General features: G+C 44.3%; 1 protein-coding gene across 5 annotated transcripts; it reads right to left on the bottom strand.

The window, feature by feature from the left end:
- Positions 1 to 15,679: 15,679 nt before the first annotated feature.
- LOC147457538 (sorting nexin 2B-like) lies at positions 15,680 to 63,926 on the bottom strand. 5 transcript variants are annotated; one of them, XM_086512404.1, is made up of 7 exons: positions 63,749 to 63,926; positions 46,349 to 47,478; positions 46,051 to 46,260; positions 34,416 to 34,676; positions 34,171 to 34,257; positions 34,033 to 34,084; positions 15,680 to 16,164 (listed from the first exon to the last, which is right to left on the bottom strand). In XM_086512404.1, the coding sequence occupies exons 2-7, from the start codon at positions 47,417 to 47,419 to the stop codon at positions 16,118 to 16,120; spliced, it is 1,728 nt and encodes a 575-aa protein (XP_086368530.1). In that variant the 5' UTR covers positions 47,420 to 47,478; positions 63,749 to 63,926; the 3' UTR covers positions 15,680 to 16,117. The 5 variants fall into 5 exon arrangements, with proteins under 5 accessions (XP_086368530.1, XP_086368529.1, XP_086368528.1 ...); XM_086512403.1 differs by lacking the exon at positions 34,033 to 34,084 and having other exon boundaries at positions 15,680 to 15,802; positions 15,910 to 16,164; positions 63,749 to 63,922; XM_086512405.1 differs by having other exon boundaries at positions 16,086 to 16,164; positions 34,033 to 34,087; positions 63,749 to 63,924.
- Positions 63,927 to 72,089: the final 8,163 nt, after the last annotated feature.

The following is a 72,089-nucleotide window of genomic DNA, read 5'->3' as shown; positions in this document are numbered from 1 at the left end:
TATGTGAAGTTGCAGAGTTTCAGATCTACGGCTAGAAATAGCACGAAAAGACTCCAAACCAGTCAATTCAACTGGACAGTAAGCCTAAAAGTTGTATGAACCAGTGGGTAAGCTTAAGGACACTTTGAGGTAAAATTTTCAAGAGTTGACCAAAACTCAGAGTATTTATTTTTTCTTGATATTTTAGGCCAAATTAAGTTTTGACTTGATTTATAGGCTCAAAATAGATCATGAAAAGACTGTCCAGTGAAAAAGTTCAAAAAAAGTGTCAGTTTTGGACCTAAAGTTGATAATCGCGATTATTAACTTTCTGCTCCAAATTGACCAAGGTTCATACCATTGACTCATTGCATGTGTACCAACAACTTTTGTAAAGGCCCAAGAGATTTGGATCACCAAACTGACAAAAAACTGGGTAAAAACTAAAGTTTGTAGTGACTTTTTGAAACTTGAGTCTAAATTGGGAAAAAAATTGTCCAAACTTAATGAAACTTGATTCATAGGCTTATATTGATGTGATAAACATGTGTATATGCTCAATTGATCAAAAAGATGAAAAAAGCTACCAGTTGTAAATAATCGTGATTATTTACATCTGTCCCATTTTTCAACTTTTTTGACCAAGTCAGCATACCACTAGTTTTACCATGTTGTAATAAGCTCACAAAGAAAATTTGGTAAGATTTGGATCACTGGATTGAAAATTATGACCAAATTTGCAAAGTCAGTCTGCGAACAGAAAATTGATGATCAATTGACCAAAAATAGTCCAAACTTGTTGAAACTTGGCTAGAGACCTTAACTTGAGGTGCTTAACAGATCTGTGTCAAGATTGGAACAAAAACTTGCAAAAATTTAGCAGAAGTAAATAATCACGGTTATTTACATATGCTTCAAAAATTGACAATCTTGCATATTTGGGCATACCACAAGGTCAAGCACATCAAGTAGATCTCACAAATCAATTTTGGTGAAGTTTGGATCACAAAAGTGAGACTTAAGCCAGATTCTTGAAATCAGAGTTTGCGGACACGAAACAGTTGATAAACTTGATGAATCTTGTCCAAATTAAGTTTTAACTTGGTTCATAGGCTCAAAAGAGATCATAAAAAGGCTGTTATGGAAAAAGTTAAAAAAAGTTGTCATTTTAGGTCAAAAGTTAATAATCGCGATTATGAACTTTTGGCTCAAAACTGATCAAGGTTGATACCAGTGATTCATTACATGTGTACAAACAACTTTTGTAAAGGCACAAAAGATTTGGATCACAAAACAGTCTAAAAACTTGGTAAAAACTGAAATCTGTACTGATTGTCGAGAACTTAAGTCTGACTTGATGAATCTTGTTCAAATTAAGTTTTAACTTGATTCATAGGCTCAAAATAGATCATAAAAAGACTCTCCTCTCAAAAAGTTGTCATTTTAAGTCAAAAGTTAATAATCGCGATTATAAACTTTTGGCTCAAAACTGATCAAGGTTGATACCAATGATTCATTACATGTGTATAAACAACTTTTGTAAAGGCACAAAGGATTTGGATCACAAAACAAACCAAAAACTTGCTAAAAACTGAATTCTGACTGATTGTCGAGAAATGAGTCAGACTTGATGAATCTTGTATAAACTAAGTTTTAACTTGATTCATAGGCTCAAAAGAGATCATAAAAAGACTCTTCTCTGAAAAAGTTGAAAAAAGTTGTCATTTTAGGTCAAAAGTTAATAATCGTGATTATTAACTTTTTGGTTCAAAACTGACCAAGGTTGATACCATAGACTATAATCATGATTTCAAACATCTTTTGTGAAGGCTCATGAAGTTTGGATCACAAAACAGACCAAAAACTTGATAAAAACTGAAATATGTACTGGTTATCGAGAACTTGAGTGTGACTTGGTAAATCTTGTTCAAATTCAGTGAAACTTGACTCATAGGCTTATATTGATGTGTTAAACAAGTGTACATGCTCAGTTGACCAAAAATTGCCAAAAGTAAATAATCGCGATTATTTACTTTTGAAAAAAAAAGTTCTCAAAAAAAAATGGAGTAAATAATCGCGTTTATTTACTTTTGCTCCATAATTGAAAAATTTTGCACAACTAAGTATACCACAGGGTCAAGCACATCAAGTAGACTCCACACATCAAATTTGGTGAAATTTGGATCATAAAATTGAAACTTAAGCCAGATTCTTGGAATCAGAGTCTGCGGACACTAAACAGATCATAACTTGGACAAATCTTGATCAAACTCAACCAAACTTGTCCACATACCACAACAAGGTAATTACTTGGCAAAACAAGCCTAAAAAGTGTAGAAACTGAGGAAAGTAAATAATTGGGATTATTTACTTTTGAGCCCTACAAACAAGATTTGAGCTTGTACAATGCTAGAACAACATAATACAAGGTCACTGGTCAATTTTGGGTTCCATCGGATCAAATTGGTACCTCTTAACTCAGTTTCAAGTTGCAAATTAGTCCTTTAGCTCCTTGCAAGGGTAGAATTTGGAAATCTCAATTGCTGACTCACTTAGCTCATATTGAAGAACCAGGTTGCAGGCAAAGAATTGGGAGCTTGACAAGAGCTGAATTCAAGTCAAGTGGGAAAAATGGATAACAATCTAATCTGCAGGTTAGGTTATTCTAGGCCTAGATTTTCATCATTTCAAAGGCTACAATCAATTCTGACACTTTCGAGCTAGAGTTAATCAACTCTTGTGAGTTGAAGAGAAATCGACTGTCAAAAGTACTTTGGCAAAGGCAGTCTTATCAAACTTGAGCAAAAAAAAAATTGCTAATCAATACCAAAGTATGCTAGGAGACAGTTTTTACAGAACCAGTCGACATGGAATCATCTCGAGCTGAGAATTCAAGTACAGCAGAGCAAGCCAGAGCAGTGGTACAAGTGCAACAGAGCAGATTTTACAGCTTTATGGCTACAATGGAGATAAAGTCTTGTATACAGATTCAAAAGGCCATAGATACTTGATGAATAGCAAAAGCAGCACAGGAGCCAAGATCCTACTGATCAGAGTAAAACCAGATTCAGAGAACTCCCAGATGTTCACAAACTTCAGTGGATCCAGGTATTGCAAGCTCAAAGATGAATTGCAGATAGAAGTTCAAAAGTCAACCCAAATGGCTATCCAAAAATCTGCACGAGCCCGCAAAGCATCCAATTAGTACATATGCAATCAGGGTCATTGTACATGGATTACAGTGGTCATATCTACAATCGAGAGTCAGTAATGGAAGATCCAACAGATCAACCAATAGAAGCCAATCTAATTGGAGAACCAATCCAAAGACGGTACAAAGGTCAAGATGGAGCAATCTATAGCTTGATGCTTAGTGTTTTAAAAGAAGATGCCAACAACTTGGCAAGCATAGAAGCAGAAACTTCTCAGCAAGAGTTTGACATGACAGAGCCAATTGAAATACCACCAGTCATGGCGTATTTCTCAGATTGTGGACGAAAAGGTGGACATTTTTTTGAAGATTGTCCAAGAAATCCTGACAAAAGGGATACATCAACTGCCAAGCAAGATACAAAGCAAATTGGAAATGCGAATCTCGATGTAAGTGCATTTAACTCGTCACTTTTTATGCAATCGGATGATTCTGCACTACCATTAGAAGCACCAATAAAAACACTGCAAGTTCAAAATCAGCATAAAGATGCACAGGCACGTGGAAAGCTTAAAATTGATTCTTTGAACAACAAATTCTTGCATGAATTTGGTAAAGGTGTCGAGATATCACCAAAGGTTGAAAAGACTGTTAGGTTTGCAAATGATTTTGCATCCACTGACACAAGTGTGCAATCATTCACAAGTCTCAGGGACATATCAAACAGAATGATGTTAGCATTATATGGTACACATAATTCATATGCACACTATGTGGACCAAAAAGGGCAACTGTACAAAAAAGATCAACCAATGTTTGAACGGCCCATATACCAGCTCATAGACGTGCATCCAGTGATAGATTAGAAAGGATGGTTCATTTCAGAGGAAAGAACCTATTATAGCCCATCCTCTCTAGAGCCGAAGGTTATTACTCGAGTGAACCCAGAAATCTGTTTAGAGCCAAACTCTCCTCCATCGGAAATCAAGCTTCAATGTTGTGACCAAAAGAGCATATACTTTGACCAAAACGGTCGTAGATATAGACAGGAGTCTAGCATCTATGATGCCTTGGGTCCTGAAACCACAGAAGCTCATATCATAGGAGACCCATGGGATAGACAATATCAGGGCAAAGATAATGCTATCTACAACTTGACTTGGGGTATAATTTGTCACGTTTCACTGAGATACAACTATGCAGAAGGTTACAGATGCCAAACATCAACAGTGCTACCCAAAGTGTACCTTCACAATCCCAAAAGGTGAGACTCAACCAGAGCCAGACAGTTTTGAGCTCTCACAATGAAGCAGGCTATAGTGATAACCCTAGGAAGGGGGGAGTTGCAAATTCAGGCTCAACTCTAGTACCAAAAAATGCTACACCGGTTAGAAGCCCAAGAACTTCTAGCCAACAGACCCCTTCAAAGCATAAACCATTGAAAGATCATATGGTTGTTGGAAGTTTTCCATTGACCCAAAAACCATCAAAATCCGCAGAAAAATTCTTCTACGAAGATCATCAGGGACAAAAGTTTCAGTTGATCTCCACAAGTTAGAGTCAAAAGCCAACAAATCCCATAGTGTTCAAGCAATTGCATGAGACCAAGCTCCCATATGCATATCCAAATGCAAATGGCAATGATTCTCAGTAGGTTCATGACCTTGTACAAGCCCCTACGGATGCTAAACCTGAAGTCAAGGACTATCTAAAGATGATGCAAAGCCTCAAGCTGCCAGAACAGGTGACAAAAAAGTCAAAACCAATGAGAGCTAAAGTCCAAAAGGCTACACGAAGGTCACCACCAAAATCTCCTCTGAAGAAACAGATTCTGCCAGATAGTACAATGGACCTTTTAAGGTCAAAGGTTACTCAAATGCAAGAGGACAATGCTCAACAATTGCAAAAAAGTGTTCGCAGTCATACGAGTCGACATCAACAGAAGCAGGTGGTCAAAGCAAAGAAAATGCAGATAAAGTTCAACCAAGTTCAATCAAGTGCAACATTGTTGGTGAAAACAAAGAAAAACACTCAAAAGAAGTAAAGCTAGATTTTCAGCTAGATAAGAACCTCATGTCCTTTTGCACTTGGAAAAGATGTGGTCAACCACAACTAGAATATGCTCCAGAATATGTGAGCATATCAGAAAACAAACAAGCAAAATGTTGGGGAATCATCTCCACTACCATTGAAGTAGGTTCACAGATCATCATAGCTCAATTCCACGTGATCACAGCAAAGGATATGCTAGACGACATCATAATGGGAATACCAATGGCTCAGAAGATGTTAGAGATACAGAATTCAAACATGACGGAGTCATCACAGACAACAACGAATGAAGACCAAGAGTGGTCACCCGTAGACGATAGCACAAGGTCCTCAAGCACAAGTATAATGGAGGCTAATGCCAAAGCAAAGCTTATTGAAGACGATTCATCTCCATCGAACAAAATGTCAGAAGAGCTTACAGCAAATCAGAAGAACAAAACGTCAGAAGAGCTTAAAGCAAATCAGGCTTTAACAAGTGCAAATCAAACAAAGCAAAGAGAAACCAGGATAGCTATTGAGCAGAGAATGCGACCGAGACCAGAAATAAAGAAGACAAATCGTGCAGAAAAAGGTAAAGCTAAAGTAGACCTTCCACCGACTAGCAAAGAAGTTGTGACAGCATATGCCTCTACATCAAAAAACCCTCATGGATCAGCTTCTTCAAGCGATTCAAGCTTTCAAAACTTCAGTCAATTGCTGAACCAACGGAAACCTCTAAGGAGACACCAAGAAAAGAAAAGATATATCAATCAAAGTACTCAAGAAAGCAAAGAAAAATCAAGCAAGTGTTTGTTCTGAGAAATTTAGTCAAAGTCAATGATCCGATTTGGATTAAGGACGAGAAATAAACACAGAAAGACGAACACATGGGATGGATAGCATCACAATGGAGCTTAAAGGAACAGGAGTACTATGGAGGTAACAAACAGATATGGGTGCCAAAACCACAAGTTAGAGCATATGAAGTAACTTCAAGTCCCTCCCAAGAAAGAAGTCCCACAAGGTATCAACCTCGACAATATCCTAGGATACTTAAGAAGCAGGTATACAACAGAACAACATTGAATGATGTTGAAGTCTACCACGGCTCACAAAAGGATACAGAACAAAGATGGATCTCAAAGAATGTTCTTCTTGGACAAGGATTCTACACAGGGTATACAAAGATTTGGCTACCAGTCAACCACAAGCCAACTGCAACTACACCAGACTTGCATGAAGATCTCAACATCTCAGCAGGACCTAAAGCTCAACAAAGTCAACAAAAGAGTTACAAAGGTCATCAAGAGGTTTGGATTCCTAAGTCTTCCAATGCTCCTAGTCAAAAGCCAGATGCCAAAAGTGAACAAAGGCCTCCAACAACATCAAAGACTTCTATCACCAGGCCTAATTGGAGAATCAAACAACCAGTGGAGTCTTCACAGTCAAAGAAGGACAACCCACCCAACCAACGCGAATGCAGATTCGAAGATGATGAAACAAGTATGGCAAAAGAAACTTTCAATGCCAACTTGGTCCTTCACTAATCCTCTTTTTGAGGATTCAAGCTTACTTTTACCTGAAGAAATGTTTGTAGTAAGCACAAGAATGTAAAAAGCCTCCAACAACATCAAAGACTTCTATCAACAGGCCTAATTGGAGAATCAAACAACCAGTGAAGTCTTCACAGTCAAAGAAGGACAACCCACCCAACCAACACGAATGCAGATTCGAAGATGATGAAACAGGTATGGCAAAAGAAACTTACAATGCCAACTTGGTCCTTCACTAATCCTCTTTTTGAGGATTCAAGCTTGCTTTTACCTGAAGAAATATTTGTAGTAAGCACAAGAATGTAAAAAGTCAAGTCGCCAGGGTGTAAAAAACACTCTTTGGCATAGTCAGAGTTGGGCTGCTGAGCCATAAAATGAGCAAAGCATTAGACCCAAAGCTTTAAGTCATATTAAACTCTGTGCTAAGGTCGTAGTTATTAGGCTTACGCTCAAGCTGAAAGAGTTGAGCATATCTAAAGTTGTGTTGCTCATGTTGTATGAGATGAGCATAAGAGTCAAAGTCTATTAATTTATAGTTGGTGATGTCGTAGAGTCCAACACTCACGCACAGTGTACAGTAAGATAAGAGCACATATCCTCGTCAACGAAAACCATTCTGAAAGGGGTGCCAGCTTGCAAAGCCATGTCATATGCTTTTATAGCTACACCATCTTTCTGAAGAACCTCTCAAAATCTTACTTGCATAGCATATTGTTTTCCATGCATTTTTGTGTATGCATAAATAGGATGTCCCACCATTGGACATATGCATTAGACACTCTTTTTTGCTTCCACCTATACACCTTAAGTGGACTACAACATGCAAACCAAGGCTCCATCATGCTACCCTTTCATATTTGATGCCTCTTTAATTCCATATCTATTAGCAAATAATCTCTTGAGTACTTTATTAATATTTCCCATGCTAAAAAGTACTCCAAAAATGTGCGTATACCAAAGGTACTTTTTTTCCACTGGGTTGTTTCCTTTTGGTCATCCAGGTATTAGACCCTAATTTAGAACCTCATCATTCTACTTCCCTTGTACATATTGTTCATAAATAAACAGCAACCTCATCATGATGCTATTACAACTGAGAAATGCAACATCATCTCTCAAAATCGACTACTCGGACCAATGAAGATGTTGCAGCAAATTGAACCTCATCAAAAAATCCAACGACAAAATGAAGATCATCCCATCAACAACCAATCAAAACCTTCCACAACCTCCAAGGATACTTTTTCAACAGTGCCTGAGGACGGGCACTAAAATAGGAAGGGGGGAATGTTAAGTGAGTCAACGTCAGTTAACAGAAGCTGCTAAAGACTGAAGCGTACGGATGCACATCAAAGATCAAAGAGAAGAAGCAGTAAAGATTGGAGTTACACATTTTTCACATTTTTCCAAAATGGTCACCTATTGTAAATTCTCGATTTATTTCAAGACATTGTAATATTTTAATCTGTTACGGGCTCAACGGGAGTTCCAAATTGTAAAGAACAGGTCAGTTATTGTACCTAGGTTGCAGATACAGTAAGTGTGGAGTCTCAAAGGCCTTGGGCGCCGGACATTATATAAAAAGCCAACTTTGTAAAGATTTTATTAAGTTTTTGGATAAGAAATACACAGCATGAGCTAACGGCGCTCACTTCTCTCCTTTTCGCGCTTCCTACTCCCACCCCGGTTGTCACATTGCGAATGCGTTTGTTGCATTGCAACCCCGCAGGGAAGAGCTCTACGCATTGACGTAAGCCATTCACAGTATTTCGTAGCTTTTGGCGTCGTCGACCCGCGGCCTAATTTCATCATAAATAGGAATTTACATGTTTAAATCAAAAACTAAGTATAGGCGGGGTATTAGGGCATCATTGCTAAGCATTTAGATGTATTCTGGGTCGAAAACGACTAGGTCAAAAATCCACTGTTGTTAATAATCGCGATTTTGGAACTTGATCTAAAGTGGGGTTTGAAGCCATAGGCATGTGTGCTTAGGTCTTATAAACTTGTTCTAGAAGTTTTGTTAAGTTTGGATGTCATTTGATGTTGTAACGGATGTGAATTGTTTGCCGATGAGCGATTGGCTCTTGGTGATTTCAGTCACTTGAGTGTAGCCTGAGTTAGATGCGGGTTGTTAGTTGTTTTCCAAGAGATTGACAACCTCTTGTAGCCTCTATGCACTAGTCGAGTCAGCTTCGTCCCATGGTTTGACAAATTAATCGTGGTTCTCGCTAATACTGCAATAAGATAGAATGGTGAGGTTAGACATGCATCCCACACTGATATTCCAGAAATTCGACTTCAAAGTAGTTCTTAGTCCAGGCAAGCGGCACGTCATGGCCGACCATCTCTCTCGCATACACACAGGTGAGCCCGATCCTGGGGTTGATGATGACTTTCCTGATAGTCGTCTCTTTAAGGTCGACACGACTCCAGAATGGTATGGAGATGTGTTACATCTGCTCTCTACTGGCCTATATCTTGAGAATGCTTCTCCCTTGCAAAAAAGAAGACTATCACTGAAGTCTAGACCCTTCTCTTTGATTGGCGGACAACTCTACAAATGTAGGCCAGATGGTGTGCTGCGAAGGTGCGTCTCCCCTCATGAGGTAGACCACATTCTGGAGGATGCACAGAGTGGTCCTACAGGTGGCCACTACCCTGGTCACATCACGGCGCAAAAAATCTTACAGACGGCTTGTGGTGGCCCTATATATTTATAGATGCTATTGCTCATGTCAAGAATTGTGATGTCTGTCTCAGCGATGTGCGCCCAAGCCTAGCAAGCAATCCCATCGCCCTCTGCAGGTATCTATGGCGTGGTTGCCCTTTGAGCGATGGGGCTTGGACTTTGTTGGTCTAGTTACTCCATCTGCTCAACCCGAAAATCTAAGTATCTCCTGGTAGCAACGGATTATGCAACAAAGTGGGCCGAAGTGGTGGCTACCATCGACTGTACAGTCGCTGCTGTAGCAAAGTTTTTGTATGAAAATATTTTTGTAGGTTTGGGTGCCCTATGAAAGTCACCAGTGATCGAGGTAGTCATTTTTCAACAACCTAATACTCCACACTCCTCATTCATGGTACAAGAGATTTTGCCACAGGGGGCTGTCCAATTAGTCACTCTGGTAGGCGTTCCTTTGCCACTGGTAAATGGATCAAAAATTAAGTGCTATCACTCACCCTGATTATATAGAAATCTGATGATGATATCCATCCCACGACCATATGATTATTCCCTTGTCAGCTCTCTCTCTCTCTCTCTCTCTCTCTCTCTCTCTCTCTCTCTCTCTCTCTCTCTCTCTGGCTTACCATTTTCCCTTCTCCAATCTTCCTCATGACAGTTCTCATCTCAGTTGTAGTCATTATTATCTTAAAAAATTCCCCTTGTTTCAGTGCATGCATTATTTTGCTCTCATCTCATTGAGATAAGTGGGTTTTTGGAGTACTACTATAATCCAACTTTACTGTTGTTTTGTCTCTGCTACCTCTCTGTTCTTGTAATTTTCTTAGATATACGAGGTTCAAGTCTCGTCGGATAGATCTTTAATTTTTGGATATTGTTCGATGTTTAAACTTGCTATGTTGCATCTCCCTTTTCCGTCTCTAAGTTATAATGCGCTCTCACACACTCACATCTCTCTCTTTGCCTTTCTGGTGCTATCTCTTTTGTAATAGTCCTCAATATGCTTCAATCCTGATGCCTTCCTCCTTTGATTTGATTCTATGTTCCCTCTCTCTCTCTCACGTGCAAGGCAAGTTTGCTCGAGGGCGTGAATTTCCTCTAATCTTTTTGACAGCCCCCATCTGGTTCATAGCCCCATCTGGTTAATGACAATCCCAAATCCTAATAGAGGAAAACATCTAAAAATTTTATCTGTTGATCTTTTTTATATCTCTATCTCTTGCAGCCTTTGTCTCTCGCTCTCTTTTATCTATCTATCTCTGTCTTCTTCTTTCTTTTTCTCGCTCACTATCCCCTTGCTTAATGTGTCCCATCTCATCTCTTGCTGTGTCCCTGGGCCTCTTATGAAAACAATCTCTTTCCCGACCCTACCTACCTGTCTGCTTCCCTTTCTACACATCGCTCCTATCCACCATTGCTCCAAATTTAACCCTCTCCCGATCTAGCCCCATACCAATTTCCCATCCCTCACCCACTACCCACCCGCGTCCCTAATTATTAATTCCCCATTGTCCCCCTCACCCTCCCCCCTAATTCCTAATTTCCCCTCACCCCCCTACCCAACCCTCGCCTTTCCCCCTCTCTACACCTCGCCCTCCCCTCCCTCACCCTCGCCACTAATTCCCCCTCGCCCCCCTATCGACCCTCGCCCTCCCTCTCTCTACCCCCCCCCCCCCCCCCCCCCCCATCGACCCCGCTCTCGCCCCCTATCTAACCCTTGCGCCTCACTTCGATTAAGCCTATCGAACCCTCGCCTTACACTGCTCTCGCCCCACCTATCTAACTCTCGCACCAAGCCCCAGATTAAGTCTTCGTCTCCCTCTCTCGCCCTCGTTCGAAAATCTACACTCGCCGCTAACCAACATCATCCGCCGCCACCTATCTTCTCCCTCGACCTATTCAAGCAACAGCCGGTCTGCACCGTACTATCAAAGGCGTATGATCAGCGGCCTCTCTCAGATTGTCACCTTACCAGTTTCTCAAAAGACAGATATGAATAATGATGTTTGCAGAGTTGCAATTGTATTTGGGATTGAATTGCAGTTGAGTGAGACACACAGTGATGTGCTAAGAAATGTATGAGCTGGGGATAGTGTCTATGTATGCTCTTGGGGACCTTACAGAATCTACTCTACAGTGAGTTTGTTATAAGCTGTTGGGTTTTATAAAGGACACTACTACAGTGTGTACAGCAATCAGTGGCTATGGCAGGAGGCAAAACATTGTTGCCAAGGAAAAAGGTTCAACCACACAGGGAGGAAATTTATGAAACTGAAGAGGAATCAGAACCTAACAGCCATGGGGTCACGGACATGATGTCTAGTGCTCCATCCGACGAAAGTTACAGGGCATCGGCATGAGAGGCAGAGTCAAGCTCAGACTCGGACAGTGGTAGCGCCTCTGACAACGACAGCTCAAGTGATAAAGAGAAAGATCCAAAAGGAAAACGAAAAATCATGAGTCATATGATCAGTCATGAGGTTGCGAGGCCTGAAAAAACAAAACACAAAACAAAGTTTTCACTGCAGCGGCCCAAACCATCTCTTATAGATATTCTCTCATAGGACCAATTGGATAACTTGGGTATCAAATCGCTAGCTGTAGCTATCCTTCCTGATGACATACCTGTCGGCATGGTTCATCAGATATTGAAATTTAGAGGGCACACTTTGACAGTTGCGCGTCTAGGACATGCAATGGGGATGACCAAGTTTCCCTCCTTGCAGCCTAGTACTAGGTCTTACTCAAAGCTCTCCAAAAATGATACCATAAAGGCATGTAAGGCATTGTTTGAACCCGACCATCCTGATCTGTAGCATCACAAAGCTCCCTTAGCAGTTTTCAGATATTACTTTTTAGTGAGAGATGCGCAAGGACCAAAGGGGAAAGTAGAAGTACCTACCAAGTTCCCACTATGTGATGGTCTTTACTGTTTAATAAAGAACATTCCTTGTGGGTTTCATCAGATCCTCTTTACATCATTGCAGACAAGGGCAAAAAGGTTTAGAGCACAAGTGCAGTCACCTCAATCCAGCTTCCAATGTTTTGTTGCGCCACTGTTGGCTTGGGTGATCAACATCGGTATCAACCCTCTGGAAGTGTATGAGGATTCAGCAGTGCCATTGCAAGTAAAAAGGAAGTCTCTCGGCACAGATAATCAGAAGAAGAAACAGAAGAAAAGAGTCAAAGTGGTCAAAGATACGGCAGAGACACTACGACCTCTGCCATTTTCAGAGAGTCGGACTAGGGTGACAGTTCCTCCACAACGTTCTTCTTCTACCCCCGTTCCCGTCTCTACAATGATGGCGGCCGTTGTGAGCTCCGCTGTTCTTGGTATGTCCACTCCAGTTTACTGAGGCGGTCTCTCTTCCACAGGGACCTCTCCCCACTGCTCCCATCTATACTACTGCCACTGTTACCACACCATTCTCGGCAGCACCTATGGTACCCTCGTCATTCTCTCCCATCTCCAGCTCACCCACTGAACCTGATACCACTGTTACCCCTACCACTACGGTGCCTCTTGCTACTATTGTCACCCCGACATCAACTCAAGTGCCTCGTGGGCACTCGACAACTCCAGGAGGTACTACTGCTTCTTGTAGTGGAGGCGACTCTACTTTGTTGTTCAAAATCTCTGAAGAAAACCTGCAGGAGTCAAGAATAACCATTGCAATGATTAAGCTTGGTGCATAGAAATTAGCAGCCACCCACCAGAAGCACTCGGCCACATATGCGACCATGGAAGGCTGCTTGCGAGTTGTAGAGAGTGCCGTTGCTGATAGAGATGCTACAATTTTTGCCTTGCGTCAGGCTCTGTACGTAAAGTCATAGATAATTGATGACCTCAAAGCTCAAATGCAAGGATTTCGGGACATGCTAGTCCAAGGGGACATGCAATTTCAGCACCAACCTCAGGCTACCATGGGGTACGGGTGTGTTCGTCCAGCTAGATCTGTACAGCCTTCTATGGGATATGGTGAGTACAGTCATCGACAGTTTGGGGGAGATGCAGCTTCACAGCAACAGTTTGACTACTACCATCAGGGATTTCAGCAGCCTGGCACCTTTGGCTCCTTACCGCACATGTCATCCTCACAGACGGCTCCTTGTGATGGCTTCGCAGGCGCACATCGACATGGGTGTGCGAGTCGGCGGCCTCAGTACACTTCACTCCAGGTACTCCTATCCGCCGAGCAGCAGGTGGCTGCTCCTTTCGCTGAGAGTCGGTTTGTGGATAGCACTCATAGAGTACAGAGTTTTCCCATCGATCTGATGGCTCCACCTCCAAAGGCTGATACTTCGGGTGCAGCAGTGGCCACCACTCTATCTCTTGGATGACAGATTCAGGAGCTCACCATTGTACATATGCAGTATCTAGTAGTTTTCTTTCACAGTTTTTCAGTCTTTCTCTCACCGAGACGGTGAGCGATCTTGTGGCAGGCAATCTGTAGCAGGCTACAGTGCCACTTTCACAGGACATACAATTAGTACCGTTGGCCGAGGCTGGTTCACACCGGACTGGACGGACTCTCTTGGCTGGGCAGTGACACGTGGCAAGGGATACGGACGGTGGTCTAGTGGACATCGTGGCCAGGTCACCACCACCACTCATTGGAGATAGACTTAGATGCTGTCATTTATGAGTCGTTGGTGGCTCTTTATGGTTGTGTATATGAGTAGTAGCGGTTGGGTCATGGATATCTTTACGTAGTCGTCTAGAGTGAGTCTATACACACATCACGTCTTCACCATCCCTACACATATGAGCCTCGACACCCCATTGTACCTGAGAGTCGTGGGCTGGAGTTGAGTGTGCTGCCATGCTAGAGTCTATCAGTTCTTTGAGATAGTCGAGTCATTTGTTGTGGTCTACTACTGCTGTTGTGTCTCTGTGAGCTCGGTTGTTGTCTATTGTTTTCTGTTTTCAGACTGTTTTGAGTGAGATTGTCACGCACATTGCATTGAGGAGCACCCATTGTAGAGAGCACGACACACTATCTACGCTACATCTACCATGTTGGGAGCCACCATCATCACTACCAACAGTGTTAGGATTTGAAGGGTTCCCTATTCTTTCCAAAAATTATGTATGAAAGGGTATAATTTCAGTTTTGCCTTGTAGAGAAAAACCATTACAAAAGTTGCAAGTCCATTTTTATAACTTCCTTCCATTGCCCTGTTTCCTACTATATTCCTCTTCCTTAGAGAAGGGCAATTTTTAAACAAGCCCTTATAACGACAGAGACATGAAAATTTTGACCTTCCTACAATTGAAGAAAAAAAAAGGGGCAGATGGTAGGCGCCATGCTTTGCATTATGGAAATCCTGGACTGGCCAATGTCATGAAGGGAAGACAACGCTTAACGCTATGCAGCAGCCCAATATAACAAGCGCAAGCCCTTTAGGCTGATTTCCAAGATCTGCGAAGTTTTCTGAGAAAGAGCCTTTAGCCTACGCCTTTGTGGGTCTATCTCCTTCACAAAATGCGCCAAATCTATGTAGTCCAGCTGCTACGGCCTTGCATGCAATTGGCCCTACCTACATATGATCATTTGCGAGGGCAAGTGTCCATATTCCCTTTTTCGACCTTTAAAGAAGAGGAGAAAACGAGGTAATGGAAAAAGGGGGAAGAAAGGGGAGGAGAGGAAGAGAAAAGAGAGAAGAAGTTGATGGGGAACATGCAAAGAAAAAAAAATTTCATGTGCATGTACTTCTTATCTATAAAAGTCTAGTTTTTTGGAGGATGATAAGAAGTTAAAAGCTTTCATTGTTGAGCTCTAAGATATCTTTCCAATAAGGATAACGTTATGTGATTAAGTGTTTTGATCGGGTTTTTAGGAGTATTTTGACTATCTATATTTAATCATGAACCAGCAAGGGTAATTTCTATTAGTCTCATCATTTGTTCCATGCTGGAGTACATGAGGAATTCTATGATGGTTTTCTTTGGTTATTTAAGGGTTGAAAATTGAGAGTTAATCCTTCTTTTCAGCATTTAGAGCTTTAGAAGGGCAATTAAGAGGGAGCAAGATTGTTTTATTATCGAGCTTCATCAATGTATATACAGAGCGAGAACATGTATAGATACATACATACAGAGCGAGAACATGTATAGATACATACATATATGTTGTCTGCACAGTATACATGTACATACAAATATGCTGTGTGTGTGCACGCGCGCGTGCGCATGTATTGTCATACATAAAACATGCTTAACAATACAAGGGGGTAGCAGAATACTACCATGCACACTACTTATGGATAGACCGCCCCTCGGGAAACAAACATTTTTCATTTACGAGAATAGATCGAACTCAAAAAACATGGCACATGTCAACAATGGGCCAAACTCGTAGACTGGATGCCTTATATACAGCTCCAAAAGCTTTGTTGTACCTATGATGGTAAACCCAATATTTCTATAAGCAGTGGGCCAGTACATGACATATCCAAGAAAGAAGTTGGTTGATTACATAATCAAATTACACTCAGATCAACATCACCTCAATCCTGCTCAGATTAGTGTAGGCACAACGCTAACAAGTGAAGCTGCTCATACTCTGCATGATGTTTGCTAGCCGCATAGGGAAATGCATAAACGGAGTACCCTTCGATCCACTGCACTCCAAGTTGATAAGAAGCTGTGTCCCTTAAGGCCTAGGTGTGCCTGGGATCTGCGCTTCGGGAAGCTTCCCATGAGGATTGGATTCTTCAGTCACCTTCTCCCAAACACTTGCAATCTTCTCCGCATAGCCAACCTAAAGCACAAATCAACTCTCTCTCTCTCTCTCTCTCTCTCTCAAAAGAAAAGGGCTTGAATTCTTTCTAATACGTACAAATTACAATTACTACCTATTACAAACCAGCATGAAAACTATATTCAGAGATACAACCAACGGTGGACCCCCCTCAAGATCTCAAAGAAGCACAAAGCTGAGGGGAAAAACCAATGGATCAGCACACGTAAAAGGACATGTGCAGAAAGGGTACAAAAGGAAGCTGACAGTCTACCACACCTTTACACCATAAGCAAGTAACTTTCTACTAAGAATAGCAAGCACACAGGTGAGGGGTCGGTTTTCGCTGATCTGTGGTCACTTTTGCAAGTCAACAGGCTCCTCTCAAAGTTCTCTCCTCCTATTTCCTCTATACACGACTCCATTTTCAAAAAGCAAGATATTACTATCCCCTATGTAATTGGAGGGCACCACGTGCCAATTGAAAGAACAAATTTGAACAGACTTTTAGCACTTCAAAACAATCAAACAAACAGAGAGAGAGAGAGAGAGAGAGAGAGAGAGAGAGAGAGAGAGAGACACGGAACGGCAGAGTTCCACTCCCAGAGAGCACCGGCATCAAAACCCTGGCACCCCTTTCAGTATTTCTTTTATATTGCTTCAACGAGGTACAATAGTCGGGTGCTCCTCTGCTTCCTGCACTCTAGAATCCCAAAAGAAGACCCCGCTTTACATATTTAAAAGCCCTTGGCCTTGAAAAACATTCTCATGAAAAGCTAACTTCCACAAACGCACTAGAACCAAAAACTAGCGCCATCTACTTCTGTAATTTGCGGAGGTGCCCAGTTGGCAGGGCTGTCCGTGTTTTTTCAGGTTGTCTGTATAGCTGCCACGTCAGCAAGGCTGTCCGTAAATTGGGAAATTCCATACATGGGTCCACATCAGCAAGCTTCTAGGGTTTTGGTGGGTCCTCAGCCGATTGTCCATAAGTTGGAGCCTTTAATGGCCCTAACCCTGTCACAAAGTGATGACGTGGCATGACCAATTGGAAGAGAGATGGCCAAGTGGACAAGAGAACCAAATTGACCAACTTTAAGAACTTACGGAGCACCGGTCGAGGGGCCTAAAACCTAAAACACAAAAGCTTGAACTCTGGGGCCAATTTCCATAAATCGTGCTGGCCATGCTCACGTAGTAGTTGTACGGAATCCCACCATTTGCGCCGGTCATGCTGACGCGGCAGTTGTAAGGAATCCCGCAATTTGTGCAGCTGTGATGACGTGGCAGGCTGTACGGATTTCCACGATTCACGCTGTTGGCAGCTTTTGGCAATAGATGCTTTTGGGGATTAAATGCTTTTGAATTTGATGCTTTTTTGGGCTCTGCTTTTGGGCATCCCTTGTAAGTTTAAAAGAGCCCTAGCCCCTTGGACCTCACTCTGAAGAGCATCTGGAGGCAGAGTCTGAGACCAAAGGACCCTTGGCAGTTGTACTCTTGCGAGTATAATAATAAAGAGATACCGAAAGTGGCGCCAATCTTTGGGCCAATGCCTTTGGGCACGAACTCCACTGTGCCATGTCCTCTCTCTCTCTCTCTCTCTCTCTCTCTCTCTCTCAAAGTTCAATGATTTTGCAATTTCTGTTCGTGTGTTGCAATTGATTTCTTGTTTGGAGTGTCCAAGCCTGTAACAGTGGTATCAAAGCTCAGAAACCTCTCACTCTGCAGAGCATTTGGACGCAAAGTCTAAAACTACGAGGACCCTCGGGAGTTGTACCATTGCGAGTATAATAATAAAGAGACACCGAAAGGGGCGCCAGTCTTTGGGCCCAGTGCTTCTGGGCGCGGAACTCCGTCGTGCCGTGTCCACTCACTCACTCTCTCTCTCTCTTTTTTTTTTTTTTGGAAAAATCAGGGCTGTATATTACTGAGTACAATATAATCCCCAGCGGATGCCAAAATAGCCTATCACGTGGGGTGTACAAGCGGAATGTAAGGTTGAGAGCCACTATAGTGACAACTCGACTAGAACAATCTCATGGTGGTCTGTATGATGAGTGGAGGAGAAACCACTGAGGAGGTGCATAATGCCATGTAATCTGTCCACCTGTAAGTGTGAAGAAGAGTGAAGATCGGGCCCAACGCCGAAGGAAGTCTCTCTCTCTCTCTCTCTCTCTCTCTCTCTCTCTCTCTCTCTCTCTCTCTCTCTCTCTCTCTCTCTCTTAAAGTTCAGTGATTTTGCAGTTTCTGTTCGTGTGTTGCTATTGATTTCTTGTTTGGAGTGTCCAAGCCTGTAACAGTGGTATCAGAGCTCAAAAGCCTCACTCTGAAGAGCATCTGGACGTAGAGTCTAAGACTACGAGGACCCTGGAGAGTTGTACCATTGCGAGTATAATAATAAACAGACACCGAAAGGGGCACCAGTCTTTGGGCCCAGTGCTTCTGGGCGCGGAACTCAATCGTGCCATGTCCTCTCTCTCTCTCTCTCTCTCTCTCTCTCTCTCTCTCTCTCTCTCTCTCAAAGTTCAGTGATTTTGCAGTTTCTGTTTGTGTGTTGCTATTGATTTCTCGCTCGGAGTGTCCAAGCCTGTAACAGTGGTATCAAAGCTCAGAAGCCTCTCACTCTCTAGAGCATCTGGACGCAGAGTCTAAGACTACGAGGACCCTTGGGAGTTGTACCATTGCGAGTATAATAATAAAGAGACATCGAAAGGGGCACCAGTCTTTGGGCCTAGTGCTTCTGGGCGCGGAACTCTGTCGTGTCGTGTCCTCTCTCTCTCTCTCTCTCTCTCTCTCTCTCTCTCTCTCTCTCTCTCTCTCTCTCTCTCTCTCTCTCTCTCTCTCTCTCTCTCTCTCTCTCTCTCTCTCTCTCTAAGTTCAGTGATTTTGCAGTTTCTATTCGTGTGTTGCTATTGATTTCTCGCTTGGAGTGTCCAAGCCTGTAACAATGGTATTAGAGCTCATGAAGATTCTTCTTCTACAGAGGATCCGATCCCTTTTGAAGCACACATTGGTTCTGGAGGAGGATCTGACAGAGCAGTCAAGATTTTATTTGTGAAAGAATCTTCGTGTCCCTGCCTTGGACTTATTAGGCACTCCCACCCTTACTCCATCACGCATCGGGTGCGCTCTAATCTTCATCGCTCTGTCTTGAGGGGCATAAGCCACAAAGAACACAAGAGCACACATGGGTTTTCGTGAAGAATCTGACAGAGATAACACCTCTCAGTGGGGAGGCAAACCCAGCACGGGAACTGAAGAAAAGAAGGAAGAATTGGGCAAATTTCCAACGGGGAAGTTTGCCAGAGCAGAGTACGAACGTCATTTGCAGGTTGTAAAGAGATTGATGAAGTATTCCCAGAACCCGAAATATGTGAAGCATCTGAAGACTTACCTGATGGATGAGATTCGTGTAAGATGGCAAGAGGCCATTGATTCTCCCCTCCAATCAGGAAGAAAGCTGAAAAGACACACGATGCGGAAACTGTTACTCGCAGAAAGAGCTGGACAGAGTTCTTGACAATAAGATGAACCAGATAATGAAAGGCTTGAAGCACTCCCAGAAGAAGAGACAATCGGTGGATTTCCCCGGTTTTTTGGGCCGGAAGTCGACTTTAGAGGTGGCAAGCAGATTCAAGAAGCGTGCTCGTTTCGAGGATGACCCAGATTTTTCTTCGTTTCAGAGAGTTCAGACAGCTCGTCGTTCTCTAGTTCTAGTGACGATGAGAAAAGGCGCAAGAAGCGGAAAAAAAGAAAGAACAAGTTAGGGAAGAGATTTCTGAAAAAGTCTAGAAGGCATGGGAGGCCATCTAGTAGTTTAGAGGAGGAGAGCTCGTCCTCTTCTGACAGTGACCAGATGAGCAAGAAGACCAAGGAGTTCAAGGAAGGGGGTCAAGCTGTCATGTTTAAGACGTTTTCAAGCTACCAGGACACCCATCGAGCCCTTGAGTTTATACAACAGTTTGACGTCACCTTCTCGGGAGGTTGGTTCTCGGAACACTCCAAGGTGCAAAGGACGACATCTTACTTGAAAGGAAATGCACGGACATGGAGGTCTACTCTGTTGTTACGCAAAGAAGCACCTATGACGTGGGTAAAATTCAAGAAAAGTTTTCACATCAACTTGGATATCAGATGAACATGAAGAAGATGTCATCACAGCTTGGCATCACCTGAGGATGACTAAGAAAGAAACGTTGATGACTACTACCAGAGGTTTTGGAATACTTACTTGCCAGTGTCCTTGTTTCGGAAGACTACTTTGAGGGACCACATTGAGCAGTTTTGTGGAGGTTTGGCAAAAGAGATTTGACAGTATTGTTTCTCTGAAGGCTTACGAGGAGAGTTACCTCCACCACCGATTTGATTCCCGATAGTACGCCACCAAACCAGCCACCTTACAGAGTTAGCAGAGCGCAAATTGAGAAAATTATGAACCAAGTGAAAGAACTTTTGGAGAAGGGTCTCATTTAACCGAGTACATCACCTTACTATTTGCCATTGTTGTTGGTTTTAAAGAAAGATGAATCTTGAAGAATGTTCATTGACTACAGAACTCTCAACAAAACCACCATCAAGAACAAGTTTCCAATATCCAGGATCAATGATATACTGGACACGCTATAGGATTCTACATGTTTCTGTAGAATCAACCTGAAAAGTGGCTATCATCAGATCACGATCGCTCTTGGAGACGTATACAAGACTGCGTTCAAGACGTCCTTTGGATTGTACGAGTATTTGGTGATGCCTTACGGTCTCACAAATGCTCCTGCAACATTCAACAGGATGATGGGCGGGATTTTTCAAAAGTATAGGTCATTTCTGGCACCTTTTTTAATGACATCATTGTATTCTCTAAGAATGAGGCAGAGCATCGACACCATTAGTTACAAGTTTTTCGGGCACTACGGCGATAGAGGTTGGTGGTTAATGGGAAGAAGAGCGAGTTTTTCTTACTAGAGATCCACTTTTTGGGACACATCGTCTCTGCAGAGGGTGTCAAAATGGACCCGGCCAAGGTTGAGACCTTTTGAGATTGGCCAGATTTGAAGAATGTTTACGAGGTTTCAAGTTTTTTGGGTTTGTGTTCTTATTACCCGGCGGTTCATTCAAAAATTTGCGGAGATTGCTTCTCCTTTGCATGTTTTGACATAAAAAGGGGTTTCTTTCACATGGGGACCATTTGAGATTGCAGCCTTCAAGACTCTCAAAGAGAAGTTGACAATTGGTCCAGTGTTGGTTTTGCCAGACTTGCAAAAACCATTTGAGGCACACTGTGATGTCTGTGGTCGCAATCTGGGAGCCTTGATATTTTAGGTCGTTGACTTCCCAGAAACATCTCATCCAATAAGGAATATTCAATGGTTGGCACATCACAATGCAACACAAATGCTCACATATGCATGTTACAAGACATAGAAACATTAAGTCACCGATGAACATTCCTCCCACATAAACTTACAAGGTCCAAGCCACGAGATATTCAACGACTCCCTTATCACTCCTCCCGCATAACCTAACAAGTCCGGGCCAAGAGATATAAAGGCCTTTTACAACCAAACGCCCCCCAGACCGCAGCCTGCGTCGTTTGGAGGTGTTGAGAGTAACCACTGCTCAGACTTCTTAATACTCCTCCTGCAGAACCATCCAGGTCCGAGCCGGGAGTAACAACAACAGTATTTTTTTTCAAGCATTCAATACTCCCCCCGAAAATAACCACAAGGGTCCGGGCCATGAGTATGTGCAAGCATTCTCAAACACCATTTCTCACTATTCCACCCAGGAGTAAATCACCAAGCATTGAAACCAGTATTCAAACAAGAGTCAAACAGTTCAAATCGGCACCAAGACAAGTTCAAAACAGATACCATCCATTTCAAACAAATTCCAAACATGATCACCAAACAAGTTCTCAAATAAATTCTCAAACAAAATTCAAACTTAAAAAGAAGTCTCGCGAGCTTGAAAAGTCGACTGACTTTCCATCCTGAAACCTGCACCAAAAAATAGGGTTAGATTCCTTCCATAAGCCGACCACAACATGGTCCATCAGCTCTTGAACAGACAGTATTCCTTTGGCGGCGATGGTAGTCCAAAGACATAGCAATCACATTGGATCTCCAAGGTTATCAACAAGAGACACCTGCAGAGAGATGTCTAAAGACTGCAAGATGTAATCTGCTAGGGTTTCTGCGGCAAGCATTTCAGGATAACCCACTCTGCCAGAAGTTGCACTCTAAAGGAAACAGTCACAAGACAAAACTTCGGGCAAATAATTTCTTGAAAGTTTGCCAAGTCCTTGGAGTGTATGGCTTGGTAGCTATAGACTTCCACCATTGCGTGACACTGCATCTGAGAAAAAAAGCAGCTCGAAACAAATCTTGGATCCTTCTCTTGCAAGCGATCTTTTTGGCTTATGCCTTGTAAGACAGAGCGATGAAGACGGGAGCGCGCCTAATGCGAGTGGCTAATAAGTCCGGGGTCGAAGCACGAAGATAAAACTTTGGAAGCACCACGTTGCTCTGTCTGCTCTTTGGTAGGACCAGTACGCTTTTAGAAAAGCACATGCCTGAAGCTCTGATACCACTATCACGAGACGGGCACCACGTGCCAATAGAAAAGAACAGACTGAACACACTTTTAGCACTTCAATAACAACTAAAACTGAAAGAGGGAGAGCACACGCTCCACGGAGTGGTGGAATTCCACCCAAAAGAGTATTGGCCCCAAACCTTGGCGCCCCTTTCGATATTTCTTTATATTACTTGAACTCAGTACAATGCCGGTACTCGCGCTTTGCACCTTCTCATTGAAGCGTGCTAGAGACTGAGCCCTTTGCACTCACTTATTTTAAGGCCCTTTGCCTTGAAAAGCAGTTTACATGAAAAGCTTGAAACTCAAAAGCAACTCGCTTAAAAACAGATGCCCAAAAGCTACCAACATAAGAGTTGAAATCCGTAAAACTCTGCCATGTCAGTAGTCAGCATAAAACGTGGAAATCCATACAGTTTTTCCACGTCAACAGGCCAGTGTATCTGGAATTCCGTACAAGATGCCACATTGTCAGGAGTTTTTTGGAGCAAGGGATTGCGCATATGTACATACACATGCATGGTGCATCAAATAAAGGATTGCCCATTTTCCTTAGCCAGGTGGTTATGTGGGACCCACATGTGTACAGGTAGGACAGCATCTACGTAGTGCAGCGATTTTCACTATTATCAATACTAGTGTGTTTTTTCTACAATAAGGAGGAGTTGGTAGCACGTAAAACTTCTCGAGGAAGCTATCCGCGGGCCGACGACGTGAGGTCAGAAGGTGCGTCAGATGGCATCTAGTGGCGTCAGGAGGGCGAACGAAGTCAATATTTGCACGCGGATGAGGACGGACACAACGTGGGTGTTTTCTGGTGAGAGTTATGCAGAAAGGTCATCATTAGGACCACTTTTTGGGGCCACTTCACGTGGTGGCGAGATGCATTATTGGAAAAAAGCTGAGTGCCAGGTGTGCGAATGATGCAAAAAGGTGACAACTATGCACTGCGAGGTCAGTTTTTGGCCTGTTCGGGGTCCGTTTGAGGTCATCTAAAAGGCCAAGGGTGCCCAACTAATAAAGCTAAGTGTGGGAACTGAAAAAAGAGAGAGAAGACCAGAAAAAAATGTGGAGAAGAGAGGAGGAACAGCCGCAGGTGTGTTTTTGCTCATTTTGGAGCCTGTTTTGGCCGTAAACTGCTCATCCGAGGTCGGATTTGAGCACTTTGACATTGTAGACTGGGGTTTTGGGCCGTTCCGGACGCGATGGCGTTGTCCATTTTGCCAAATTCCTCACTCTTTTCCTGCTGTTTTTCTGTGTAAGTTTCTCCTATGAGCGAAGTTTCTGCTCTAGTTTGTGATTGTATCTGGTATCTTTTACCCATATTGTGTGAGCTGTTTGCCCCATTGGTGTTGGCCCAAGCTCATTTGTATCTAAACATCAGAAATTCTCCTCTTTTGAGCTGAGTTTTTTGGGTGTGTGTGTGTGTGTTTGTGTGGAGTGGGCAAGTGGATAGTCTCTCTCCTCTCACTCCAGAGGTGTGTTCCCTGTCTCGGCCAGGTGTGTTGTGTAAGCCGAGTGGTGCCCCATAGTGTGTATGTGTATCTTCCCAAGAGTGTGTGTCGGGTCATTATAGAGGCGTTGTGTGTGTTTTCATCCCGCTCACATTCTTTTGGCGCCCCCACTGAGGATCTTCTTCGAGTACCTTCTGCTTCGAGCTTCAAGCTTCGAGATTCGGGATTACAGGTTGCAGATTACAGATTACAGGTTACAGGTTACAGGGACAGGGACAGGTACAGGTACAAGTGATTCACACAGGTACAGGTAGCTGGAGTACAGTGATATACTAGCAGTGATGTCACTTGCAGTTGTTGTGGGTATGCATCATTTGGCGCCTGTTTGAGCGCATTGTCTACTGGATTGTACGTTACTTGTGGAAACTGCCATTGTACGCATTTGTGGAGCCATACTTGGTTGTATTTGGCAGTCCCAGCCATTTCTGAGACTTGGTCTGGAAGATAGTCATTTCTGAGACTTGACTATACGCGATTTGCATTAGCCTTCGTGTGAGGGTCGATAGCGTGAGGTTTTTATTGAGCTGGGGGATTCTCAAATGTAGAGATCCTTTCGGTGATACAAGTAGCTGGAGCACCCTTTTTGTGACCTCGCCATAGGCTATGTACTAGTGATTCCTAATTGATGCTCGGGTTCTATTGTTGACAGTTTATGCATACATAGACAGTCTATATTTTGGGTTCCTACTGCTCTACTTCTGGGGAAACTCTGTCGAAATTTTCCCAAGTTATGATGGCTGGTTTTTTGGTATTTTGAGCCATTTATGTTGTTATGCTGCTGAAATTTTGGCAAAATCACAGGTTGAGTCAGGTGTGCCTTCTTGGGAGCTTCATGGTTGGCTTTAATGGATGATCAAAATGACCCTCAGTTCACTCCTTTTCATTTAACTCAAAGATTTCAGATTAATGTTCATGTGTCCAGGAAGATTTTTTTCCAGCAGCGCATAGTCTTTATGTTTGGGCCAAGAAGATTGAGAGAGATCCTGGAATGTCCTTTGCCTGTTGTCATTCCGATGATTAACTATGAAAACTCATTTGATGTGCATGTGTTTGTCCTTATCTAAAGTTGAGCTCCATTGAAGTTTCTGGGGATTGGGTAGTGAAAAGTTTTGGGTTCTTGCACGTGTGTTCGAAGGGGTTCTCAAAGCATCATAATTTGGGTAGCCATGCCTTTCTCTTATCCCGAGTTTCATGGAAGAAGTGATGAAGATGTGGAAGAATTTTTGGAAAAGATGGAGGTTGCCTGCATTAGCAACCAGATTCATGACCCTACGCAAATGTTACGCCTTCTCCAAATTTGTTTGAAGAGATGCACGAGTTTGGTCTAAAGCATTTGAAGAGGAGTTGCGTGTGGCTGATCCACCTGTAAGGTTGAGTTGGGACAATCTACAACATGGGTTGGAAGTGGAGTTTGTGAAGATAGAAGATCCTGACAAGGTGTGGCAAGAAGTACAGGCTTTGGTGCAAAAGGAAGGTGAGCCAGTAGATGCGTACATACGTAAGTTTTCATTGGCATGGGAGCGAATGTGCAAGGCTTTAGCACCACAGGTACCCCCGCCTGACATGATGAAGAAGGACAGGTTCTTGGTTGGTCTTTGGGAGAATATACGTTGGAGAGTGGAGCTAAAGAAGCCTAGGACATATGAGGATGCACTAGAGGTAGCAAGGAACAAAGAGTGGAAGCTGAGGAAAATGAGCCAGTTAGGGGTGGAGTCTTTGCCAATGAGGTCTGAATTTCAGCCTATAGAGTCTTTACAAGGGTGCATGTCAGGGGTTCATCATGAACCAGTAGTTCCTGTTACTACTCAGGTTATGCCAGCAGTGGTCACTACAGCAGTGCAAGATGATGGGCTAAGGCAAGACATGAGGCAAATGGTAGATTTGATGAAGAATCTCAGCCTAAACATGCTAGGTCAAGTGGGAAATAATCGAGGTCGAGGGAGGTTTGCAAATCAACAAGGAGGTGAAGAAAGGCCTAGGAATGGTGTTGGACAAAGCAATGGTAGGTTTTGGAGGCAGACGCCCACATGTTATAATTGTGGAGAGTTGGGTCACATCAGCCCGCAATGTGATAAGCCACCAAGGATGGGGGGAGACATGTATCCATTGCCAAGACAGGTGCTAACTAGGTCAAATGATTATGGCATCGAAATTAAGGGAGACGAAGGAACCAGTGGACTGACCCAGGAGGAAAAAGGGAAGACAAAAGTGCTAAGTGTAGTCACCTTGGAGAAGGCATCAAAGCTAGAGGATACATTAGTGATGCCTATTGGGAAGAGGACCACAGAGGAAAAGGAAGGAAGAAGTGCCCCAGGTCCTAGTAAGAAGAAAGCAAAGAGCCATGAAGGCGAGGATGTCAAGGCCAAGAGGAAAAGGAGAGCTCGTCGAAAGTTTCATGTTTCAGATTTTCCACTAGGGGATGGGCAATTAAGCTATGACTTGAAGGAGGATCTGACGAGCAGGAAGGCAGATGTTACTTTTGGGCAGCTTATAGAGATGGTGCCTAAGCTAAAGCGACAGTGGAAGAGGATGGTTAACCCAATGGAGAAAGAGCCAGAGAGAGGTTCAGTGAAGGTGTTGGCAATGGATGAGCTACCAGACATTTGTCCAATAGTAGATGTGTGGCATAAAAGGAAAAATTTGGGACAAGGTTATGTGGATGGCGGAGCCCAAATATGCGTCATAACACACTCATGCGTTGAGAAGATGGGTCTCACAGTGGCTGGGGTGTCAGGTTTTCGGATCAGATTGGCAAACCATCAAAAAGTAAAATGCTTAGGTGTTGTAAAGAGCTTGGAAGTGGAGGCATATGATGCAAAGGCAGTGGTTGATTTTCATGTGATGCCAGCAGGGTTGGGAGCATATCCTATTATACTGGGAAGACCATGATTACGTGCAATGGGAGCTGTTCAAGATTGGCGACATGGTACAATTAGCCTCTATGGAAAGACAGGTACCAAGAAGCTTTATAATATGGACACAAGGAAACGATTAGAGGAGCTTTATGAAGATGAGGATGAGTCTAGTGATGAAGACTCTTCCACGGTGACAGATGAGGACAGTGATAGCACTACCAGCAGTGATGAGGATGCTGATGTTGCATTTCTTTTGATGGACAAAGAAATCCAGGAGATTGGTTTAGTCGCATTTGCGAATGAGGTTGAAAATGAAAGTGAAGGGCCTTATGAAGTGATTGAAGGGCTGATGCAAACCAAGGTTGAGTTGTCAAAGAAGCAGAAATTAATGACACAAATGATTAGTGGAGACCTCTCAACTATGGAGAAGGATATATTTTTGCATATGCTGGCTAGTTTTCCTGATTTGTTCATTACTTCATATGAAGAGATCAAAGGGTTCAAGGGTGAAGAGATGCATATAGAGCTGAAAGAAGGTGCTAAGCCAGTGCGGCAAAGGCTAAGAAGGATGGGTCAAGAGCAAATGGAAGCCTTGCGAGAAGAGGTGGACAAGTTATTGAAGGCAGGGTTCATAGTCCCTGTGGAGACCACAGAATGGGTGAGTCCAGTTGTAGTCAGTCCAAAGAAGGATGGGAAGTGGAGAATTTGTGTAGATTTTAAACCCTTAAACGCAGCCACTAAGAAGAACCCATATCCTCTTCCATTCATCGATCAGATCTTGGATTCAGTGGCAGGTTATGAGAGGTACAGTGTGTGTGATGGTTTTTCAGGCTATTTTCAATTGAAGATTGCTCTTAAAGACCGCACAAAGACAACTTTTATTACGCCATGGGGCTGCTATTGCTACATAGTATTGCCATTTGGGTTGTCAAATGGACCTTCCTTCTATCAAGAGAGAGCAAATTGAGTGTTGGAACCATTCATTGGTAGTTGTGTTAAAGCTTTTATGGATGACTTCTGTGTTTATAGCAGTAGGGCTGATCACCATGAGAAGCTGCAGATGGTATTCGCTCGATATGATGAATGTGGAGGACAACTAAATCCAAAGAAATGTCATCTAGCACAGCCAAGGGTGAAGTTATTGGGCCACATGGTGTCAGAAAATGGCATTGAGGCTGATCCAGACAAGGTTAAGTCTATTATTCTTCTTCCATCACCTACGAGTACGAAGCAATTGGCAACCTTTATACACAAAGTGAAGTACATGGCAAGGTTTATTCCATTGTCTTCTCAGATTCTTTATCCATTACAGCAAGTGGCAAAGCATGATCCATTGCAATGGGATGACAAGTGTGAAGAAGTGTTTCAAGAGGTGAAAGAGGTGTTAGGGGGGTTGTCAGCCATGCAGGCTCCTGATTGGGAGAAAGTGTTTTATGTAAATCCATCAGTAGGGGATGATGCCATTGGAGCCATGCTATTGCAAAAGGGGAAGGGCAGCCATTATATGAGGCCAGTGTATTGTGCAAGCCGAGTGAAGTTGGTAGCGGAGAGAAAGTTATCGGAAGTAGAGCTAGTGATGGCCAGTGTAATATTTGCTTGTCGACGATTTCGTCATTACTTGCTACCACGGCCTTTTGTTTTCTTGACGAGTCATGCCTTTTTGCCACAGTTAATTAATGGTACTAACATGTCAAATGTGGTGAAGAAATGGGTAATTGAGCTGCAAGAGTTTGAGTTCTCTTTTCTAGTGGAAGATAGTACAAGGGCTACCCTAGCTGATTTGTTGACCTACAAGGAGAATCCCCTTATTGTTAAGGAAGAGGTGGTGAGAAAGGTAGTTGAAGAAGTGCCACAGATCAGCCATGCACATGTGTTGTTCTTTGATGGTTTATACAGAAAGAGCCACGATGCAGCTTCAGGGGGTATAGCACTTTATGATCCAGAGGGGAAGCTAGTATGCAAGAGAGGGTTCAAATTGGATGCGCATAGTAACAATGAGGCTGAATATGCTACATTGGAAGCCGGATTACACATTTGTTTGAAGCATGGGGTTCGAAGGTTGAGCATAAAAGGTGATGCCTTGTTAGTGGTGAAGCAAGTGCTGGGTGTGTGGAAGAGCAAGAACACCTCATTGAAGGAAATGTGCTTTAGAATTAAAGGCCTGTTAAAAAAGTTTGAAGCATGGAGCATCAAACACATTGAACGTGCTCTAAATGGAGAGGCACATGAAGCAGCTCAAGGCATGATTGGGGAGCTATTCGTGTTGAGGACCAATTTACCTCTTTATCATGGCCGGGAAAGTTTGGCTCAAGAAGAGGAGTTTTTGCTAACAGGAATCATTCCAAAGGAGATTCAGAAGTCTAAGAAGTATGGCTTTGTGCGTAGAGCATACAGGTACAAATTGATTGGCGATGTCTTATACATGAAAGGGGCTGATCTTGTGTTGAGACGTGTACCTTGGCGGGAGGAGCTTTACAGAGTGTTGGAAGAGAATCACGAAGGCGCATGTGGTGGCCATTTTGCTCTAAAGATCACCTTGCATAAGATTTTGCAAGAGGGGTATGTATGGCCTAGTTTGCACAAGGATGTTCACCATTGGTGTAGGTCTTGCAATAGGTGTCAAGCATTTGGGAAGAGAGTGTTGAAGCCAGAGCTACGAAAAACCATTATGGCGTTTGATGTTTTTGAAAAGTGGGGGATTGATGCAATAGGCCTGTTACCTATCACAAGCAGGGGCAAAAGCTATATTTTGACGACAGTGGACTATCTTTCTAGATGGACAGAGGCTATAGCAGTAAAACAGATCACTGCAAAGGATGTGGCAAAATTTGTGTATGATGAAATATGTTGCAAGTTTGGGGTGCCATTAGAGCTACTTTCAGATAAGGGGCCAGGATTTAGAGCTAAACTGCTAGACTTCTTATGCACAAAGATGAAGATTAGGCACCAGCATACCACTCCTTATTACCCGCAGTGTAATGGCTTAAATGAAAGATTCAATGGTGAGTTGGTACAAATTCTTTCTAAAGTGACAGAGCACCAAGGAAAGAATTGGGATTTGGAATTGCCTAGTGCATTATGGGCTTACCGTACTTCGGTGAAGACAGGTACAGGGTTTACTCCATTTCATTTGGTGTATGGAAAGGAAGCACTATTGCCTGTGGAGATAGAGTTGCCTGCGGTCAAGATGTTAGAGAAGTTGCTTGGGTCGCCTAGTGATGCATTCAAAGAGAGGCTCTTGCAGTTACAAGAGGTCCAGTTGGATAGGATGAGCGCATTGGAGCATTATGGGCAGATGCAGGATAAGGCTTTGGCAAAGATAAATGAAAAGGTTAAAAGTAAGGGTATCAAAAAACATGACTTGGTTTTGCGCTACAATAGTAAGCTGGACAACACCTTCCAAAAGAAGTTTCAAATTAAGTGGGAAGGCCCTTTCAAGGTAGTGGAGTGTTTTCCAAATGGCACATATCAGCTGGCTAACCTGGATGGTGTTCTACATAAGTCAAGGGTAAATGGGTTGCGTCTTAAATTGTATCATGCTAGATTGATGATGGTGGAGCAAGATGAGCTGTCTGTGGATCAAGCAGTGTTGGTGAGGGATGAGGAGACCTGTGATGCGGCGAGTCTCATATCTCTCTTTGCTGCTGCTGATCATGAATGATCTAGGAGGCTAGGGGATGGGCAAATTATGTCAGGAGTTTTTTGGAGCAAGGGATTGCGCATATGTACATACACATGCATGGTGCATCAAATAAAGGATTGCCCATTTTCCTTAGCCACGTGGTTATGTGGGACCCACATGTGTACAGGTAGGACAGCATGTACATAGTGCAGCGATTTTCACTATTATTAATACTAGTGTGTTTTTTCTACAATAAAGAGGAGTTGTAGCACGTAAAACTTCTCAAGGAAGCTATCCGCGGGCCGACGACGTGAGGTCAGAAGGTGCGTCAGATGGCATCTAGTGGCGTCAGGAGGGCGAACGAAGTCAATATTTGCACGCGGATGAGGACGGACACAACGTGGGTGTTTTCTGGTGAGAGTTATGCAGAAAGGTCATCATTAGGACCACTTTTTGGGGCCACTTCACGTGGTGGCGAGATGCATTATTGAAAAAAAGCTGAGTGCCAGGTGTGCGAATGATGCAAAAAGGTGACAACTATGCACTGCGAGGTCAGTTTTTGGCCTGTTCGGGGTCCGTTTGAGGTCATCTAAAAGGCCAAGGGTGCCCAACTAATAAAGCTAAGTGTGGGAACTGAAAAAAGAGAGAGAAGACCGGGAAAAAAATGTGGAGAAGAGAGAAGGAACAGCCGCAGGTGTGTTTTTGCTCATTTTGGAGCCTGTTTTGGTCGTAAATTGCTCATCCGAGGTCAGATTTGAGCACTTTAACATTGTAGACTGGGGTTTTGGGCCGTTCCGGACGCGATGGCGCTGTCCATTTTGCCAAATTCCTCACTCTTTTCCTGCTGTTTTTCTGTGTAAGTTTCTCCTATGAGCGAAGTTTCTACTCTAGTTTGTGATTGTATCTGGTATCTTTTACCCATATTGTGTGAGCTGTTTGCCCCATTGGTGTTGGCCCAAGCTTATTTGTATCTAAACATCAAAAATTCTCCTCTTTTGAGCTGAGTTTTTTGGGTGTGTGTGTGTGTGTGTGTGTGTGTGTGTGTGTGTGTGGAGTGGGCAAGTGGATAGTCTCTCTCCTCTCACTCCAGAGGTGTGTTCCCTGTCTCGGCCAGGTGTGTTGTGTAAGCCGAGTGGTGCCCCATAGTGTGTGTGTATCTTCCCAAGAGTGTGTGTCGGGTCATTATAGAGGCGTTGTGTGTTTTCATCCCGCTCACAACGTCATCAGTCAACGCGTTTTGAGAGATGACCGTACAGTAGGTGCCACGTCATCAGTTTTCCACGCTATCTTTTGTGTGTGAGGGTCCAGCTTTATTTTAATGCCTTTATGTCACTTGAGCCCCATCGAACGGGGTCCCATAAGGTGGGAACTTCTTCCACTTTTTCTTATTCTACTGCTTCTGCTTCTTCACTTAGGGTTTAGGCCCCTCGGCTAGGATCTGCAAGTCGGCTCCGTTCTTCAATGGCTTGACATGTCAATAATTTGTGACACTCTCTTTGTGACTGCGCAGCTCTAGCCAAAACAACCCGAGGCATCTATAACCCTGATATCTCATGACTCTAGCCAACGGTCCAAAGCCCTCTCTGAATAGACAGTGAAAGCGGCCTCGTATCTTATAGTATCCGGACAATGACAAATGTGATGTAACTTTGTCTCTCGCTCTATATGACACAACTGGCAGGCATATCCTGGCTTCTGCTGGTACTCTCCTAAATCTGTCAATCTCAATCTCTAGTTGATGCGATGATGTGTGCATCTGACCAATAACACATCGTATCCCATAGGATAAACGAGTGTCCATATAGGCCAGCCTGATCACAAATCCATCCTCTGTTAGTTGGAGAAGATGCTCTCTATAGAAAACCATCTTCGTGCCCAACTCTTGTACCGGCTCTATCCATGTGCTTCTGGTATCTAGTTGAATCAAATCCTAACATAAAAGTCTAGTGATCTCTATCCGTGTGAGAGAAAGGGAGGGTCCATCCAAGGAGTACTGGAATGGGGGCAGTCTATCCATGCTGAAGCCATGTGACTGAAACCATGACGTCATCTTCCCATACCAACATGCTGTGTCCCCCTGTAGCGCTAGCTATCAGGATCACTCAAGGGCTAGCCGAGCATATCTGTCTCTAGGGATACCATAAATTATGCATGAAGGAAATTGATCTAGTAAGGGCCTCGACTACGAGAGGGGGGGCAAAGAGAGAGAGAGAGAGAGAGAGAGAGAGAGAGAGAGAGAGAGAGTCTTCAATTTGATTCCTACAATTTGGTTCTTCAAGTTGATTGTGTGTGTGTGTGTAAGAGCTTGCATATTTACCGACGATCGTGTGTGCTAGAGAAGAGAGAGAGAACGCGTATGTCTGCAGATTCGAAAGTTCACATAGACTTTTTTTAAAGTGAATCAAATCTCATAACTTATTGGATACTGGGCAAAAGGACACGTGTACAGATGTTTTAATGTGACTCATTTGAGCCCACAAATTAAATGACCAACGCATCTCGGAATCGAACGTGCAGCCTGCAACGGAAAAAAACAGCTCTCAATCTGGAATTGAAACGCACGCCATTTCATGGCGTTGCAACGTTTCAATTTGGCCCCCATGCCCGTTTCAGCACTTTGGAAACACCGTTTCCTGTTTCTATGATGTATAATCTTCATCGACAAGCTTCACTGATCTTTTGCCGGCACGCTGCTGACGCCAGTAGCACATGCTTGCTACTTCTGCGTGCTACACTGCTCAGTTCATATAATTCCAAATGGATTTAGAATAAACCTCTCTTAGATTTGGTACCCGAACCCAAGCCAGAATTAACCGTTCCAAAACAGTTCCTATTCCTAAACATTTTGGCTGTTCGGCATCCTTGCTCCTGTTCTCAAGCAGTACAGAGATTTTTTGCATTGGCTCCGGTATTGACCCATGTGGACAATTTGGTAGTTGAGAAATTGTTCTGTTTTTTGTGAGTCGCTCATTCAGACCTTTTCCTTTTTCAGACAATCTTTGCATCAGTCGTTTTATGATTATCCATCTCCATAGGAGACTAAACCATCATTGTATGCCCTTTTCTCATATGTGTTTTGACTATGCCTTTGTTCACTATCAACTTGGGCATTTCTTGTATATGATATAATCTGTGGGTTTTCCTTATTTTGAGGTTCCCCCTAGTAAGTCAAAAGTGATTTACCCAAAAAAAAAAGTGCGTGCGCACATGTGTGTGTGTGTTGCTAAGGGGGAAGGGGGAGGGGGAGGGGGAGGGGGAGGGGGGGGGGGTATAGGACCACCATGGATAGAGAAAAACATGAACATACCCCCATAAGCAGATGTACGCAATAGGGATGCACAGGTGTCCGAAGGTGACACCTACTGTACATGCATAAAATGAGTATTTGTGCCCTTCATAACCATCCAAACAGCAGTCTTTATCTTATGCCAAACAAACGACAAACCTGATTATGAACAAAGCCTTTTATCATCTCAAGAAAATTCCTCTGCCTCTCGCTCTCACATCGATCCAGCTCCTTGTGATTTATATCCTGTAATAAGATAACCGTGATTAGCCACCAGACAGTAAGCACGAGGACACGCACACCAGAGTGTGTAGGTTCTCTTTTCATAGCCTCCGCTTTTAGAAATAAAAACATAAATATAAGCCAACCATTAAAAAGGTTATAAAGGTTAGAGATAACAGCACCTTGACGCGTTCGTATTCTCTTACTGCAGTATCACGGGCTAACTCTGTAGTTTTAAGTGCCTCTTTAAGCTCTTCAACTTTCTGCATCCTTGATTTGTCTCCTCCAAAAACCTTAGAAGAAGCCACTGCAAGTTTTTCTGTTTTTGTATTTAATGATGCAATTTCTGTCATGAGTGTCTGTACAGTCAACAGAGCATTCGACCTGTCGCTGAAAGCAGTATGCACTGATTGCATCAAATTAAGGTATTCATGTAGTTGATCCTGTAACAAGGAAGATTTGAAACATTATCACAAAAGAAAAATTTGAGCCACTCTGCTGCTCACTTAACATTCAGGGCTTTAAAAAAACAACCAACTGCTGCACCCACAAAACAATTTATGCAATTCTCATCAAAAGAACCATCGGACTCACTGCCACTGGTGCCCACATTGTGCTCTGTCTCTTTGCCATCTCCCCCTCCCCCCACATGGACCCCTGGCATGCAGGTCCTGTCCTCCTCGCACCCTCTTTCCATTTCAAGTTTCAGCTCCCTCTATTGCAGCGTACACCTCGCTGTCGCTGTCCTATGCATGCTCGTTGCAATCATTTACGCTCCCGTTTACATTCTCACACACCAGTTCACACAGTCTCACAATGCAAACACTTGCACAACCCTCTTTTTCTGCATATTATGTGTAACACTATATATTACTTGTGGCAACGTCAACACAAGGGAAAACTCACGAAAACCATATGGGGCAGAAATGGCATACATCTAGAAACTGTCAAAGAACAGCTCGAATGTCTGCAGAAATTTGTCAACAGTACACTGTTTTCTGGAAAGCTGTAAAGTAGCAAAACGGATCACTCCAAGTTTGAAGAAACATATGATCATTCCTGAAAGGCCAATTAGACCACGGGACCCAATACCAAACACAAACACTCACCCAAATCCTGTGTTACAGAGCACACTGGCTTCAAGCAGTACACCCAACAAGTCACTTTCAAAGAATTCATTAAGAGGAAGGTAGCTTTTCCATACATTCTCGCCACCAAGCTGGACATTATGCAATATGTCTAAGTGCATAACATACTTGTAGCAAGCAAGATTGTGATTGTGGCTTGGCATAAATCTTTTGAGATGTGATCTGAGGCAAACAAAGACTCCAAAGACACCAATCATCCATTTATCTTCAGAATCAAGAGTAGTCATTTGGTGAGTGTCACAAACAGGAAAGCACACAAGTATAGATAGACTCAAACAAATGAACAAGACTAAGAAAAAGGGAGAGGGAGAGAGTAAGAAGATCGATATAGTACTGGGGACCAGCCAATGGACTGGTCCTCCCTTCACGAGATACATTATTTATGGGAAAAAAAATTACAAGCACATGAACCGGGGGTGGGCACTATTCCCATGCTCCATTCTAGATCTCAAACTCGATGGTTCTTGGCAATTCCCTTCCCTCTTCAAGAAACTCAAGAGACGAAGCTCTCAACTCATAGATCTCTCGCTTCAATATCAGAGCCAACCTCCTCTTCAAACCGGCTCGGATTCCGAAAATGGAATCCCTCCAGTAGAGGCCAAAGTCTTCTTCTGCTCTAATCTCAAAGAGATAAACCTAGATGAATCTAGGATAAGCCCAGATTCACCCTTGAAGGAAAGTGCAAGGTATAGACCCATGGTAGTCACCCACAAGACAATATAACCATCAACTCCATCATGCATAGTATTGACTAAATACCACGACATTTCCACTAACGTCGTCAGTGCCCAATAGTGGGTGTAGAACTAGGTACTTGTAACAGACTTGGACACTCCAAGTCAAGAATCAATCACCACAGCACCAAATAACCACTTCAAAACAATTCACAAATCACAATAGATTTGCACTGGCCCGGCGGAGTTCCGTGCCTAGAGATATTGGCCCCAAAGACTGGCGTCCCTTTCGGTATTTCTTTATGTATTAAATCAATGTCAAAGTACAAGAGAGCGGTTAGGGTTCCACTCTCAGACTCTGCGTCCAGATGCTCTGCAGAGTGAGCCCTAAACCACGTATTTAAAGATTACAAGGGATACCCAAAAGCAGCGCCCCAAAAGCTTTCAAAAACAAAAACAAAAATTTCCTCTCTCTCTCTCTCTCTCTCTCTCTCTCTCTCTCTCTCTCTCTCTCTCCTGGCCCATGCGTAGAGAAAAGCAGCCAGCATGCATCGCTCAAAGTGCTTTTTTTCAGCCCGCAAAATCCGGAAAATTCCGTACTACTGCCACATGGCATTTGCCACCTGTTTTAGGGTTTCCAGACACATTAGGGTTTCAGCCAGCAGTTAGGGTTAGGGTTTCCAGAAATTAGGGTTTCTGCAATTTAGGGTTTCTGGCAGAAATTAGGGTTTGCAGGAATTAGGGTTTCTGGCAAAAATTAGGGTTTCTGCTCTCGGTAGCCACGTCATCACTTTGTGACATACCCCCCTCTTGAAAGCATTGTAATCGCCCGCGATTACGCTTGCAAAACCGACAGAAGCATTAAACCGTCTTAGCAGACACTAACTGTTAGTACCTACGTACTAGGAACACACATCTAGCACATGTACCAATCGACAGTCACATCACACGACATCACTAAACATCACAGGACATCACATGACATTCAACATTCATTCGGATCTTAGACCATGATTTATCGGCAATGTAGCTAGCAATCGCATCTAGATCCAATCGAGACCTCATAGATATCTGATTGACTAACCCCTATTGCAACCATGTCTATTCGAGATCAATCAGACCAAAATGTTGCAGTCATTTCGTCTATCAGTTCCTGCACTTAAAAAGAGTCAAGAACAAATCAGTATCATAATCAAGAATTCCATTTCATAAAGTCATACAACAGAATACTGTCAGCTTTCAGTATCCCTGAAGCTCAAAGAGACATCAGTGACTCTAGTATTAAATCAATGCATCTGTTGACAAAGGAGCGGAGTGACTCCCCTCTTGTGCATCCCACTGCACCACATCTCCGGCCAAGCTGAATTCTGGGTTCCATTTGGAATAGACTATGCTAAACCAAAAGCATCGAGGTAAAGTTTCACAATCTGAGCAGTATTTGCTAGGTCCTCCTCCTCCATCCACTTCGCATCCAATGCAGGATAGTTCTTGAACTTAACCAAGAACCGCCTTAAGACTTTACCTTTATTCTTCGTATCCTTATGTGCCAAAATCTGTTCAAGAACAAGGATTTCCTCGTTTTCTTCCACTTCAGGTTGCTCATCAGGCTTCCATCATCAGGCACATCACCCTTAAAAGGTTTCAAGAGACTCACATGAAATGCATTGTGAATCCTCCAAGTATCTGGCAGTTTCAATAGGAAGGAGACATCATTTATCTTTTCAGTGAGCTGGAAAGGTCCGTAGTATCGCATACTAAGCTTTGGAAAAAGCCTCTCCTTTCCCTTTTCCTTTCTGAGGCGTGCCTTCTCAAAACGTAAGAGCACCCAATCATCCTCCTTCAATTTCAAGTCGCGACAATGGCGATCCGCTGCCTTTTTCTGTCGTTCTTGAGACTTCTACAAAGTCTCGCGAACCTTGGCAAAAGCCGTATCCAAATCTCGCGTATATTCATCCGCTTCAAAAATCTTATCTTTCGTGCTTAGGAAGGGTGGAACCTTCGCAGCACCTTCAACAATCTCAAATGGCGCCTTCCCCATCGAAGAGTGTATCGTGTTATTGTAGGCAAATTCCACCAAAGGTAGGTACTTTTCCCATTGAGTCTTTTGATCTGAGATATAAGACTTCAATAAATCTAGAACCACTGAATTTGCAATCTCAGATTGCCCATCAGTCTGCGGGTGGAACGATGACAAGAACTGCAGCCGCATGCCAATGTTCTCCCAAATTGCCTTCCAAAACAAACTCGTAAATCTGGGATCTCTGTCGAAGTCTCGGGCATGCCATGTAATTTGAAGATCTGGGCCACAAATAGTTTCGCTAAGTGATCCGGCTTGATTGTTTTCTTCACTGGAATGAAATGAGTCTGTTTGCTAAATCTGTCAATAACAGTCCAGATACCATCGTGACCACTCTGTGTTCTCGGGAGATCAACAATGAAATCCATTGCCATACTTTCTTAGGGGCGGGTGGGTATGGGTAAAGGCTGTAACAATCCTGTGCCTTATGCCTGTCAAACTTGACCTTCTGGCATACTAAGCAACTGCGCACAAACTCTTCCACATCCTTTTTGAGTCTCGGCCAAAAGAAGTATCTCTCTACCCCCTTCATAGTGGTAGCAATGCCGCGGTGATCCGTAAAAGGTGGACGGTGGCATTCAGTCATAACCTTTTCCCTCAACGGCTGTGTAACGCACAACATGGTTTTTCTCATCAAGTAGCCTTCCCGAAAGGAGTATCCTGCTACTGTCTCCCCATCCCGTATCCGTGTGAAAATATCTACAAAATCTATATCTGTGGCATACTAGTCGACCATATCCTCGAAGCTCCTATGATGTATCGCGGAAATAGCCAGAACCAACGATTTTCGAGACAAAGCATCTGCCACCACATTCTTCTGCCCCTGCACATGGACAATCTGGAAGTGAAACTGTGACAAGATGTTCGCCCACCGCATCTGCTTTTCCCAAAGCTACTTCTGTGACAAGAAGTAGCGCAAACTCTGATAGTCTGTAAAGACAGTAAAATCCGCTCCGAGTAGGTAATGCCGCCACTGAGTAAGAGCATGGATAACCGCCAAAAGCTCTTTTTCATATATCTGTGTTGTCATCTCCGGCCTAGAGAACAATCGGCTCTCGTAAGCAATGACATGGCCTTCTCGCATTAAGACCGCACCCAAACTACGACCACAAGCATCACAATATACTTCAAATGACTTCTGCAAGTCCGGCAAAGTCAAAACTGGTCCTGTAGTCAATTTCTCTTTCAATGTCTGAAAGGCAGTCACCTCTGTGGGTCCCCACGCGAAAGGGACTCCTTTCTGTGTCAAGATATGCAAAGGGGAAGCAACCTCTGCAAACTTTCGAATGAACCGCCTGTAATACGAACACAATCCCAAGAAGCTTCTAACTTCATGGACATTCGTCAAATCGGGCCAATCATGTATAGTCTCTATCTTGGCCGGATCCATTTGCACTCCTGTTGCTGAGACAATGTGTCCCACCCATTTTTGATGTAGAAGTACTTGTGAAACTTCCTTCGGGCAGTAGTGACCGCTTCTTCAAAGGTAGAGGGTCCACTACAAGTAACCTTAGTCTTTAGAAAAGGAGACAAACCCGAAATAAATTGCTCCATTTTTACATAATCTGGAAATGTAGAACTAAATCCACATCCTCCCCATTGACGAGAAAAAAAATCCTCATAAGCATAGTAGTCTTCACCATGTTGTTGAAGTCTCCCTAATGAAGCCCATGCTGTCTCTGTTGTTGGAATTTTAGAGAATCTGGTCTTCAAAGCTTTGGAAATTTGGGTATATCCATCTTCAATCTGAGAAGACATACTCCAAAACCATTGCTCAGCGTTGCCTTTAAGGCATAGCAATAGAAAATCCCCTTTTTCAATGTCATCCCTTTTACCAAGGATACGACAAACCATTCTAAAATCAGCAAAAAAATCATCAACATCTTCTTCTAGATTTCCAAAGAATATTGGGATAGCACCTCACCTTGAAAAAGGGGGGATGTCACGTACACATCTAACCCTATGTGCATGTGGACAAGCTAACTCTTATTTCTAGGTTAAGGACAGCCTACGAAGTGTTCTGGCACCCTCATGAGCTTGTACGCAGGGCATGCATGTCCAGGCACTCTAGAGTAGTTGCATACCCTCTGATTGCACATGAGCACGCTGCACAACCAATGTCTACTAGGTGTAGGCACTGGGGAGTATCCCCATCAATTGCATTAGTACCCAGCCTCGGTATTTATCTGCATGTGGACAAGCTAAGTCTTATTTCTAGGTTAAGGACAGCCTACGAAGTGTTCTGGCACCCTCATGAGCTTGTACGCAAGGCATGCATGTCCAGGCACTCTAGAGTAGTTGCATACCCTCTGATTGCACATGAGCACGCTGCACAACCAATGTCTACTAGGTGTAGGCACTCGACATGTACGCAGGGCATGCATGTCTAGGCACTCTAGAGTAGTTGCATACCCTCTGATTGCACATGAGCACGATGCACAACCAATGTCTACTAGGTGTAGGCACTGGGGAGTATCCCCATCAATTGCATTAGTACCCAGCCTCAGTATTTATCTGCATGTGAAGCACCTCTTATAAGTGAGTTTATTAACTCATTAATAAGTGACATTTCTAGAAATTGTGGGATTTTTAGTTCCATTGACCGACCCAACTTTCTTTCCATATATAAGCGGCCCTAGCGGTCACTTCTCAAGCATATGTCAGTACCCTCGATACCAGCACCAAGAACCCGCAGCACCTCAGCATCTCTAGTGTTTTTGCACCAGGTCAGGCCATCAACACCGGCCTTTTCGGTTTTCAGCCATAACTTCCTCGTACCATCACAGTACCAACGTCTTCAGCCTTTAGCCCAAGACAACAGATCAGCCAGTGTTTTTCACTTTTCAGCCCATCGCCGACATAGGCGACAGTAGATCAGCCCATAACCTCGTCGCATATCCAGATCCAAGACAAATTATGTTGCTAAATTAGCTTTATCTGACAAAAAAATAACTCTAAATGTATTATTGATTTATAAGTGGGAGGGTTTTCTCGCTTGACTCCAAGAAAAATAATTCTAAATGAATTATTGGAATTATAAGTGAGAGGGTTTTTCTCACTTGAGACATCCGAGTACAGATATTTCTAGTGCGTCATTCAGAGTAATGAAGGGAGCACTATGAACGGGACTATTTGTAAGGCCACCAAGAACAGGTACATATGATGCGTCAGGATGGGTGACATAGAGCATCGCGAAGGAGATTATACCGTAAGTTCGATGAGAAGGAACTAGGTGATGAATATTCCTAAAGCGTCACAAGGTGGGTTGACAAGGGCATCGAAGGGAATATTTCATAGTCAAGAGGAAATTCCGAATTGTGTTAGAATTGTGCACAAGAATGAGCAAGCACTTCAAGAAAGATGGGTTCAAAGGAAACTTTGAGGAAAAAGAAATGCTTTCTAATTCAGAGGGTTGCTTTTTGGGAAAGCAAATGCTTTTCCATAAAGAGGTCTATGTTAGCATTGCAAGGACGCCTGGGTTGTGAGTGTGTCAGCATTGTTTTCAACTTCATAGGGTTTTACTAAGTTTTCAGCAAGTTCAGACCATTTCCTTTTTAAAGGCCGGACATCCACCTAATAAGTGGGCAACCACATATAAATAAAGCAGCAAAAATCCATCACCCCCTCTCTTTTGCTTTTCTTGGCAACCCACAACCTCCCACTCTCTCTTTTTGGCAAGGAAAAAAAAAAGCCATCCTCTCTTGCTGGCCCCTAGCGCCCCCAAATCTGCCCTATTCCTGCCAAGAGGACCCCTGCTATTCCTGCCGGCTGTCAAGAGCTATAAAAGTGAATTCTCTCTCACTCTCAAGGGAAGGAAAAAGCCAGTGCTAGGGACAAGGCGGGGTTGCTGCATATTTCAACCTCAAAGATTGACGCCACCGGTGATGCCCATGGCTGCCCCGAGTGTACCAGATGTCGCCAAGACCAAGTAGGCGAGTTCCATTGCGAAGAAGTGCCTACGGAGAGTGTTTCAATCGCAACAGGTGGTTGTTTTTCTCTGTTTTCAGCCCATAAACGTCGTAAACGGGGCTGATTTATGAGAAGGAACCCGAGAACACACCTCTTTTGTGTGTAGGATTGGAAAAGAAGGTTCTAAAGGACATGCCAAAAGAAAAAAAAGTTAAGGGAAAAGTTGCAAGGCATAATTTGGTGAAGTTCAAAAACTATCCACCTATGGATGCAAAGTGGATGGAAGAAAGTGAATTGATAAGAGTCACCAAATGTATTGCAGCTTTACCTTGAAGCTTTTGGTTTTTAACCCGCGTATTCTCCAACTCAGATCACTTCAGTAGAGCAAAGGTCAAAGGGCTTGATACGTGCTCAAAAGAGGGGTGATGCTGGAGCTAGCACTTCTTATGTACTTAAGGATTCAGTGCAATAGAAGTGTACATTGCTTGACAAAAGTATGAAGATCTCATTAAGTCATTTGTACACATGTTTGACAATCTTTCTTGCAGATACATGCCATGATAAAAGGGTGCTAATCACACTAAATCATATGTGCATGTATAGGATGCATGCAATCGAGGACATTTGCGATATATATATTTGTTGGTTTCTTTCCCTTGGTTTTTATTTAACTTTTTTTGGGACCCTCTTGTTGAAATCACAAATGCCCGAACATTGCATCCAATGTGAAATAGAGAGTTTCACCCGTAGTAGTCAAGGTCAGGCAACCACGAGATGGTTGGGCCGATCGACACTAGAATCCAAATAGTAAAGAAGTGGCTAGGCTCAGTAAAAGTCATTTAGGCCCCTCGGCAGGACTATATAAGTTGGTGGGTACTAGGAATTAAACCAAAAGGAGCAAACTGGACATATGGCAGTAGGAGAGCGACATGCAGGCCAACTCAACTTCCAGAAAGCTTATCCCAGCTGGGGGAACCCAAAATTGAGATTGGAGGTTGATTTTTTGAGTTATTGCTCCACAATGTGTGTGTGAGTAGTGGGTGCAGGTAACCACAAATTCAATGGAAAGCTTGCCTTCTCCCTTGTCTCATGTAGCGCGATGATTTGCTCTCGTGTATCTCTCTCTCCCCTTTGCACATATAGTAATGCCCCTCTAGTTGGACTTTTCAGATGACCATGTACAGTTTTGGGAGTTTTATGCGCGTTTGCCAAGGCAAGAGCCTTCTGTATAAGAACCGGATTAGCTAATTGCTAATCCCCTACAGGTATGCACAGTTCCATCGCAAAGGACTGCAAAAACGGAGAGTTATCTCGCGTAAAAATTCGTCCATTTCATAAGGGAACTCTCCCATCGCGTGCAGAAACTTCTTACACACGCAGAGACGTGTCTGCTCCGCTCAAAATGATGCGAAACAGAAAACTACAACCTGCTATGTTTTTCTGCAGGTTTAGGGTTTCGAACCTAAACTGCCAAGTAACGCCAGGGGAGCCTTGAGAAGGCCTTGGGTGCTTATACAGGAAAATTTAGAGAGATTTCCCGCAAGGAATCTCGTCTAATTCAAAGGGCAAGTGACCCTACAAGTGCGGGAGTTCGAGGGCTACCCACAGAAGTGATCGGCACGCGAATTGGAGCGCAAAACAGAGAATTACAGCTTGCTATAACTCTTTGCAGTTTAGGGTTTTGGCCAGTTGTGATGCCTACAATTCCCAAGAGCTTCAAGGAAGCTAGAGAATCACCAAACAGGTGTTTTGGTGCAAATTGGAGGCCAAAAACAGAGAATTCAGCATGCTGTAATTTCTCGCCAGGTTTTGTAAAGTGCTCGAAAGTGCGTGGGAAATCACTGTTTACTTGGGATTTTGCCCGTGGAGACTTCTACTGCGGTTATGCTACCGAAATTGGGCTAGAGTAGGGGAATTTCAGCCCGATAAAAGTGGGACATCTTGCAGGTGGTTACAGGTTTTTCTCAAGTGCAATAAGAAAAGAGAAATAGGGGCAGTAACCTTTGGGGCCAACAGGGTGTCGTTGTCTACTTGGGAGCGCTCTAGCTACCAAGTTGTGAATTGTTTTGACGTGAACTCCAGTTACAAGTTTATTTGTGAAGTTACTTTGTGTCGTAAAATACAAATAAAGTCTATTAAAGTAAAGATTGGGTGAAAGCTAAAGTCTACCGCCATCTAGCGAGCCTACGGGCCGGTTTCAAGTACACCAGAAACCGCAAACATGGAACAAAGGACTGACACATCAATCCAATGATGGTTTGTGCCAAGTGAGTGAGTGCATTTGACACAAAACAGACTCTCGCAGCTTCTATTGGGATGCCTTAGGGGGAGCCTTCCAACCCAATTTTCTCACCATGCAGCCCCCTGGTTGCTTGGGCAACTTAGCCACCACTAGGACCTTAGTCCCGGTCATGAGCTTTGTAAAGGTTTCATCTGCCTGTGGCACAAAGTTCTCTAGCTCGTCTAGAACCTTTTCTTGTTAGTCTCCTCAGCAGAAAGCATCACAGAAACTCTTTCTCAGTGTAGCCCAATCAGCAAAGTGGCTCTCTGTGAACTGGCTGTATCACATGTCAGCCAGGCTATCCAATGTTGAAGAAAAGAGGTTGAGACCACATCTTCAAGGTTAAGACCACAACTCGACATAGAGAGACAAACCTCCTCACATAATCGTCAGCATCCATCCTCCGTAGAGAGTCCCTTCTTGTAGGTTGAAAACTTTATGTTTAATCTGGCAAGAAGAGTGATGAGATCATCTGCTATAGTAGATGACCTTGCTGGTGAAGTGGGTGGAGGGGAAGTACATGAACTCCACGAAGGAGGTGGTCATAGGGACTCCGAGGGTGTAGAGGATTCAGTGGAGAGGTCACCACAAGCTGCAAGAGGTAGAGGAAATGGTGGTGAGGGACTTCGAGCAAGTAGGAACGGCTGTCATCACCTCTGATACAGCCTTATTGGACTCCTAACAAGGCTTAATTCAGAGTCCTTGGACTGCCTTGTACGGTCATACACGAGCTCAAAAAGTAGGCAGTAGTGTCTTGTTTGAGAGTAGTAAAGCGATAAAGACCCACTAGATGAAACCAAAAAAATCACCTAGATCCTAGTTCCATTGTACACCAGGTCTGACAAGCAGACCAAACCAGGACGATAAGACAGGATAGATTAGATGAGTTACCAGGACAAGGACAAGTAGACGACAAGTTGAAAGGATGAGGACTAGTAGATCAACTTGCAGTAGCCAACAGACCTTGAGCAATTTAGACCAATCAACCCATGGCAAGCTTGAGTGAAACTTCATTTGAGGGCTCACCGGGCATGCCAAAAGTGTGTCATGCTGTGAATGTTCTTTGTGGGTGCCTCTCAGTGCCATGCGCAGTGTGCACATGGTCTCACTCACTGAACTACACAACCAAATGGGAATAGTTACTACAAGATAACCATGAACAGAGACATAGCTGAAACATACAAGACACTGGTATTCAAAGCTCAGCTTTACCCATCAACTCTCAATGTATCATATACAAGAACTGGCTGCAGCACTCTCAGCTTCAGACCAAGGACCAACCATTAGTTCAGGTAGGCGACGGCCTAGCTACCACTCAATTTGGAAGCTCTCCTTGTCATACAAGACTTTGAAGGAGGCCATATCTGAAACTCCAATACAGAGACGGCAACTCCAACGTCCAAACACAATTATCTTCTTCTGAGAGCCCCTTATAAACACCCCTGTTTCCTCTTTTACTGAGGACATGGAAAAGTTGATCTCCTTGATTTAATAAACTTGTTCAGAATGTTCTGGTAGCCTCAGCCAGTTTGAGAAGTAAGCTTACGTCCTACAAAATGTGAAGCAGCTTGCAACATTCACGTGGCAGGCTTCACGATCATTCAATCTCTTCACCTCACAGCACAAATAAAACCATCACTATGCAAGCAGTAAAAAAGCCATTTGCCAAAGCCTGTTGTAGCACCACATTGATATCAGTCACCAACAACAGAAATTTTATATTCATACCAGATATGTCAGTGATTGAGCATTCGCTTCTCGGTAAAATCGACTCGCTTTTACAGCTGCTGTGGCTAATCTCTTTGCATCTGCTGCATGTGTTCGTTGAGAATTATGCACTGCCTCTTCGGTCTCAAATTTAGCTAGTTTAATGAATGCCAGCCCAAGCTCGCCCATGGTTTCTCCAACTTCTTGTTGAGCTTTTACCAAATTCTCCGCCTGAAAAAATGACCATAAGGCACATTCAGTTCTAGAAAAAGAAAAAAAAAATTCAGCAACAGGTTAAAACAAGCTCTAGAAAGCTTGCCTGTTGAGAGGCCTCACTCAGATGGCGCTCCAAAGCCTCAAGATTTTCCTTCTTTTCCAAAAACTCTCTGTCATCTTCAATGACTGCAGGCTTGGCTCCACCCCACTCAATTGTGACAGACTGTTTCAACTCTTTAAATAAACGAACAAGATCCCTGCCAGATTTGGCAGGCTGAACAACATCCTGTGGCGTCATTACAGCACTTGCTTCACCAAAAAGCTGCCTGGGAAGGCTTGCTGCCCCATCCAGCATCCTTGAGGCCATGTCTGTGGTTGGTAATAAAGGCAATTTTCCCTGCGATCGCAAGAACACTCTCAACTCATCACTCATTCTAATTACAGGATGAATGGCTAGCCTATGTAAATACTTCTCCAGAGCAACCCTTCTCTGCTCAATAAACTCCTGCTTTTGCATAACCTGGCTCTCCACAATGCTCTTGTCAGGGCGAGCTGGGACAAAGTAGCCCCTGTAGACTTCAGCAAGCTTGTCTGCCAATGTTACCACATCACGAAAACGCCTTCTAACACTAAAATTTTGACCTCCATATTTGGGGATGTTGGTGTGAGTGAGTATAAGATACGTAACATATGTGTTACTGCCAGGTACTATGGACGTGTTTGTGGTGTCCTGCATCTTTTGTGGCTGCGAGACAGTAATCGTTAGATATTCTGAGAATGAAGAAGATGATGAAGGTGATGACAATGGCAGTCCAACGGCTTTCACATTCCCATTTCTGCTGAAAGAAGACTCTCTGGAGGTATAAGGACTAAAGATGACATCAGCGTAAGAAGGAGGCTCAACAAGTGGATCCTCCTGACCATTGCTTGATGTGGGTTTCTTGAGTGTAGAGTTTCTGTAACGGTCATCAAATAAATCTTCTTCCTTTTCTTCTCTAAAACCAGAAAGAGGGTGAGAATCCTCCATTGCTGGCAACATTCCTGACATGGTGCTTTTGTAATCACTGCTTGATATCAATGGATGTGGAGAGGAGTCCAAAACTAAGCTTTCCATTGCATCACTTGAATAAAAATTGGCATTCTCATGCTCACTTTCATCCTCTGGTCCCATCATGTTTAAGCCTCCAGTCCTTTGAACCACCCTCTTGTAACTTGCCTGAAGATGCTTCAGCACTGGTCTAATAGAAAACGCAATATATGAGAAAGTGCAGGAGATATTAAACATGCGGTTAAAGACCTTAGCATATTATCATGCACATCTGGTACACATTAATTAACATGCAGGTAGCTCCAAAAAAAGCACACACACAGACAAGCAGGACAAGAAAATTAAAAATGAAGCACAACAATGGATCAACCACCCAAAAACAGAGGTAAAGTGACATGCAATGCTGATCACACTAAAAAGTGATCATTTGAATAGTTTTGCATCACATTTAAAAACTCCAAGCTGACACTCCATGTTATTCTGCCCTCTCTTTTTATACCACCTATGCCCACAAAATATGCCGCAGGTACATAGACCATAGAAGAAGTGAAATGCTATGCCTCAAGACAGTGGTACAGGCCAATACAACCAGCACACCAAGGGCAAAAGCAACCCAAAAGAGTAGAAAGCTCCCTAGCAATCAAGTGCTCCGATAACCTAGAGAGAGAGCAAAAACAAACACCATACTGACTCAGCAGTCATAGTCACAAGGGATGCGTCAGAGGACGGGGGACGGGGGACGGGGCTCAAATGGATTTTTAGTGTAAAAAAAGAGGGCAGGACGGCAAGTGGGGACGGGAAGCCCAAAAATGGGCGTCCCCTTTGACTATGCCAACAGTGCCCTAGGCAAATGTACCACCAGCGACGCAAAAGTGGGGCAATGCCAAAAGGATGACCTTGCCTAGAATTAGCGAAACCAACATGCTCGAGGTGGTCATTACGAGCACTTTTATGCTTCCAGGTTAACGTTGTCAAGAACGTTGTTGGGCGTATTCGTTCAAATATCAAGCTCAACACATGGTTCACATGGACGACTTCTCGCCTACATTTATCAGTAGCAAAGGTAGCAAACACGAGGATTATCACCAGCAGTGCTACATTCGGACTTCAATAACATGGTCTATCTACCTAGCATAATGGATCTTATCTTGCCAACTCACTCACTAGCGCTTTACATTTACCATTGTTTTAGACTTAGACCACTCTGCTGCTTCACATGTCTAGGGCATACTTGTACGGCTAGTGTGCCTCTGGCTGGCTACCCTCTGCAAATGTTGTAAGGTGTAGCAGAAGTGAATGTTGAACTTTGCTCAAGATGACTGCTCCAAACTGTGCTCAAGGTTTCTTTTTACTTACGGAAGGGAGAGCCTTCCGTTCCTTTAGTGAGAGAGTGCAAATGATCACAAGCAAAGTGGCAAACACTATGAATGAAGGTGTTGAGAATTGCATTGTAGGTGAAGAATTTGTTGCGTCATCTCTGAGTAGAGAGACATGCTGAGTTGGGTCATCTATGTTGAAATCAACATCTTTTTGTTGTAACCCACATTGAAGAATCTTGTTGAAGGGTAGTACACCTGTCACAAAGAACTTTAGCTAGGTTAAAGAGTCCGACATGGATGGGGCTGAAGTTGAGGTGTGTGTGAACTCCTATAGATCCTCCACACGTGCTGTTGGCTCAGGAGGCTCACTGGGCATAGGTAGTGTAGGAACTGTGAAAGAGGGTGTATCCTCAGGGAAACATTGAATAGAGACCCCATAGCACGGCATAGAAGCAGTAGCCTCCAACCACTGCAAGAGGTCGTCGTCGGACTCAGGTGGTGTAGGCTGCTCCAGTTCGGGATTGGACTCTACTGACAGTGAACTATGATGAACTACTGGATCTATACCACCTTCAAGGCAAATGGGTTTCCTTGGGGCACCTGGATTATTTATCCACATAGCATCATTGCCCAGTCATGAAGTGCTTTAGTGTGCCGCAACCATGGCCTGCCACTGAGCAAGGGAAAGCCTCCCTCAACCTGTGGAAGTCGAACCACCACAAAATCCAGACTAAATGTAAAATCCTCCACTTGCAACTGCACCTTGTCGACTATGCCCAAAGGATAAACAGTTCTCTTGTCAGCCAAAGTCACTGTGAATGGGGCAAGTCGAGTAGGCTCTAGACCTAAAGCCAACATAGTGAACTCGGGCATCAGGTTGATGCCAGATCCACCATCCACTATCACTCCTAAGAATGTTTGCCCCAAGACGGACACGATGAGACGAGGACTTCTATAATCAGTGAGGGGAGCAACGGGATGGGATATCATATAGGACTCTGATGGTTGCACTGGGAGGTGCCCGCCACTAGGACCTGCTCCCAAGTAAAGTGACTGAATAACTGCAAGGGTGTCACTTCTAAAACTCGCATCTAGCCGCAGCATATCATAGAGCGACACTTGTTGGAAAGTGTTCTTCAAGATTGTCTCTGTTGTAAGCTTTTCTTTTGCTACATGTGGTTCTTCTGGTACCTTGATCTGTTGGAGCTCGGCTACTGCTTCCAAGAAAGTTGCATCAATATCTGAGAGCGGTTATGAGAAGCCTCGCTTTGCACTAGTGGACTGCTTTTCAACAGCTGGAAGCAAGGGATCCACTAGTGGGATAGTGGGTGTAATAGTGGAACTTTTTGAAATGCTGAGACCAAGAGATGCCCTCTGGGCCCGAGTGAGGACACCTACGGGCTCCTCTACCAACTGCAGCTTGTTTTGAGGGGCAACCACATGCGCAAAAGGTGGCGGTTGAGGGATGGTGCTAACTGCTATCACATTGATCTTGGGAAAGGTAAATTCATTTTGGCTTTGACTCGGGTTCGAAGACGTAGTGCACGAAGTTTGGGACAATCCTTACCGTAGTGATCCTTCTCTTCAGGGCAATGACGGCGGGGAGGGGACCCTTCTGGCAGAGGGCATTTGCTTTGGTAATGTCCATAGTCTCCGCATCTGTAGCATAAAATAGGCCGATTCAATGGGCGAGTCGAAGGGCGAGGTGTTCCTTGCTCTTGGTGCATGGAATTGGAGGTGGAGGCATAGAAGCTTTGAGGGGATGAGGGAGCATGGGCATGATAAAAGCTGTGAAAGGAAAAGTGCTCTGCATACCTTGCATAGGAGGGGTTGTCAGCAAAGATGGCATGTGGTTTGGATGACCATAGGGGAAAACCATGTTGGATGCAGGTGGTGGCCCTTGTTGAAGAGTAGGACCAAGACTTTGTTGTATTTGTTGTAATCCCTTGAGGTAGTAGCAATCCTTGTCCTCGTGTCCAGAATTTTCACAGAAGTGGCAGTAAACCCGAAGGGGCCATTCATGTGGAGGCCCTGGAGAGTGGCATGAGCTACACATAACCATAGCCTTAGTCTCCTGCTGAGACTTGAGCTCTTCTAGCTCACACTTGATATGTTCCAATGCCTCGTGATGTTGAGGCTTCTCCTGTCTAAGAGAGAAGGACCTCTCCTCTTGAAGAGCTCACTGTAACTTTAGGGCTTCGAGTTCCCTGCGTAAAGAAGTTAACGGATCAGAAGGACTTCCAAAAACACTGAGGGGGGTCTCTACCTGAGGGGAGTCGGTAAACAGCTTCCTAGTTCCTTCTATCCTAGTAGCAGCCGCGACAAACTCCTCTAGAGTGGCATCAGGTCGGTGTCACAACACGCGCACCACGTGCCAATAGAAAAGAGCCGACTTAACAGACTTTTAGCACTTCAATAACAACTGAACTGAAAGAGAGAGAGACGACGCACGACACGCAGTGGCGGAATTCCACCCCAGAGAGTATTGGCCCCAAACCTTGGCGCCCCTTTCGGTATTTCTTTATATTGCATCAACACAGTACAAGCCAGTACTCCAAACTCTGCACATTCTCCAGAAAGCATGCCAGAGAATGAGCCCTAGCCTCATATTTAAAGGCCCTTGGCCTGAAAAGCAGTTACAGTAAAAAGCCTTTAAAACTCAAAAGCTTCTCGTTCAAAAGCAAAGCCAAAAAGCTCTCAGCGCAATTTACGAAAATCCGAACAACTTGCCACGTCATCAGCCAATGCAAAACGCGAAAATCCGTATAGCTTGCCACATCATCATGTCAGCGCAATTTTCGAAATCCGTCTGTTGCCCTTATGGTTAGGGTTAGGGTTTCTACAATTTTAGGGTTAGGGTTTCCAAAATTAGGGTTTGTAGGTTTTAGGATTAGGGTTTCCAAAATTAGGGTTTCAACAATCAAGGTTTCTGGCAGGAATTAGGGTTTAGGCCCCTCGGCCACATCTATAAGTTGACTCTATTCTTTAGGCTTTGAGACGTCACCAGTTTGTTACATCTTCCCATCTTGAAAGAGAGTAATCGTCCGCAATTACAGTATATCTGCAAAACAACTCAAGTTAGTTCAAAAATTCCGAGGGACAATCAGTTTGCTCTTTTTATTAAGGAGTTAGCTTCTCCTTTCGGCTGTTTTGATCAAGGAGTTAGCTTCTCCTTTCTGCTCTTATAATCAAGGAGTTAGCTTCTCCTTTCGTCCAGATCGGAACTCTTGATATTCCGGCGTGGTAAAATTAACCATCACACCCAGACCATACTGATCATCCACCGGTGGCGATGCACTAAAATTACATACCCAGGCAATCTCATCCAATTAGGAATATTCAATAATTGGCACATCACAATGCAACACAAATGCTCACATATGCATGTTACAAGACACAACAAACAGCGCCGCTGAGCACTCCCCCGAGACAAACGGTCTGCAGTATGTAGCTACTCAACGACTACCTCGTCACGCCCCCCGCAAATAACCTAAAAATGTCCGGGCCATGAGCTCAAAGGACTGCACAACCAAACGCTCCCCAGACCGCAGTCTGCGTCGCTCGGAGGTTCAAGCATACAACCAAACACTCCCCAGGCATCGGCCTGCGTCGTTCAGAGGTTTTCTAGCATACAACGAAAGGCATCGTTCCGAGGTTTTCAAACATACAACGAAACGCTCCCTAGGCATCGGCCTGCGTCGTTCGAGGTTCAAACAATACCAAAACAGTATCTCACTTCTCCACCCGGGAGTAAAATCACCAATCATTGAAACCAGTATCAAACCAGAGTCAAACAATTCAAATCGGCACCAAAACAGGTTCAAAACAGATACCATCCATTTCAAACAAATTCCAAACAGGATCACCAAACAGGATCACCAAACAAGATAAAACAGAACTCAAACTTAAAAAGCAATCTCGACATCAGTCGAGCTCGAAAAGTTGACTGACTTTCCATCTTGAAACCTGCACCAAAAATTAGGGTTAGGTTCCTTCCATGAGGTCGTAGCCGAGCACAGCATGGTCCATCAGCTCTTGGACATACAGTGTTTCTTTGGCGGCGATGGTAGTCCCAAGAGATAGCAATCACACCGAACTTCCAAGGTAATCTGCTCGTGAAGAGACATCTATTGAGAGATGTCGAGAAATTTCAAGTTATAATCTACTAGGGTTTCCATGGCAAGCATTTCAGGATAACCCACTCTGCCAGAAGTTGCACTCCGCAGGAAGATGTCAGAAACCATACAACTTCGGGCAAAATTTTTCTTGAAAACTTGCCAAGTACTTGGAGTATGGTGCTTGGTAGCCAAAGACATCGACATCTGCATGGCACTGCTTCTGAGAAAAATAGTGACTTGAAACAAACCTGGATCCTTCTCTTACAAGTGATCTTAATTGGCTTATGCCCTATACGACATGAGCGGTGACGACGGGAGCGCGCCCGATGCGCAATGAAGTAAGGGTGGGAGTGGCTAATAAGTCCGGGTTGGAGGGCCAAGATACCTCAAATCAAAATCCAATAGCATTGTCTGCTCTTTTGTAGGACCGGTATGCTTTCAGAAAAGCACACGCCTGATGCTCTGATACCACTGTCACAACACGTGCACCACGTGCCAATAGAAAAGAGCAGACTTAACAGACTTTTAGCACTTCAATAACAACTGAACTGAAAGAGAGAGAGACGACGCGCGACACAGAGTGGCGGAATTCCACCCCAGAGAGTATTGGCCCCAAACCTTGGCGCCCCTTTCGATATTTCTTTATATTGCATCAACACAGTACAAGCCGGTACTCCAGACTCTGCACCTTCTCCAGGAAGCATGCCAGAGAATGAGCCTTAGCCTCATATTTAAAGGCCCTTGGCTTGAAAAGCAATTACAGTAAAAAAGCCTTTAAAACTCAAAAGCTTTTGGTTTAAAAGCAAAGCCAAAAAGCTACCAGCGCAATTTACGGAAATCCATACAACTTGCCACATCATCAGCTAGCGCAAAACGCGAAAATCCATACAACCTGCCACGTCATCATGTCTGCGCAGTTTTTGGAATCCGTCTATTGCTTTTATGGTTAGGGTTAGGGTTTTTGCAGTTTTAGGGTTAGGGTTTGTAGGTTTTAGGGTTAGGGTTTCCAAAATTAGGGTTTCAACAGTTAGGGTTTCTGGCAGAAATTAGGGTTAAGGCCCCTCGGCCACATCTGTAAGTTGACTCCATTCTTTAGGCTTTGACACGTCAACAGTTTGTTACAGTCGGAGACTCTCTAGGGTTTTTGCTGGGAAGGTTTGGGAAGAGCCTTCTCCACCCACTTCTTAACCATAAATTCACCTGGTTGCTAAGGAAGCTTAGCGACCAAAGACTTGGTTCTGGTCATGAGTTCTGCAGAAGTCTCATTTGGCTGGAGCATCAGGTTGGCCAATTCATCCAGAACCTTCTCTTGGAAGTCACTTGGCCTGAAAGCTTCACAGAACTGTTGTCGTAATCTGGCCCAAGTTGTAAAGTGGTTCTCTGCAAACTGGCTGTACCATTTGTCGGCTAAGCCATCCAAGGTGGATGGAAAGAGTACTAAGTAGGCGTCTTCTCTCTTGAGACCTCGACCCCTGCATAGGGATACAAATCTTTGAGCATGGTCGTCAGCATTCTCTGTGGAGAGACCCTTGAAAGTTGGAAACTTAATATTCACCTTAGCTAAAACGCTTGTGAGCTCCTCCATGGTTGTCTGTGCAGAAGCGTGTTGCATTGGAGCTTGCTGTAACACAGGCAGGGGATGAGACGTTTATTGATGGGGGTGATTGGGGAGGTGTAGAACTGTTTGAAGGGGAAGGTAGGGGTAATGGGGCTGGTGGACTTCTGCTTGGCACGAAGGGTTGACGCATCCTGTGGTAGTACTTCAAAGGACTTAGTAGTGGGCTTTGTCACTCTTTTGACTGCCTTGTATGTGTCATGCAGTAACCAAGAGCCCGCCCAAGCTTTGAGCACGAAGACCTTTACTTACTGCACACTGGTCCAGACTCCACTAGACCAGGGCGAGTGACTAGACCTCTTGGCTAGACCTGGACGAGAGGACTAGACCCGACCTACTCCTGGCTAGACTTGGACGAGAGAGGACTAGACCCAGCCTAGATACTACCAGACCAGGACAAGAGACTTAGACCAAGACGAGCCAGGACGAGTGACTAGTCTAGCTGGTCTAGTATTGAGCTGGACAGACCAAGCTGGACTACGCTAGTCCAGACCAACATAGGCGAGAGCTTAAACGAGCTCGCTCCTCGACATGTAGGCACATTGGAGTAAAACTTCAGTTGAGGTCCCAACAAGCATGCCAAAAATGAGAGCACCTGTAGCGGAGATAATGTGTCATGCCCTCTATAGTGGGTGCTCCTCAGTGCAATGTGCGTGAGATCTCACTCCACAGAATGCAAACACAGTATACAAAGAACAACAGAGCAACAACAGTACGACTCAGCAGAACCTCAACATGAACAGCATGAACATCGGCAAACTCAAAGAAACCGATACAGACTCTGGCATGGCAACACACTCAGCTCCAGCCCAGATCTCATAGGTACAAGTGTGGTGTCGAGGCTCAACTGTGCAGGGATGGTGCAGACGTGCTGTGTACAACTCAAGATGATGGACTCTAGTAGACTAACTACACAAAAGTAGATGATGATGCGTGCCCACCACTGGAACCTTCCGTGTCACTTGGGGTCCCATGGCAGAGGGTCCAGCACGCACTCTAGGCGACTGGCTTCAATTCTCAGGTTTGCCAGAGGAGATACGGAGCATCCAGCTGCAGGACATAAGAGGGGTGCAAAGCATGTGTCAGGACATCACAAAGGCTTTACAAGCTGAGTGGCTCACTCCTCTAGAGACAGCAGCTCCCAGATGGATGGGGGCCTTCACGCGACTGGAGGTCCTCATTGCAGTTCGAGCTTGCTCAGAGACTGTACCCGACATGTTCTTCAAGATCCAGGGCGAGGGTCGACTACACAGTCTCAATAGAGGCTCCACAGGTTGCAGAGCGCTGCTTTCAGAGGATACGAGTAGTGGGCATCTGTGGGAAGACTTGTGTCACAGATCCTAACCCAGCAGCTCTTGAGACAGGGCATTGGAGGCTTTGGGCTTGGGAGAGCTGCCCTCTGGCACGAGTTTAGTGGGATCCTGGAAAGAGGTTTTGGAGGGACCCTTTCTCTTCAACCGACCACCCAGGGGTCCCTTTCTTTCAGTACATTGTTCAATTGAGACGTCACATACTGGCAACATAGAGAGAGGCTCGTCCTGCTACAGCACTTCATTGGCAGGAGGAGGGTCTCACAGCTAAGTTCTTGTCAGCCTTTTGGGCGAGGTTGTGGGACTCCAGACAGCCGCAACGAGTCACTTTGTTCCAATGGCTAGTTGCACACAGAGCTACAGCAGAGCGAAGCTTGCTAGTACATAGTGGCCTTTCGACAACATACGGAGCTTGTGACCAGCCTTTGGAAAGTGAGCGTCACTCTCTGTGGGACTGTCCTATGGCACAACAGGTTTGGATTTGGGTCCTTCAGCTGATGCCAGCTCTTTCCACAAAGCGACAGTACACTTGGGAGGCAACTACTTGGTCCACCCTCACGGGCCCTGCACTACAATTTGAGCTATCTTCCACCAGCAGGATGATAGTGATACAAGGGGGTCGACCTACACTCCAGCCTGTTACAGAGCTTATCCCACAGGAGTGGTGCAGTGAGAGAGAGGTGTGTTAAGAGCTCGCCTGTGGCTTGACACTCTGCATCATTTGGCAGGCCCGTTGCTTCCGCATCTTCGAGGCTCGCCTTGTCCCACCAGCGGAGACTATTGGCTAGAGTTGATCCATATTCTCAGAGGACAGTTCGAGAGACTTTAGGGCAGCTCCGACCGCATGCGGGAGCGCAAAGAGCCGTTCCTACAACTCTGGCACCCTGGGACTTTCTTCACCATGGTCTGGGGTGAGCCCTGATGGCACTACGGTCCACCTATGTGGCTTTTCCCTCCTCCCATCTCTTGATCTGGCCCTCATTATACATATTACATATGTTGTTTTCATTGGGAGAGTCTCCCCTTATGGTTGATGTAGCCCTCTCTAGTAGAGGTGGCTCTAGCCCTATGGCGAGTTTTATTATCTAATGGAAGGATCTTTTTCTCGGGAAAAAAAAGTAACGCTCCACACCCTTCAAGGTGGTATCTATGTCACGGACAATGACCCGTAAAAGGTGGACAATGGCACTCCGTCAGGACCTTTTCCCTCAAAGGTTGTGTAGCACACATCGTTTTCCACATCAAATAGCCATCCCGTATGGAATAACCTGAAATTGTCTCCCTATTCTGTATCCGAGTAAAAATGTCCGCAAAGTCAAAATCTATGGCATACTGGTCAACCATATCCTCGAAGCTTCTGTGATGAATCGCGGAAATAGCCAGAACCAAGGGCTTCCGAGACAATGCATCTGCCACTAAATTCTTATGTCCCTAAACATGGACAATCTGGAAGTGAAACTGTGACAAGATGTTAGCCCATCGTATTTGCTTAAAGCTGCTTATGTGACAAGAAGTAGCTTAAACTCAGGTGATCTGTAAAGACTGTGAAATCGACTCCAAGTAAATAATGTCACCATTGTGTAAGAGCATGGATCACTGCCAAAAGCTCTTTCTCATATATTTGTGCTACCAATTCTCGCCGTGAAAACATCTTGCTTTCATAAGCAATCACATGGCCATCTTGCATCAAAACTGCTCCCAGCCTACGACCAAAAGCATCACAATAAACTTCGAATGGCTTTTGCAAGTCTGGCAAAGCCAACACTGGTCCAGTAGTCAATTTTTCTTTCAGTGTCTGAAAAGCAGTCACCTCTGTCGGTCCCACGTAAGAGGGACTCCTTCTTGAGTCAGTGAATGCAAAGAAGAAGCTATCTCTGCAAACTTCCGAATGAACCGCTGATAATAAGAGCACAAGCCCAAAAAGCTTCGAACTTCGTGAACATTCTTTAGGTCAAGCCAATCACGGATAGTCTCGAGCCGGGTCCGTCTGTACTCCTTCACTTGAGACAATGTGTCCCGAGAAATTGTGAGAGTGGGTGTGTGCTTCCACGAGAGAGAGAGAGAGAGAGAAAGAGAGAGAGAGAGAGAGAGAGAGAGAACACAAACGCTAGTGGTGAAGAGGGTGCGATCAGCCCCGCATGACTACAAAGACTCTCAGTACAATCAATATGATGGAAGTGGATACCCCCCTGGCCCCATAAATAGGTGCTCGAGGGTAGGTAGGGCAATGCGAGATAAAATCCCCCACGACCCAACAAGAAATAAATGAAATATGAGGGCGCCCGGACAAGGTGGACGGTCGGCCCAAAAGTGGACGGTCGGATAGTGTAGTCTAAATGTATAGACAAAGGGTAGCCAGCCCGGAGACACACTAACCGTACATGTATGCCCTAGACCTGTGAAGCAACAGAGTGGTGTAAGTCTAACACCCCCTCTCCGCACCTGATGCTTAGCAAACCGCGTTAAGCCGAAGATGTGAGGCAAATGATGAAGATGTCTGTAGCAGTCTGGCGTGTCCCAACCTCCGATGGATCTCCATGGTACAGTGCCATCACGAGCAGTGTAGCACACTGTTGTATTCCGCCAATACAGGGTGAAGATACTGCGTGAAGGTCCCGAATTGAGTGTGAAAACAACTCCTTGTCGTAAAAGAAGTGCCAATAGACCTACAAGTGTCCTGCCCAATAGGATTTGTGGTGTCTGTAGTCAAACCGTCTGGAGAAAATGGAGAAGCCCAAGAACCGCCATGAGAATGACCGAAAGCCTGTCAATGCATGAATCTGTAACCAGTGTGGCCAGGTGGCTAAGCTGTGTAAAACTCCAGGAAGGCCAGATGTAGCAATTTGAACTGTAAACGTCCTCCCAATCAAGGAAAGCCACACTAAACAGTCTGCACTGTAGAAGCTACCGTAAGCTCCAGCAGTCACCGATAGACCACACGGACCAACACCGGATGGCGTCCTATAAGTAGGTAGGGTAATCCAAGATGAGGGGAAAGCTAGACTCGACAGTCTGCACTGTGAAGGGCCTCTGAGAAGAGGTGTGGTCAAACCAAGCTATCTGCACCGTGATTATCCTGTAGAAGTAGCGAAGCCAGACTGAGCAGTCTGCGTTGTGAAGATCCTTTGAGAAGAGGAAAGGCCAGACCAATCTGTCTGCGCCGTCTTGCATGTATCTCCTACCTCCAATCCTCCGGTGTCAACCAAAACATAATCCGCCCCAACAACGCCACCAAACCACAACTCAGTGTGGCTCTCAATGTAAATGAGTTGGGAGTGGCCTACTGCCCAGGTCGGGGGATAAGTCTGTTGTAAGGTTACTGAGGGTGAGTGTAAGCAACTCTGAAGGTAGCAATCCAAATGATCAGGAGTGTAGAAGAGCAATTGCACTGCCATCCAAGCCAAGCTCCAGGTGACTCCGGATGTAGTCACGGGATGCCTTATCCCCCGCATCTCGCGGGTAAACTCTCTAAGAGAGTCCAAAGCACTGAAGTCCCACTCCAATCTGTAGATCCAAGCAATGAACCTGTCCAAGAAGAGATCCAAGATCCTCTCCCTAAGTCCATGTAGATGCTCCTGTGTAAGCAAGCGATCTCACTTGTCGAGGTCAAGTGGTAAGTGTCTATCCACCCAAGATGGTGGTGTCCTCTCTAGGAATGTCGTGATCCCATATGCCATGAGCATGGCCATATCTCATGTGAACTCCTCTGATGATGTGTAGGTGTGTCCATAGCAAACCACAAGTCACCACCCCCTTGTGAGTGCGCAACCACCAAATGATGGTTGGAATGAATGGATCTCCCAAGAATCGTACGCCCGTAGATGATCAAGCCGATGTCGAAGATACTGTGTACTGCAGCAGTCACTAAGAGACCGCATGGACCACCACCGGATGGTGTCCTGGCAGCAGGTAACTTCAACCTCTGTGAAAAACACAAGCCAAGAGGTTGTTGTCCACCCAAAAACGCAACTGTGAGGTGATGAAAACGCTGCTGTCCAGCAATTTTCAGCATGCTCGTACGCTCCCGACAGTGTCCGGAGCGGTGTAGAGGGTGTGGGGAGGGTTCGGTGTGCACAGTCGTCAGAGGGCTGAAAACAGAGAAAAAACAGCAGGTATGTACGGCTGAAATCTGATAATCTGAAGAGGATATGGGCCAACAAGGCACCGGATGCCAAGCCGGGTCGAGTAGGCAAGATCTGGTGGAGCAAAGCTGAGCGTTGCCCTCCTGCTGCAAAAAAAGCAGCTGTCCAAAAACGCAGATTTCCACTGAGGAAGACATTAATGAGCTTCACCAATGACCGATGTTGGATATCATAGGATAGGATCTTGATTCCAGCATTTTAGCCTTTCATTTCATTCCATTTCATTTCACTTTAGCTCAGTTCAGCTTCAATTTTCAGTCTTTTACACAGACATTGTATCGGATTCACCATTTGTAAACTCTTTTATCATAGGTCACTTTGGTCTTTTTGAAGAGGTTAATATATCATTTCATATCTCTCTCTCTCTCTCTCTCTCTCTCTCTCTCTCTCTCTCTCTCTTATATTTAGTTTTGTGCAGACAATGGCATCAAGCGCGAGCTTGCGAATACTGGATCACCTTCAGAGGATGGATTTGTTTTGTGGAAGAATAGGACAGTGGTTGAAATGGCACAGACCATGCTTGAGCATCGAGACTTGCCAAAGTCTTTGTGGGCCGAGGCAGTTGCGACGGCAATTCATACCATAAACGGATCTCCAACCTCTTCAGTTCCTAGGAAGACCCCGTTCAAAGCCTATTTTGGTAAGAAGCCCGACGTCTCCCACTTTCGGATTTTTGGGAGTGATGCATATGTCCGTACCAAAGGAGTAAAGGGGGAAGTTTGACCCCCAAGTCCAGGAGAATAATTTTTGTCGGCTACAACTCTCTTTCCAAGGGATATCGACTTTATGATCCAAAGAAGAAGGATGTTGTACTCAGCCGTGATGTTGTCTTCAACGAGCTTTTACCTTCAGAGGGGGCTTTCGCTTCCAAGTCTTCTACGATGACCCCTAATCTGCTGATACTTGGAGACCCAAATTATGTGTTGCCTCTTGATGAACCCTCTTCTCCTACCCCTATCCCCCAGGCTTCGGAGGAGGATGCACCCATTCCAAATGATGCAGATGGCAGTGGTTCTCATCATAGTGCAGAGTTAGAGCCAAATATACCAATAGCTTCTCCCCTGGGGAGCAAGACAGACAAGTTGCCGAAGTGGCTATTGGAGACCTTGCAAGATTCAACAAGTTCAGATTTTCCACCCAATTGGTGTGAAGCCGGTACTACACGACGATCTCAGCGACTTCGATTTGTTGAGGTAGATGGGACTTGAACTATGTTTTGATGTCAATAATGATCAAGGACAAAGATCCTCTAACAATTGAGGAGGCTTTCACAACGGAAGTGTTAGTTGGCCATGCAGAAAGAACTTGATTCCATCAAGAAGAACAACACTTGGGAGTTGCTTCCGCGGCCTGCCAAGCGAAAGGTGATTGGTGTCCAATGGGTCTAATGGACTAAGTACAAATTTCATGGTTCTTTGGACAAGCTCAAGGCAAGACTAGTTGCCAAAGGCTTTTCTCAAAAACCTGGTGTGGACTATGATGAGACCTTTGCACGGACTGCGAGGATGGCGACCATTCGGATAGTTTGTGCCCTTGCTATATTTTTCGAGTGGCTAGTTTTTTAGGTGGATGTTGTTTCGGAATTTCTCAATGGTGACTTAGAGGAGGAGATGTATGTGGAGCAACCTCCAGGGTTCGAGGATCCAAACTTCGCAAACATGGTTTGTAGGTTGCTAAAGACTCTCTATGGCCTCAAGCAAGCCTCTCGAACGTGGTACCAGCAGATAGAATCTTTCTTTCTATGACACTTCGTTCACCAATCTTCTGCAAACCCAAATTTATACAATTACCGTGAGGGAGGATTAGTGATACTTGTTACCGTGAGGGAGGATTAGTGATACTTGTTATCCTCTATGTGGACGATCTTGTGATTACAAGTAGCCCCTCACGGTAATTGTATACTCACGGTAATTTATACAATTACCGTGAGGGAGGATTAGTGATACTTGTTATCCTCTATCTTGACGATCTTGTGATTACAAGTAGCCACGTTGAGCATATATGCAATACTATGGAGACCTTGGCTAAGGAGTTTGAGATAGCAGATCTTGGCTTGCTTCACTACTTTCTTGGATCGGAGATATGACAGACAAAGGGGGACATCTTTCTCTCCTAGGAGCGCTATACCCAAGAATTGTTGGAAGCATTTGGTAAGACCGAGTGCAAACCTATCTCAACCTCTATGGATCCCAATCAGAAGTTGTCACAGTATGATTCCCAAGATGTAGCAGATGCTACAAAGTATCGGAAATTTGTTGGTTCTCTTATTTGGGTTTTCAACACCCGGTTTGATGGCAGTTTCTAGTGGGACTTCTCAATTCTTTCATGCAGAAACCCGCCAAGTCACATTTGGAGCAAGCTCTTCTGACTCTGCGGTATGTATAGGCGACCAAGTCATTAGGCATTCACTATGCCGCTGGAGGTATCATTTTGTGACATATCCCCATGTTGAAGAAGAGTAATCACCCGCCATTACACTCGCAAAACTTGATCCACTTCTTTAGCACATACTGCCTTTATGCATATATGCCAATGACCATCATTATCGGATAGCACATTCTAGCATGCATTACATCATACAATTCCACAATCAAATTTTCATCCAGTCATCTCATCCGCATTAGAGCTCTTGGTATTCTGGCGTAGCAATATGTGACGCGCAACAGAAGGCTTTAAGTATTTTAGCTCAAATCTAGTACTTTGCACAAACACAACGTTACTTGTCAGGTGCAACAGGAGTGTTTAAGGGTTTATCTCGGATCTAGTATGTCACAAACTGATGACGTGGCAGTACGGACTGCTGATGACGTGGTAGTACGAGCAGCCCGAAAAATCCGTTCACATGCTGAAGTGGACAACCGTAAGGAAATGCCGTGAAATGCACTGGCTGTGCCATGTGGCAGGCTGTACCCATTTCCGCAATTTGCGTTGGCTGCTTTTGAGGGCAGTTTTTGGACCAGATGCTTTTGGGATTGACTACTATTGAACTAAGCAATCTACTACGAATAGAGCCATGGATTTCAGTTCTTGCTCTCCACACCTCTACATGGAGAAGATTCATGCAATCATGTCTCAATTTCACTTTCAAATAATATACTTGAAGAGAAAAAAGATTGTGGTTGCATCTAGATGCCTTGTCTCGCAAGAAGCCACGAATATCCATTGTTATTTCTGTGCAACATCAGGACTTTGTCGAGATGAGGGAGTAGTATGCTACAACCCGGACTTTGGTACTTCTTGCATGCACGACACTATGAGGAGAGCTTCTCCCCTCTTGGATCACAAAAGAATGTATGTTAAAAGATTTGAGAGACTTTTTATGAAAACCAAGAAATAGCCTTGGTTAATTCATTGTATATTTCTCTCTCTATGTATAGGATACAGAGCTCCGAGACTCCATCGCATACAAATCCAAAAGATCCAAACTCACCACCACCATGCAACCCAGGAGAAATCTTGGTGGCAGCCTGGGAAAGATATCTTCAGATACGCACAACCCTTACACCACACCCACCCATGTACCAGATCTTTGACATAGGATTAGGCTAGTCAACCTGACGCACTTCATAATTGTACTTCCTATGCATATAGATGTGCACCCATACCCCCTATGGATAGAGCTCCCTCCCGAGTTCCCCCCCCCCCCCCCCAATATAGCACATATGACCACATTTTGTTACCTTGTACTACACAGACGTATAATTGATATCTATCTCTCTCTCTCTCTCTCTCTCTCTCTCTCTCTCTCTCTCTCTCTCTCTCACAGCCAGCATAGATCTAAAGAATTTAGGAAAATAATGTTTGTGGACGAGAAAGTATAATATGCGTAGAATTGAGCGACCGGAAAAGTGTATCAGCTGTGAGCTAACTTGTTCGCCACGAGCCGCATTCAATGTCTGCGAAGAGCAGCAGGAAATGCATTCCGAGTGCGCAGGACAACGATAGAGTTACCTGGGAAGAAGCCGGTGATGGAGATCCTGGCAGCAGCATGCGATGGATCTCTAAATGTCAATGTAGTTTATGCAGCAGATTCTTTCGGTAGAGAGTGAGGCGGGGGGAGGGGGGCTCTAATCTAGGCCTAGTGTCATATTAAATGGTATGTCCATGCACGAAGTCATTCAATGATCCACCCTTGTGAGCACCCACATTGTGAATTGTGAAGAATTTGAGACGATGCTGCACAAGAGAGTAGAGAAGATCTTTCATCTCTTATTGATCGACTCAAGTGGGACTTAAAATTATTGAAAACTAAATTTAAAAAATCATGTCCTTTTTGGCCACGTGGAATCTTGACTCTTGTCTTTAAAAGCGGTTGCATTCACTTTTTCAATTTTCTTTTTTGTTTAGTAAAAAGACATACACGTAAATAAACATAGATGATCTTCATCTTGTTTTAAATAGAAAGTCTCCCAAAAAGGTATAAGTAGTCCCCCAACTCTTAATCGACTCTCTCTCTCTCTCTCACATGTCACTTCTGACAACTCCCTCACCATGAGCATAGCTGTGGGGCAGGCAATATTGTGGCATGGCACATAGCCGTAAGCTGTTGAATGTTTGTTTACTTCCCTCTCGAACCATAGGAAATGTCATATCAGTGGTATTTCCTTAGGTTTACATAAAATACTACTTACCATCGTTTGCATAAAAAAACTTTCCTTGAGGTGATTAGGCAATGTAGACAATGGTAAGTAGTTATAGGGCATCCAGATCATGGTTTAATCTAGTGTCTTGGGATGGTATTTCAGTGCAATCCAATGTAAGAAAAATGATGTTCTTAGTAAGCCATTCGCCTATGGGCAATAGCAACGCCCTTATAGGGCACCCACACCCTTATACATGCTCAGCTCATCATATCGAAACACTCACATGTATCTAGTAATTAACTTGGCCCACATTCATCGCAAAGCTTATAAGACACCTCCCACCACGTGTGCATTAGTCAATTATTTCAAAAAAAGAAAGTGTATGGGGCATCGATACTCTTGGGTGATCGCATGAAAAGGTGGTGCAAAAAGTAGTGTCCTTGACACTTCTTTGTGAGGCATTTATGGATGGTGCTTTAGCACATTTTGAAGATGTTCTTGTGAAACTATGCTTTATGTTTATTTTTTTGAAACGTTGGCTCCAACCACTTTAACGATTTCTTGAAATGTCTGTCCGTCTATCTTTTATGTGTGTTGTTGTAGTTGAGCGTCTCTCTTTTTCCTCTGTGCTGTTGTAGTTGAGTCTCTCTCTCTCTCTCTCTCTCTCTCTCTCTCTCTCTCTCTCTCTCTCTCTCTCTCTCTCTCTCTCTCTCTCTCTCTCTACTTGCATGTTGTTTAGCAATATACCCTCATCCCTCCTTCTCTTGAAGCAAGCAAGCATGGCTTTCACATTCATCTGCCTCAATGACGTCTACGTCCTGGCTTGATGCGAATGCACTCAAAAACTGCAACCAACGTGCTCCAACCTTCAAAAGGGCAAGGCGTTTTGTCTACTCTGCCCCACGTTGGTGTTCTCAGGTGTGGCAGAAGGACATTCAACAACAACAACAACCTTCTCACTACACTCAAGGCGGATGGCTACCCATGGATGGAAGCATCAACAGGTTGGGATAGGAAATTCAGCAGCAACAGTTTTGTGTGGGTGAGAGTACATTGGAAGAGGGGGTTGAGTTGCACCAGCAGCATTGGCAGATTCTTCAGCTTGGATTGCAGCCCACGTCCGTGGAAGGAGCAATTGGACACCAACGGCATCCTCCAAACGATCGCCACATTATCGGGAAGCTAATAATTGCAGACAATGGTTTTGGTTACCATCAGCAAGCTTCAAATCCAATGGAGTGGTCTCACTCGTCTCAGGATCGTGTCAAGGACAATCCAATGGAGTGGTCTCACTCATCTCAGGATCGTGTCAAGGACAATCTAATGGAGTGGTCTCACTCATCTCAGGATCGTGTCGAGGACAATCCAAGAAATGATGGGATGTCCCCTCATGGTCGCACTGATTACTCAACCATGATTCACCAAGAAGCCACACATAGGATGCGATAGTATTGGACCATGATGAAACGAGAGAGTCGTCAAAGAAAAAGAGAATGGGATGCATCATGCTTGTCAACGCCTGAAGATATGATTACAGTTTGCAAAACAATGGTGCTTTGCTGGCAAAAAGCTACAAAAGGCATGAATTGCGAAGCTAAGAAAACCACCTTTCGATTGCTTCAAGAGAAGCCAGCTTTTCGACGGCTGCTCTGTGGATTAGAGAAGTCTATACTCTCCAACAACTAGGCACAGTCACCAAAGTCAAAACATCCTTGTCTGAGGAAGAGTTGAAGCTAAAAAGAGCTTTATGCATGATGTTGGTGAATAGCAAAGGGGATCCATCAAGGTCTATAAGAAATTCGGAGATGGCGAGGTTTACAGGGTTGCATCGGTAAAATTTTGTGGCAGCTAATTCACGATTACAACAGGCTGAAGCAAGAGCGATTCCATTGCAATTATGCCGACGTCAATAGCCTCAAAGTCATTGCATCACACAGGAGATAAGAGACATTGTGTTTGCTTTTTGGGAGACGGAGACGTGAGTGTCCCCAAACAAAAAGGATGTGTGTCGAAAGCGTCTGGGGCGAAAATCTTACATAAAGCATCCAATACATTTGCTTAACGAGTCCCAGGTATGCTTTAAAAGTGCTTAATTATTTTGTTCTCTTCATGCTCTAGTATAGGTACCATGTGTATATGGAGTAACTACATTTAGGTAGTATTACATCATGTATAATGTTGTTTGTGAAGCCCCAAAGGTGTGTACGCTCCAAAAGGCAATCTTTTGGTATTCTTGGAGCACCAATATAAACTCAAATATATTTTACTATCACCATAGCAAGCACCATAGGTATAGTATATATACAAACTCTTCAACCACCAATATATACTCATGGATCTCCTAAAATACTTAGAACCATGAAGAATACCTTCACCCTGGGTAGAAGCTAACATGAGGTCAAACAAGTACTTCAAGTATACATAAAGGCAAAAAAAAGTGCATAGACTAGGTACTTCAACACTAGCAGTTTTACTACATGTACCTTGTAAAAATGTGTTACATTGAAGATTACCTAGAGTACCTACATGTAGATGCTAGTAATACTACCATGCCAAAGGGGTTTGTGCTCAAAAGCACCGATGTAAACTCATAAGTTCTATTAGGGTCCTCCTGGACAATGATTGTACATTTAATGGTAGTTTAAAACCACCTTTGTAAACTCATAGGTCCTTTACAGCTATGACAATATATACCAATAGGCTCTCTTGGGCTACTTGGAAGCTTCAAAAGTACCTTGAGATTAGGTAGAAGCTAGCATGCGACCACCAGTGTGTACTTTCGGAATACAAAATGTAGGTATATAGGTACCTTGAGATTAGGTAGAAGTACCTTGATATTAGGTAGAACTCTTCAAAAGTACCTTGAGATTAGGTAGAAGCTAGCATGCGACCACCAGCATGTACTTTCGAAATACAAACTCTAGGTATATAGGTACTTTAAATGTACTCTCTGAGGTACTTATTAAATTATCAATTTCAAGGACTTAGGTACTTTGCAAAAATTGGTACTTCATAAAGTACAATTTAGAGTGGCTTAGGTACTAAAAGGTTTAACAAGTACCATGTTAGGTAGCATGTTCAAGTTGCAATGACTTTAACCTTCTCTTCACAGCCTCAAAGTTTTGATGAGATTTTCTTTGCATTGGACAGGTGAAATTTTATAGGAGATTCCGAATGCAATATTCACACATCAAGATATCTCTCAGATGTTTTGAGAGATTGAAGCCTTGGTTTGTTCGCAAGTTGAAGGGTAGGTACACTTGTTGTTGCATTGCTCACATACAGATGATATACCTCAAGGATGCATTCAACCAGGTGAGACAAAGCAAGACAAGAGTGCACAGTGAAGGGTGTGGCTGCAAGTGTCAAGTGTGCTTCATAGAAGAGGATCTAGGAAAGTGTGGAGCTACTACGTACACGCACAATAGCATCAACAAATTGGCTAAGATGGTATTATGTCCGAAGCCAGATGAGTGTACATTTCATAAGCTCTCTTGCTTGAAGGGAGAATGTGATCAATGTGGATCGCAACAATTAGTGCTCTGTCCAAAAGAAGAATCTGAAAATGCATTCCAGATTTCAATAAAGGTGTTCGAAGACATTGCATCAGCCCATCAAGAGGGCAAGAAGTGCAAGGTGAAGGGGATCGGGGAGCACCACAGACGGAGAGTGAGAGAGAGAGAGAAGGAGACACACAACACAGATATGGCTGGGGAGACTCCAAAGAGTGAGCAGCCCCCTATACACTTATGCTATGTATAAGGTATACAAGTCAGTGGGCGCCCAGACTCTGGGCGACCGGGCAAGGCACAGACGCCTATACCCCAACAACCTCCCACTTAAAGGCGACTGTGCCTTTAAGCAAGGGAACCTAGTCTAAAGACTACAAAAGGTGAGAGAAAACTGCTCTCAACCGATTCCCACTGGCTGGCTGTGATCGTGTGCATCCGGTTGTCTTGCTCCCGCCTAAGTCCATACACCACCAGACGTACTGCACACGTACTGCAAGTATGTACGCAATACCTGCATATCTCCCTCGTGCACTATGCCATCATCAGTCAACAAACGACTGACAACCCCAACTGCAAATGCTCCCACTGCAGCTGCGATATCCGGTCTCAAGATCAACATCTCATACATGAGACCACCGAATGCCGATGTAGGTGTCTGCTGGAAGACATATCCTGCACAACTATATCCCCATGCTCACTGTCGAGCATAGAAAGGAATGACTGCATAATCGCTGACATCTCAGTCTCCTCTGCAATCATCCACTGCAAACATGACCACTCAATCTGCTGTGACTCACTAGAGCTCTCATGCTCTAACTCCGTATGCATAGACTCTTGCACAACGTCCTCCTATCGTGACTCACTAGAGCAAGACCGCTCTACCTGTCTATCCTGCATAGAAGTATCTCGCACAACTGACTCTCTGCTTTGCTCAGTCACTAGCAAAGCATGCATGTCTGACTCTGTCACCTCTCTGTGTGACTGCTCAAGTCGTGCCCCAACTGTGTGCACAACGAGCTCACTACTCTGCACTCCATGCAAAGTACCCTGCAACCCATGAGCAAAAGAGACTCGCCTGCTCTCTCGCTCTCTACCTGGCTGCATGATCACAGAGACAACACCGTCTCTCCCGTGATCCACATGCAATGGGTAACCTGTACCACTCCTGGCACCTCTCACAATCACTAGCGAACCCAAATGCATCACAAAATCTCGCTCTCGTACCGAAATCTGACATCCACTATCCCGTAACTGTCTGACTGAGATCAAATCCCGTCTCAGATCTGGCACATAATGCACATGACGCAGGGTAAATCTCATACCACTGGGCAAGGACAAACATACGTCTCCTGCATCCTCAATGTCATACAAAAAACCATCAGCCATGTGCACACAACCAAGTCTCCCACTAGAAAACGTGCTAAACCACTCACGATGCGACGTGACATTCAGTTGTGCGAGATACTTCTATGCAGGATAGATAGGTAGAGCGGTCTTGCTATAGTGAGTCACGACATGAGGACGTTGTGCAAGAGTCTATGCATACGGAGTTAGAGCATGAGAGCTCTAGTGAGTCATAGCAGATTGAGTGGTCATGTTTGCAGTGGATGATTGCAGAGGAGACTGAGATGTCAGCGATTATGCAGTCATTCCTTTCTATGCTCGACAGTGAGCATGGGGATATAGTTGTGCAGGATATGTCTTCCAGCAGACACCTAGAGCAGCTGGTGTGCTATGAGGTTGCACGACAGGTTGATGCGTCTTTTGTAGACAGTCAGGAGATGCATGTGGCTGACACGCCTTGTCAGTCAGAGATGCCTATTGCCAGGGATATATATGTTGATGCCTGCTCCGTAGAGCTAGCAGGGTCCGCTAGCATTGCATCGGCATTCGGTGGTCTCATGTATGAGATGTTGATCTTGAGACCGGATATCACAGCTGCAGTGGGAGCATTTGCAGTTGGGGTTGTCAGTCGTTTGTTGACTGATGATGGCATAGTGCACGAGGGAGATATGCAGGTATTGCGTACATAGCATGTAAACTCTGCCATAAAGCATGAGTTGTAGTCTCCCTCGAGACCTGCCAGTCAACAGACTCAACCAGATGCAAACGAATCGTAGACATTGCTAACTCATCAAGATCCTGCCAATCATCATCACGCATAGACTTGGGCTTCACCGATAAACCACGCAAGGGTTTATCCTGCCCCAAATCCGCCAATGCAACAAGCATATGCTCCTTCCAAGCAACAAAATCTGCACCATCAAACTGTGTCAGACCATAATGTTGGAAGTCAAATGAAAAATCAGCCATAATGCTCGCAAAAGAGCAACCAACAATGAGTAGCAAATGTCAACCAAATCAGCCCTAAACTGGCTCGAATCGCATCAACAAAAGTCTGCAAATATGGCTGTAAATCAGCCCCAAAATTCAGCTCCTAAACAGTTGTATAAACAAGTCACAAACGTGTCCCAGATCAGCCTACAACTGAGCCATACATGGACACCTGCAAAGAGGAAACAATGGCTGAAAATTCAGCGCCCAAATAAGCTCTCAAACCTGCCTGTAAACTTGTAAACCTGTAGCTGAAACCTGCCGAAAAACCTCAAGCCATTAGTGCTCGAATCCGGCTACCTAGCTCGTAGCCACACAAGCATACATCACAATACTCACTCCTGTGAGTGTGCCAAGATAACTGTACACCTATCAAATCCGTGAGCTAATCACCAAGCCCACTGTGCGGTATCGATGCATACACACGCACAAATCTCCCACCTGCAGAGAACACCGCACGCAAATACTGAGTGCAACCCGCAATCTCTACCTAGATCGCATAAATGATACGCATAAAACTCCTGGGAAAATTTTGCCAGAGTTTCGTCAGTAAAACGGCCAGAAAACCAGTAATTAAACTGACTGCACGCTCAAAACCATGAGCAACCAAAGCACATCAAACCGCACTCCAAATGCATGCACCAATCTCCACACTTTGCATACATCATTGCAAACACCTGCAAATCCAGTACACAAATATCTGCTCTACCTGTGACTGCCAAAAAACATGCTGGAGGCATACATTGCCGAGCTCAAAATGCAATCACATTAGTCTCCCTGAGCATCAAACCACATAAGGCATACATCGTATCCTCCCACCTGTGAGGAAACTTGTAGCAAATATCACTCTCACATCTGAGAGCAAACCATGTGTGGAATCCTCGACACACAATAAACAACTGCTGCTGCAGAAAATTCAGCATTCAGAATTTTAAAATTCTGATATGACGAGCGCGTCCAGAGCGTGCCAAAACCCCAAGGTAGACTCCTGGATCACATGTATCCGAGTCCGGGTGTGAAAGCTATGCCAAAAAACCTCCGTATCGACCCAAAAATGCAGCATAAACTGCCAAAAGAGGGCTGAAAAATGCAGCTCCTCAACCGTAGCTCGAATGAGGTTTCTGATGGCTCGAATGGCTTTGAAAGGGGGGTAAAACATTAGGAAATCTGCTGGAAACGCTTTCGGAAAGCTGAATTTGCCGATGCCGAAGTCGAAACCCTGTTTGCTCTCCGCTGTCGTCGTGACTGTGCACACACGCGCTCCCTCCACACCTACGCTCTGATACCAATTGAAGGGGATCGGGGAGCACCACAGATGGAGAGTGAGTGAGAGAGAGAGAGAAGGAGACACACAACACAGATATGGGTGGGGAGACTCCAAAGAGTGAGCAGTCCCCTATACACTTATGCTATGTATAAGGTATACAAGTCAGTGGGCGCCCAGACTCTGGGCGGCCGGGCAAGGCACAGACGCCTATACCCCAACACAAGGATCTACTGGTCAAGGAAATGGGATGTACAGATTTTACATCCTTCCTTAAAAAGCATATAACTACCTACATCAGACACAATTGTATTGCCAGGTGGAAATCTCAGCAATTCAAAGACTGCATTCAAAGGTTTCCTAGAGACGTGGTACTAGTCTCTATTATAGACTTTGCTGAGAATTACTCTTTCAAGGAGAAAAATGAAATCCAATCAATGCATTGGTACTCTTCACAAGTCACAATCTTGGTGCACATCACCTATGTTCGAAACGAGGCTGACAAGGTGTTGAAGTATATACATTTTTACATCTCTGATGACAGAGAGCATGACATTGTTTGTGCAGCATTGCATGTAGTTGCATAGTGTGTGGCTACA

The sequence above is a fragment of the Adiantum capillus-veneris genome, chromosome 5, assembly GCF_014529385.1.
Source record: "Adiantum capillus-veneris isolate H3 chromosome 5, ASM1452938v2, whole genome shotgun sequence".
Lineage (NCBI taxonomy): Eukaryota > Viridiplantae > Streptophyta > Polypodiopsida > Polypodiales > Pteridaceae > Adiantum > Adiantum capillus-veneris.
Note: the sequence above shows the minus strand (reverse complement) of the source record. Positions and strands in the feature narration are given on the sequence as shown.

Excerpts from the sequence above, each read along its gene's own strand:
- LOC147457538 (XM_086512402.1), bottom strand. The coding sequence starts at position 47,419 with ATGATGGGACCAGAGGATGAAAGTGAGCATGAGAATGCCAATTTTTAT. Across the intron at positions 46,261-46,348 it reads TGAGTGAGGCCTCTCAACAG|GCGGAGAATTTGGTAAAAGC; the intron begins GCAAGCTTTCTA and ends TCATTTTTTCAG. Across the intron at positions 34,677-46,050 it reads CTCAATCACTGACATATCTG|GATCAACTACATGAATACCT; the intron begins GTATGAATATAA and ends TCCTTGTTACAG.